The 72,089-nt window shown below is 32.3% G+C and overlaps 7 protein-coding genes across 14 annotated transcripts in view; 4 read left to right on the forward strand and 3 right to left on the reverse strand.

Annotated features, from left to right (window-relative positions):
- The window catches only part of LOC119830023 (GRIP and coiled-coil domain-containing protein 2-like), a 12,075-nt gene extending 3,008 nt beyond the window's left edge, over positions 1-9,067 (reverse strand). Inside the window, exons 1-12 of the mRNA XM_038352845.1 lie at positions 8,767-9,067; positions 8,280-8,394; positions 7,081-7,524; positions 5,293-6,978; positions 5,114-5,210; positions 4,596-4,849; positions 4,320-4,510; positions 2,116-2,532; positions 1,727-1,854; positions 1,364-1,529; positions 835-1,071; positions 326-522 (exon numbers count right to left, since the gene is read on the reverse strand). Coding sequence (XP_038208773.1) covers positions 326-522; positions 835-1,071; positions 1,364-1,529; positions 1,727-1,854; positions 2,116-2,532; positions 4,320-4,510; positions 4,596-4,849; positions 5,114-5,210; positions 5,293-6,978; positions 7,081-7,524; positions 8,280-8,394; positions 8,767-8,787 — 3,953 coding nt within the window. The 5' untranslated portion in view covers positions 8,788-9,067. The remainder of the gene's footprint in view (positions 1-325; positions 523-834; positions 1,072-1,363; positions 1,530-1,726; positions 1,855-2,115; positions 2,533-4,319; positions 4,511-4,595; positions 4,850-5,113; positions 5,211-5,292; positions 6,979-7,080; positions 7,525-8,279; positions 8,395-8,766) is intronic.
- Positions 9,068-9,980: 913 nt separating this feature from the next.
- LOC119830342 (serine/threonine-protein kinase PAK 3) lies at positions 9,981-17,437 on the forward strand. Of its 3 annotated transcripts, none has more exons than XM_038353319.1 (14): positions 9,981-10,154; positions 10,388-10,517; positions 10,743-10,903; positions 11,595-11,606; positions 12,142-12,313; positions 13,156-13,271; positions 13,506-13,607; positions 14,012-14,154; positions 14,374-14,502; positions 14,579-14,756; positions 15,103-15,304; positions 15,624-15,739; positions 15,849-16,067; positions 16,644-17,437. In XM_038353319.1, the coding sequence occupies exons 2-14, from the start codon at positions 10,406-10,408 to the stop codon at positions 16,725-16,727; spliced, it is 1,746 nt and encodes a 581-aa protein (XP_038209247.1). In that variant the 5' UTR covers positions 9,981-10,154; positions 10,388-10,405; the 3' UTR covers positions 16,728-17,437. The 3 variants fall into 3 exon arrangements, with proteins under 3 accessions (XP_038209247.1, XP_038209248.1, XP_038209249.1); XM_038353320.1 differs by having other exon boundaries at positions 14,012-14,145; XM_038353321.1 differs by lacking the exon at positions 11,595-11,606.
- Positions 17,438-19,402: 1,965 nt separating this feature from the next.
- On the reverse strand, positions 19,403-23,405 carry LOC119830131 (methionine-R-sulfoxide reductase B1). Of its 5 annotated transcripts, none has more exons than XM_038353003.1 (4): positions 23,267-23,405; positions 22,709-22,813; positions 22,469-22,630; positions 19,403-20,487 (listed from the first exon to the last, which is right to left on the reverse strand). In XM_038353003.1, exons 2-4 carry the CDS (start codon positions 22,794-22,796, stop codon positions 20,306-20,308), a joined length of 432 nt encoding a protein of 143 aa, XP_038208931.1. In that variant the 5' UTR covers positions 22,797-22,813; positions 23,267-23,405; the 3' UTR covers positions 19,403-20,305. The 5 variants fall into 5 exon arrangements, with proteins under 5 accessions (XP_038208931.1, XP_038208934.1, XP_038208929.1 ...); XM_038353006.1 differs by having other exon boundaries at positions 23,225-23,388; XM_038353001.1 differs by lacking the exon at positions 23,267-23,405 and adding an exon at positions 22,944-23,218 and having other exon boundaries at positions 19,403-20,451.
- A 9,056-nt stretch (positions 23,406-32,461) lies between these two features.
- LOC119830395 lies at positions 32,462-33,547 on the forward strand. Its single transcript, XM_038353399.1, has 2 exons — positions 32,462-32,694; positions 32,915-33,547. Exons 1-2 carry the CDS (start codon positions 32,556-32,558, stop codon positions 33,466-33,468), a joined length of 693 nt encoding a protein of 230 aa, XP_038209327.1. The 5' UTR covers positions 32,462-32,555; the 3' UTR covers positions 33,469-33,547.
- A 2,968-nt stretch (positions 33,548-36,515) lies between these two features.
- Positions 36,516-49,212, reverse strand: LOC119830187 (E3 SUMO-protein ligase RanBP2-like). The gene is made up of 11 exons (XM_038353096.1): positions 49,006-49,212; positions 48,710-48,935; positions 42,793-48,440; positions 42,442-42,584; positions 40,395-41,851; positions 40,022-40,224; positions 39,578-39,913; positions 39,146-39,499; positions 38,282-38,485; positions 37,757-37,879; positions 36,516-37,351 (listed from the first exon to the last, which is right to left on the reverse strand). Exons 1-11 carry the CDS (start codon positions 49,072-49,074, stop codon positions 37,307-37,309), a joined length of 8,808 nt encoding a protein of 2,935 aa, XP_038209024.1. The 5' UTR covers positions 49,075-49,212; the 3' UTR covers positions 36,516-37,306.
- A 1,683-nt stretch (positions 49,213-50,895) lies between these two features.
- LOC119830132 (transcription initiation factor TFIID subunit 6-like) lies at positions 50,896-60,251 on the forward strand. 2 transcript variants are annotated; one of them, XM_038353007.1, is made up of 12 exons: positions 50,896-51,132; positions 51,487-51,775; positions 51,985-52,136; positions 52,217-52,396; positions 52,614-52,783; positions 52,990-53,143; positions 53,573-53,745; positions 54,178-54,353; positions 54,963-55,078; positions 55,425-55,502; positions 56,013-56,120; positions 59,006-60,251. In XM_038353007.1, the coding sequence occupies exons 1-12, from the start codon at positions 50,896-50,898 to the stop codon at positions 59,099-59,101; spliced, it is 1,929 nt and encodes a 642-aa protein (XP_038208935.1). In that variant the 3' UTR covers positions 59,102-60,251. The 2 variants fall into 2 exon arrangements, with proteins under 2 accessions (XP_038208935.1, XP_038208936.1); XM_038353008.1 differs by lacking the exon at positions 56,013-56,120.
- Positions 60,252-63,403: 3,152 nt separating this feature from the next.
- The window catches only part of LOC119830465 (protein Wnt-11-like), an 18,125-nt gene continuing 9,439 nt past the window's right edge, over positions 63,404-72,089 (forward strand). Inside the window, exon 1 of the mRNA XM_038353495.1 lies at positions 63,404-63,716. Within this exon, the coding sequence (XP_038209423.1) occupies positions 63,643-63,716 (74 nt within the window). The 5' untranslated portion in view covers positions 63,404-63,642. The remainder of the gene's footprint in view (positions 63,717-72,089) is intronic.

Genomic DNA, 72,089 nt, shown 5'->3' on the forward strand with positions numbered 1-72,089 from the left:
AAGTCCTAATCTTAAAAATGAATAAACCAGATATTCCATGTCTGTGTGTTTGTTCCACATATCATATAGGAATATAGTAACTTTTTATCAACACCAATGTATTGTATTTTTTGAAAGATTCTCAATTAGAAAACAACGCAAGATGTTCTTAAACTTAAAAAAATTATCCGTAGTCCCTTTCCACAGATATTCACAAGTCAAACCAAGGAATGAAGATTACTTTGATAAAAGCAAACAACGATTATTCAAAACCAAGAATCAACGATAAAGTAATACTGTTGTGTAACTAAGTCACTTTAACTGAAAAAAAAAATAACAAGTTTACCTTTGCTGTAATGTAAGTACTTTCCGCTTTAAATCCGTGATCTCCTGTTCAGGTGTGAGTGCAAGTGACGAAGTGTCAAGTGTGTCGTCCTCAGCGACGCCTTCCTCTAGCAACCTTTCCAATGGAACCGGTGAGCGCCGACTACCCCCAGATAGGAATGACTTCGATAATGGAGGTGATGGGGCTGATTCCGAACCCTAGACATACATAAAAAAAATATAAGGTCTGAGTTAAAACAGGAATAGAAATCGAAGACAGTATCAATTTTTTTTTCGCTATTTGCCAGTATTATTTGAACATGTGCTAGTTTTTGCCACGAAAACAAATCCTGCAACATGTGAAAGAGAGGATGGAAATATCTATGATTAATTGTTGTTGTCCGACGGCCTGCGAGCATTTAACTACATTGACTATATGTTGAATTAGACATTCAATCATAGATTATTCACACATGACTCAAAGAGAAGATATATACCAAATTCGTTAAAATAAAAATAAAAAAAACTTACTTCTCCCTCCTCCCGAGGTATCATAGACACATTGATATCCATTTCAGTGTCACTCGTATCTTCTTTAGGTATCACTGGTATAGTATACTTATCGCGATTTAAATCTTCTTCAAATCGGCCAGTTTTGACAGACTCTTGTACAGTCGCAAGCTGTTTTCGCAAATTTTCTGTTTCCTTTTGGAGTTTCACCTCCAAATCTGTTATTTGAGACTTATAACATTGAGTTAATGTTGAAATCTACAAATAAAAGAAATAATTAATCATCCTCTACTTCCAACATACACTTTAATCACTTTGAGGACCAAATAATCAGAGAGAAATAGTTCAACTTTAATGATTCTATAACACCAATAAATGAAAATTTTTTTTAATTTGTAGTAAGTTTTTCTAGCATTGCATTTATCTAGAATGATGCTGTTTTTGTAATATCGTGTGAATGTAATTTTATGTAGCTATAATCAGTCTGTCACAATATGTTGTTGTATATAAAATGTCTACAATTGTTTTTTTTTTCACGTTATTGCCTTACTTGAAGTTTATGTTGTGCTCTCTCCGATTCCAACTGTTGCGAGAGTCTTGTAAGATCGGTTTGCAATCTTGTTGTTCTCTGTTGAGCTCGAGAAGCATCCAAGCTCGCCTCAGCCACACGTTTACGCGCCGCTTCCAATTCCGCACTTTGTTCGGAATATTTTTCTCTGTAATAAATATTAAAATTATTTCAAGTTTTTAAACTCCAGTGGCTGTGTTTATTCGGTGGTAAAATCATCATTTTTGCGAAAACTTTTGATTAGAAATTCAATTCAAAGACCTCTCTGTATCATACATAACGCTACATAATAATTGTTTATGGATATTTATGGTTAAAATTTCTATGATATTTTATTCGACTTACTGCAGGGTATTCAATTTAAGGCTTAAGCTTTCAGTCTGCGCTTTCAGTGCAGCAGTTTCCTCTTTCAGTTGTTCTTCTTGGCTGTGGTCAATTGTTTGATTTTGCCGTAACACTGCTTGAGCTCTCACCTAGTGTAGGGAAAATAAAAATTATATTATCTTTTAGTGTGTCAAACATTTTCTTTTCAATATTTTAGATTGCAAATAACATCACAGTAACATTCAAAACATATGTAAACAATCAATGTGTCGAAAAATTTTATGAAATAATTTCAATTTTTTTGGGAGTGCAAGCACAGATAAGGACGGTTGAGTTATTCATCCAAATTGAGAAAGTAAACACATTTCTTCTGCTATTAAGGCATATTCACGCTTTTGTATGACACAAACCTTATAACTTGTATACTCTGTTTTTAAATCTGCTAACTCCATAGAAGTAATCCTCAAATTTTCATTAGTTTCTGCACATTTGAACTCTAATTTCTTCATTTTATTATTAAGTTCAATTCTTTCTTCTCCAAAACTCATAATTATTTTCTCCTTTTCACTGAGAAGAGAAGTCATTTCTAAGTCTGCTTCTTCATTTTTTCGCTTTTCGTCTTCGAGCTCTTGCATTAATTTAGATATGATATTATTTTTGGTGCTAATAACATTATCTTTTTCTTTGCTTTCCTGTAAACTGTGCTGTACTTCTTCTTTAAGAACTCGGTTCTGAGTTTCATCCGTCTTAATTTGTTCTTCAAGTAATTTTATTTGAGTTTTCATGGCAGTTATAGTACTTTCATGCACATCAATTGTAGACTCCATCTGCGGATGAAAAATACAACTATAATATAGAAACTATACTAGATTCTTTATTATAGACGATTATAATAGAGAAACTATAATATTATCATTGATATTATGGCTATGAAACTTCGGATATGAATAAAATTCATTGGGTGTCAGATATGGTTAATATTATTTATTATCACATTGTTGTTGGTATCCACAATTTCATACTATTATCCCAACATAATAGCCTAGACATTTTAATTTTTATCTGCGGAAAAAATTCAAGCGAGTCTAGTTTTTTGTATTAACTTTTATATAAAGACTAGCTGCGCCCCGAGGTTTCACACGCGTAAGTCCATATCCCGTAGGAATATCGGGATAAAAAATGCCTATATGTTATTCTAGTTATCCAGCAATCTACGTACCAAATTTCGATGCAATCGGTTCAGTAGTTTTTGCGCGAAAGAGTAACAAACATAAACACATCCTCATCTTTCGCATTTATAATATTAGTATTCCTATTGTTGGGGGGTAATAAAAATTGTGTGTTGTGAAATTATCTACAAATTGTATGTTTCAGTTAAATAATCCGTTATCGGAGCAGCGCTGAGAAAGAAACCAGAACGCAAGACTATCACACAAATTTGCAAAAGCACTTTAGAAGACCCTTTTCTAACCATATTACCAAATTCCGTTCTGAATCTTCATCTGCTAAATTTAAAGTTTGTAGTACTTTAAATGCGACTTTGTCAAATATTTATTACTTAATATGGGCCTTCAGATGCCCTCAATCCAACTCTATTAACGTCTTTAATTTAATTTATTTATTTAAACAATTTATTGTGCTGCCAACAAAATACAAAAACAAAAACAAAACTAATACTTAAACAAATAGAAAGATACACACAGAAGGCGGCCCTATCACTTATAAGTGATCTCTACTAGGCAACCAACTGAAAGATAGATAGCAACGTTAAAAGGAGGTATGTAAAAAGTATAGCAAATATAACAAATAAAATAACTACATTCTTAAAATTCATATACAACATATACATATATAAAATTAATATACATACATATATACACTCATATAAATAATGATATCTTATAAAATATAAACATAATTAGTGTTTTAAAAATGGAAAGGAAAATAATCATAATGAAGTAGAAAAAACTATACCGAGTCAAATGCAAGATCTAAATAATGACATTGTGCAAGGCTTTTAAACCTAGATAGAGTTTGGGCTCGTCTTATATTAATCGGCAATGCATTCCAAACATTTATGGCAGTGATTACAAAAGAGACACCATGCGCATGTGCATGCGGTGAAAAGGTAGGAAGGTAAGGTAGTTAAATTTATTTTTAAGATAGAAAGGTCTTAGGGTCAAAAAGGATACGATAAAGTAGCTGTAACAATACATATTGCGGCGATAATAGACTGGGAGCAACTTGAGCTTCTTAATGTTACCAACATTAAATTAAAGAAGTTGACGATGACAAATGATGGAATATCATACAAATTTCTGAGAGGCTTTAGGAGCCTTAATCAATATTAATTAAATAAAAATGGATTTTGCAATAGGACATTCCAAAATCCATTCTTTTGAAATAACAAACAAACTGTGCAACATTCATGTTGCGCTCTCACAATGAAACAAAGAATCCACTCTTATTCGAAAGTTTGGTAATGGATATGGTTACGGATAGATTTTAATTTCTGATATCTGATAATATAGTTTAGTTTACAGAGCTGAATAACGTCCCTGCCAGTTATAAGCACAAGAACATTTTATAAAATTAGCTATATGACAACACCTACTTGCACAATTTTATTTTTCTTTTCTTCCATCTTAGTTGTAAGTTCCTTCATTGATTTTTCATAGTCTTCCATTTCCAAACTTAAAACATTCTTTTTCTTAACATCTCTCATGGCCTTTTCTAATTGCTCCTTTGTAGATTTATGTGAACTCTTTTCCGTCGCTAATTGTTCATTTAATTGTGATTTTTCCACTATAGAAAAGATAAATATAATGTAAGATACATGTAAAACTCTTAAACATCAAATTAAACAAAACAAAAAATCGCTGGAATGTACCTTCTAAATTTTCTATTGCTGATGTAAGAGATCTTATTTTTGATTCAAGATTCATAATTTCAGCTTTAGATTTTTCGTTATCGGGATTAGTACTACTATCAACCTCATCCATACTTTTCGTTTTATTTTCTGTGTTTTTGTCATCTAGCATCTTTTTGAGTTTCAACTTCTCTTGTTCCGAATTTTGTAACTGTGTAGTAGTTTCATTTAACTTCTTTTTCAATTTTAAAGCAAATATTCTTAATTTTGTATATCTGAAAAATACATTATTTATGAAAAATTACCTAATATTAATCTTTATATTAATCTGATGTATGCATTTATTTTTTTAAATTACTTCTCTAATAGATGATTATTATTAATGTGTTCCTCTTTTATATTATTATTTTAGTTCTTTCTAAATTTCCCTTAATGTTATATGTGATTTATCATTACATGATCGAAATTTAAACAACAATTTGAAATTTATTAAATTCTAAACAATTATAAATGAAACAGAATAATAGTACAATATTTACTTGTCTTCAAATGTCTCATCTAAATCCTTCATTCGAGAATGTTCCTCAGCTTTGGATATAGTTGAAGTAGACATATCTTCATTTGGTAATTCAGATACTAAAACAGTTAGTGCATTAATAAAAGCAAGAGAAAATCATATCAAAATGTATTCTCACTAAATTCAGAATCATGATATTACCATTACAATAATTTGTTTTCAACCTCTCAAGTTCCTCCTTTAAAGTAACTATTAATGATTCTTTCTCTTTTAATAATGACAGAGTGGTGTCTCTTTCTGTAATAAGTTTCTCATTATCTTCCTTGCTCTTGTTTGTATTATCTTCTGAGCTTTTCAGATAACTTTCCAATACAGTAATTCTGTCTAGTAATTCAACATTCTTCTCATTTTTCTCATCTCTATCTTTTTCAAGTGTTTCAATGAGATGCTCCATTTCAGAAATAGCTTTTTGTAATTTTGAAATTGCCTCACCTCTTTCCTTTAACACTTGATTAATTTCTTTCATTTCATTTAACAATTCATTATTTTCTGTCTTATAGCCTAATAATTTTGTTTTGATATCTTCATACTCAACTACTATATTATCATATTCTTTTACTTTTCCTCGACATTCTTTTAATTCAATTAATAAGGAAGAGTTTTCTTGTTTATAGTTTGATAGTTTTGTTTCTAACTTTGCTAAGTCAGCTTGCAGAGATACATTTAAATCAGATAAATTTTCGACATTATCTTTAGGCTGCTCTAGTGACAATTTTAGAGTCTCTACTTCTTCTCTTAAAAGCCCATTTTCATCTTGTAAGATTTCAAATTCTTTCTTAAGTTTTGTATTCTGATCATTCAGAATAGCTATGTTATTTTCAAATTCTTTAAGTTTTTCATCTCTTTCTGTATAGGTTTGAAGTTTTAAATTTTCATTATCTTTACACACACTTTCTAACTGAAGCTTTACAATTTCAAAGTCTGCTTTGATTTTGTCATTTTCATTCGACAGCAATTTATTTTGATTTTCCAATTCAATGATATTGTCTTTTGCAGTTAATTTTTCTTTCACAAGAATAGATTTCTCACTTTCGAGAGCTTTCAGTTGCAAAATCAGATTTTCCTTTGTATTCTTATCTTCATTACTTTTTAATGTCTCATTTTCTGATTTCAAATTTTCTATTTGTAAAGTAATCTCGGTCATTTCCTTTTGAATATCATATAATTCTTTGACTTTAGTATTAATTTCATGTTTTAACATGTCATTTTCTTTTATTTTTTCACTAATTTCAATGTCTCTATTTTTATTTAATGTTCTTAGGTCGTTTTCAATTTTTATTTTAGTATCGAGGGAGTCTTTAAGTTGTTGTTTCAAATTAGATATATCATTTTTCAGTGCAAGATTATTATTTTCCAGTACAATATTTTCTTCTAACACCTGACTTGCGTTCTTATTGTGCATGTTCACTTCAGTTAATTGTTTTTCTAATTTGTCTATTCTTTCCTTAAGTGATAAGTTTTCTTTATTTAAAACATTCATTTGATCATCAAGTATTTTAGATGCTTTTATTATTTCATTTTGCCACTTAGGTATGTTTTCTGAATATTCATTAACAGTTTTAGTTAAAATGAACCTTGAATTCTTAAGTTGATTTATACATGATGCACATTTTAGAATTTTGTCCCTATAACTTTTTAACTTTATATTTGCTTTTTCTTTTTTAGACTTTTCACCTTCATATAAATTTGATAATTCCTCTATTTTATTTCTATTTTTCATGTTCTCATTTTGCAAATCATTCTTTTCTGTTGTTATTTTACTTAAATTAGACTCTAGTGTCATAATTTTATTGCTTAATTCCTCTAGTTGGATTTTAAAAACTGTCTCTGAAATTAAAACATGGAAATAATTATTTAGACGAAATAAAATACTTATTTGAAATATTTCATAATAATAATTAAAAAAATGGTTCATATAAAAATACCAACCATCTTGAACTTTTTGTTCTAAAAGTTGCAGTTGTTCCCTTTGCTGCAGCCCAATATCATTAAATTCTACAGTTCTAGATTCCATTTCAGTCAATTGACTGATTAGTTGTTCATTCTCTTCCATGAGACGGTTGTTTTGTCTTTTGAGTGAAGTTATTTCACTATCCACATCTGAAAGTTTTTGTAAAACATTTGCTAGTTTTTGATCTCTTATTATAACATCTGCTTTATGTTTTTTAATTTCTTCATCATAAATATTTAACTTATCTTCATAAGTTTTAATTTTATTCTGAGCTACATCTATTTCCGTTATGTAATTAAGTTTTTGTTCTGTAAGGGAATCTACCAGCTCCTCTAATGTTTTAATGTTGTTTAATAATCCTTTCTTTTCATTTTCAAAATCATGTTCTTTTTTCTTAATTTTATCAAGTTCTATCTGGCACTCTGTAAAAGTAAAAGTGAATTAAAGAATTGAAAATATTGGTCATTCATCAGGCTATAGCTACTAGTGAGTCATCACTGAACTATGATAATTAAAGCCTTAGCCTGGTTATAAGTATTGCATTGTATCTTATACATTTCATTCCTTTGAATTAATTTATGAGTAAAAATAGTATTTTTTCAGTCTAGGTACTATTTTTCTGTATATAATAGATATACCTATTTTAGTTTTTGAGATTTAATTTTAAAACTAACTTTTTTTTTAAACTAGTTGTTATAAATATATAACTACTACACTAGTAGTAGTTATAAGCGTAGTAGTTATTATAAGTAGTTGTTATAAATTGTAAAGGTATACTCTGCAAATAGCTTGCGTGTCCCTAATCCCTATTGCTGTTGATAAAAATATATTGTGGATGACCTGATATGACCGCATTACCCTATGTAATGGATTTTTATACTTTGTTTGCTGAGGCCAATGGAATCAATATTGTGAAATGCCTGATTAGTCAGTTAGTAAAGGGTCAAAGCCAGAGTTTATTAATTAAAATACATTATTTAAGTTTATAAAGGAGCCAAATAATCAATAAGCATAATTTATAAAAAAAAAATTAAATGTAACATATGTACTCCAACTGGGCTTGGTGTTGTATCAGTCCAGAAATACAAACAATAATTAGAAACGCATTGCACAACATTGACTTTTTACACAGTAAACATTTAAATATCTGTGTAAATTTAAATCATAAATGACAAACCTGATTTTGCTTGCTTGGCTTTCTGTGCTATAGCTAGGAGACCTTTGCATTTAATAATTAAATCATCTCTGTTTAAATCATCAAAAGGATTTCTTTTAGGAGTATCACTTGCACCCTAAAATATGTTATATTCTTATATAATTATTATAATTCCAATTTTATACATTTTAAAAATGAAGTATACTTATACTAGTATGTTGATAATTTATCGCCTTAAAATTGGCTAATTATAACATCATATATTTCAGTTATTATTATATACATTTAGTATAATATTTCTGTATTAAAAATATTCATTTTAGATTTATTTATTTGTTTATGTATAAAATGAATATGTTGTATAATATAAATTTTAAGTGAATGTAAAACTAGATTACTTAATGTTATATTACAATAAAATGAGTTATAGATTTTTATCTCAAATTTCCTCCTCAAATCCAGAGTAACGTAGTTATTCAAACTCTTTACTTTGTCAAATTTTTACTACCTTTCCGTCTGAATTGTCCATTATGATATATTTGGATGTGATATTAAATTATGCTAGTAATAAAGTAGAGGCTGTGTCGCTATGTGTCCATTGCCATGAGCCATCGATACAAGTTCCACACGTACTCCGAATGTATAAATTATTTTGAATATGATCACTGTTTCGTAAAGTATACTATTTACTATTTAGTAAGTTACCCGTAATATTATACTCTTTAGATTTGACAAAACTAAAAAGTCAAAATGCGTAGTCAGCACCTTACGTCAAAATCATGATATACGTTCATGCAGTATTGTCAACCTCAACTAAGCGTCCCGCCCTAGCATCATCTCCAAATCCCCCTTGTTTCCCCATAACACTACCGCAAAATCAACCTAGAAGATTAAAAAAAAAATATGTTCCAAATAGGTATCGTGTTTCAAGGATAAATTGAATCTGCTGATGTCTTAAGACTATAACCTTCCTAAAATTTAATTCACCTACTAATTTGCGTAACATAAACCGCTAGAAAAGAATTTCCCCTTAGAAAATTCCCCCAAAAAAAGGCAATTCCTAAAAAAACGTCAAAAAATTTTAGCCCCAAAAAAATAAGGCCCCTAACAATACCTCATTAACTTGCCCCCAAATTTAGGGGGAAAACCCCCAAGTTGGCAGCACTGCGGTTCATGCGTCCATGTCAAAATCCATGAATGACGTAAACAGAGAATTGTAGATACACATTATGTATATAATACATAATACGTAAAGCACAGATTAGGAATGTAAAGTTAACAATAGCACAGATAACATAATACTGTACTATGATAGTGTCAAGGGGTTCTACTAGTACCACGTACCTATCTAGATACCACAGAGGACTAATTCTTCTGCGGGGTTTAAAAAAAAAAGAAAGAGAGAAATGAAGGGAGTAATTGGATAGATGTAGTAAAAATTAACAAAATGCTAATGAGGGTCTAATGTCACAAAAAGTATCTACTTTTATTTTGGTACCTATTTTTATTTTGGTTACTGCCATTTTTATAGAACAATGGCTATACAAATATAGTCATAATAAAATATTAAGCATCATTGGATCCCCCCTTATTTCAAAAATTTAAATTTGTTTTTGTATACAGTTTTTTAGATTATGTATACTCGTGTCATAATTCCAATTGGCAATTTCTTTTTCTTTTCACTTGCAACATCATATTTCAGCATTCAGCTTTCACAGATTACTTCAGATTTAAATGGCGGCTCTAGTCATCGCAAATGTCGTTTTCTAAGTGAAGAGAGAAATAAAATAAATACTAGAAATTGACTTTTCGATTCCGTTGCAGTATTAGTGCTATGATATGTTGAAATGTGAATTGTTTACTATTGAATATTTGTATTGATTCCTTTGCTTCAAGGTATGTTATTAAGGGACATCAAGCATAACACGATGGTTGCGATCCTTGCGGGGCGCGTCCATGAGTAATAATATTGTTTTATGTTACATTTTTGTGCCATAGTTGAGTCGTGGTATCACGACTAATTAATCTTCGATAAATATATTATTTTAAGAATTTTTCAGTGAAGTTATAGCCTGTATGAAATACTCTTTATCTCTATTTTTTACTATCGAGATCTTCATGTTCTACAGAGTCCGAGAGAAGACAGAATGTCAAGCGATGAAGATAAACCTCCTGCGCCTCCTGTCCGGCTTACTAGCAATAGAGCAACGGACCGTGTTGATTCTGTTGCATCTGTTGACATGAGACCACTGCCAAAAGGTATACTAAGCCTAGTATGATAAACTTGTCAATACGAAGAACGATTCCCGGAATGTTTATTGTGCCTAGCCTGGCTTTGAATATAATCTCGTTATTGTTATTTAAATGTTAAATATATATTATAGTTCAATTAATACAATATAAAGAGTAGTTTTTGTATTAGAATATTTATGTATAATATAATATGTTTATGTTACAAATTAAATACATTTTGGTATATTGCAGAACCTGATGATGGTGGAGATAGAAAAAAGAAAACTTTAAAAGCTAAAATAAAAGGTTCAAAGAGTACTGCCCATAATGACAACAAGCCTAATATTAGCTATCCAACTAATTTTGAACACACTGTTCATGTGGGATTTGATGCAGTAACAGGCGAATTTACAGTAAGTAAAATATGAGTTCGAAACACACTAATACTATTGCCCTTATGACAGATATGGAAATCCCCAGGACACACCAACACAATTAGTATGCCACTTTTTTGTATCAATTGTGTGTCTTATAAGGAATTAACCTTTATTTTATAATGCACTAGCACATCAATTAATCGATTTTAAGCTTGCATCCACCATAGAGATGTTGAGTCAAAATGCTTTTAAAAAGTTTGATATTATAAGCTTTTAAGCTGCAACACATTGCATTTTGCTTTGCTTTAAACATATATTTGTTAAGAAAACTTAATGCTGCCACGTAATTGTTTTCTCACATATTACTGTTATTAAATATATAAAGATACATTACAAGTAGTATTAATTTAGAGTGGATGCAGCAAATATGATATTGTATGAACTTATTTCAGTATAGAGTAAAAAGTATAATAATAGCAAATATATACATGTAAAACTATATGAAACGCATGCTTAGACACTAAAGAAAGCACAAAATAATTAGACTTAACAATATCATCATTTATTTTAAATAGAACTTGATATAATTATAATATATACATGATTCCCTTTTTGGTGAATGAAGTTGACATCAAACAATACAAAGAGTATTGTTGCCCATAGTACCCTTAATAATATACAAATGATCATGTAATTGAGTTCCATGTATTGCCGCTTTTGTTTCAAGCTGCCTATAACAGTAAGTAATAGCTTATGTCCTCCATCCATTTACATTTTTATGTATTTTTAAAGTACTCGATAAGCATTAATCCTTAATAATTTTTAATTTTAATATGTATAATGTATCTGCGGTGATACATGGTGTAATAAATAATCTTATGTATTTGCTAAACTCAAATTTATTATATAATTAAGTTGTCACCATGTATTACTTTGAATGGATTCTTTGTTTAATCTGTTGCCTTCTTTAAAAATCTGTCACAATTTTATTTTAGTTTTATTATTGCTAAATGCAGCAGTATCTTATTAATTATAGTATTGCAAATTATGTCACATAATGTGCTTGCAGTTTTTTTGTTTAGTTTTAGAGTTAAAATTATTTTAGAAATAGTAGTTCTTTGGTATTATATAAAACATTCCCTCACACTCATTTTTAATAAACACCTGAGCTACAGCATGAGCATCACATGTAGTAGGAACTTCGATTCCACATATTTATTCATTAAAGTATTATAATGATGAACATATTATTGTAAACAAGGGTTTACTTTCAGGGTATGCCTGAGGCATGGGCACGACTATTAATGGCCTCAAACATTAGCAAACAAGAACAGAAAAGTAATCCACAAGCAGTTCTTGATGTTCTTAAATGGTATGACGCATCAGCAACCCAACCTCCTGTATCTAAATATATGACATCCGCCCAGATGCATACAACTCATTCAGGTAAATAATAATTTGTGTTAGTTCTTAATCTTTTTCAATGCCAACCAAAAAAATATACCATTTCAATTGATAAGCAAAAACAAAAAAGGTAGTCAAAAAACTAACTGTTAAGGTTTTATAGTACAAAGACTATATTGGTATACATGTGATGTTATGATTGGCGAATATAGAATAAACATACACCATGTGTATCCTGATAGGAGGAGACAAAAGGTACCTTTCTAAAATGTTATACTCTAATCAACATAGTTTATCCATGCTATTTCTGTTAGAGAAATTTCCTATGCAAAAATGTTGCGTGTCTCATCGATTTAAAGGTATTAAAGTTCATAGTAATTATTGTTAAAATTTTACAGCAACCTTTGAAATAAGATCATGTACCCAGTGGCTTGCCTAAGGTCATATCGTAGGGCAAGCCAAGCTAACACAACAAGTTACTTAATATATAATAAATTACTAAAAGTATTCTTGGCATAAGTCCCATCCCTAAATTGTTTTCAATATAAAATACCTTTGTCACAGATTACTTACAAAGTACCTTACTATGTACACTATGTATGTACTTTTTGTTAGGTATACTTTTGAAGTTACTTGATTAGTGAACAGCAAATTGAATCAGCATAATATGCATTTTAAATCAATTAACTGATTTCTGTTTTTAGTATGCTGAAAACTAAAATTATTTGATATTTCATTATAATATTTATAAACGTAAATGTAACTTGCCTTTTTAACTAGCCTTTTTCCAAGATTGTTTAAGTTTTTTATCTTGTTTCAATGTGATTAGTATAACTGTATTTTTTTGTTTATTTGCCAAACAAATTATTGAAATGTTTCAATAGGTTCCTCCGTGTCACGAGTTTCATCAAGTAGTCCTTCATCATCTACACCTACAGATACAGAGCATCCGGAGCCCCCACCCCCACCACCTTCAAGACCGGACCGTACCAAGAGCATTGTAAGATAATTTTCTATTATTATATAAAATAAATTAAGCAACTGTGCAAAATTTAAAATACCGTTATAAAATGTTATATGAATAAGTTCGAAAAATATAGATACATAATTATGGACATTGTTTTTTTTATTAAGACTTATTACCATTCTATCACTGCATAATAATGGGAGTATGAATGTTTTACATTACCTATTTATTTTCATTATTCTCAAAACAATTAATAAAATGTTACAGTATACTAAACCAATCGAAGAAGAAGAGGCCCCACCCCAACGACCCGCACCTGCGCCTGCGTCTCCTCCGCACGTTCCGCATCCTCCTCTCACTACACATTCTGTCAGTTACTTTTATAATTTTATTTATGATAATAATTAGTGCTACAACCTGAGCTACTAATAATAAAAACAGGTCAAAGAAAGGAAGTCAAATTGTTTCTAATAAGAATATTTTAAACATATATAGAATATATGTAACATAATATGTCTAAATTGTTAACCTTATGCTTTTTTTTAAGCTGAGTGGAAATTATCTGGGCTAATTTTTTTAATTATCATAATATATATCAAAATATTTTAAACAGTTTTTTTAAGAGGAACAAAGTTCACCCTTAAGCTATTATGAGTATAATTATTGATAATTTTTTTTTATATATTCTACAACATACCATGTTACGTTCAATTCAGTTTTATACAAAATGGGTGTGTTATGAGAAGTAATTGTTAACTTTTTCACATTTGTAGATATGCAGTAGAGCGGAGGTCGTAGGTGCGTTGTTGCCGTTGGACCGCAACAAGAACCCAGCGCACACGCCGCCCGCGCAGGCGCCGGCCCATGCGCCGCCCGCCAACGGCGCGCCCGCCGCTACTGAGACAGGGTATGTCAGGTATACTTGCGTTTGAATAACATGTGTTATTTATAAACAACAATTGGTATTTATGAACAAGTTAATATTAACACCTTTTAAATAATAAAAAAGTTATTACATGAATATAAACTTCTCTTTTGCAAATGTAAATTTATTTTTTCTACTATAAAGATTAAACAGTTGTAATTAAACATTTTTTAGAATATTACCACAAGAATACAAAAGTTTTTTTTACAGAAGGTCTACTGGTCAGCAGCAGAGGAAAAAGAAAATGACAGATGAAGAGATTTTAGAAAAATTAAGAACAATTGTTAGTGTTGGTGATCCCAATAGAAAATATACAAAAATGGAAAAAATCGGTCAAGGGTAAGGCTTATATATTTTATCCCATTGAAAAGGTCAGTTTTCTTTTTTTAATATTAATGGTTTCACTTTATTTTAGAGCTTCAGGCACTGTTTATACAGCAATTGAAACATCAACCGGTATGGAGGTTGCCATAAAACAAATGAACCTTAGTCAGCAACCTAAAAAAGAACTTATCATTAACGAAATCCTTGTGATGCGGGAGAATAAACATAACAATGTTGTGAATTACCTTGATAGTTATCTTGTGAATGAGGTAATGTCTGTTTATCTTATTAATATCTTTTTAGAATAGGTATGGGGAAAAATAAAAAAAGCACAGTTGAAGTGAATAGAGATCTTTTTGCAATCAACTTATTTGAAATATAATCATTCACTAGAATTAAAGTGTATCATCACACAACACATTATATCTTTATATACATTTGTTACCTTTCTCTTTTTAACTATAAAAATGTTTTGTTCTCTTTAAACTACTGAAGTGGTCAATGGGAATATCATTATTATATATCGTATTATCCTACAATTGACTTGTTCATTTCCTCCAGTCGTACTTGAATACTTATATTATTGACGCAGTTTTTTCTATGGTTCTTTATCAGGAGCTATGGGTAGTTATGGAATATTTGGCGGGTGGGTCTCTCACTGACGTGGTGACTGAGACATGTATGGACGAGGGTCAGATAGCGGCCGTGTGTCGCGAAGTACTACAAGCATTGCACTTCCTACACACCAACCATGTGATACACCGTGATATTAAGTCCGATAATATACTTCTTGGTCTCGATGGACAAGTCAAACTAAGTATGTGCTATGTGATTTCGTATACATCATGTGATTTGTTTCTGTGTACTGGGATGTTTCTTAAGACTTTATGCCTAAAAATAAAAATTGTGGAGTGATAGATACTTCTATTAGATACTAGCAATCAGGATTGCATACAAAACCTTAAGTTTTCATTCCAAGTTGAACACACAACACTTTTCAATTGTTATATTAGTTTTAATATGAAAAACATTTATTTGTTTTGTTTGTACAACGTGAATTATTATTGTTATGCTAATGTCACATTTTGACAAGATTCTTTTTTTTTAATTGAAAATACAAATTAATGATTTTACAGCTGATTTCGGTTTTTGTGCGCAAATATCTCCTGAACAAAATAAAAGAACCACTATGGTAGGCACACCATATTGGATGGCCCCAGAAGTGGTAACTAGGAAGCAGTATGGACCAAAGGTAATTTAAACTTTGTGTGCATTATATAAAATTGTTTACAAATAACTTTATACAAAAATGTGTAAATCTTTAAAACCCAACATAAATTAGATTTTGTTTTATCTTCCAGGTGGATGTATGGTCATTAGGAATAATGGCTATTGAAATGATTGAAGGAGAGCCTCCCTATCTTAACGAAAATCCTCTTAGAGCCTTATATCTTATTGCTACTAATGGTAAACCAGACATTAAAGACAAAGATAAACTGAGTGCTGTTTTTCAAGACTTCCTCGATCAGTGCCTGGAAGTGGACGTAGATAGGCGCGCCACTGCACTCGATTTACTTAAGGTTTGTTTATATATTTTTTTAAAAGGAATTTCACATCACATTCAACAGCTAAAAAATGTGAATGGAGTTTAATTGTATGCTGCCTTTTTTTCGGAATGTTGATAAAGATGTAAGGCATATTTAAAGATTTCGCCATTAGGCTCAGTTCCGAATAAGAATAAATTGGGTCTTTCCAGGCCATATATTTTTACGTAGTTCAATTGTTTATATTTGAACCATTGTAAGTAAACATGTATTATATAAAAATAATAAGAAATGTAAAAATATTGACCTATCTATCTTACCTAAATAAATAAATGAACTTTTATAATTTTTTAAAATGTAGCATAACACAGAATTGCAATTTTTTGTTGTGACTAGCGCTGCGCCCCGGCTTCTTCGTTTTATATATACCTATGTCACTCAGATACAGCATTTGAGGTCAAAGAATTTTACAAATAAGCACAAAACTTTCGTCTATAAAATATTATTGTAGATAATGTGTGACTAATTGATACAATTCATAACGTAATTACTTAATGTAATACTATTTTAATTTAAACTATTATTATATTATGTTTTATGGTTGACTTACAGCACCCCTTCCTAAAAATGGCTCGGCCTCTGGCGTCGTTAACGCCTCTTATAATGGCGGCGAAGGAGGCTGCCAAGGGCCATTAGCGGCGGCCCCCGGCGCCCGCCGCGCGCCCTCCGCGCCCCGCGTCCCCGCGCCCCTCGCGCCCCGCGCCCCTCTAGCGCGTTCAGTGCCTCTCTGCGTCCGCAGCACATTTGTATTCCACGACTCAACCACTTGCGCCCGACGACACCCCTCGACTCGACCTCTCTATCTCTGATATTTAGGTATAGAGACGTACGACAAGTGGCTGCGAGCTATACAAAGTATATATTTTTACAAGCGACTATGAATTAACGATAATGCAGTCCAGTAGCCGTAACGAGTACTGTAGTATCGCGTAGAAGTTATCCGTTTCTCGTTAGTGACGTGATCTCTGATTGACGTGTTTCGCTCGACTAGCGGGAGTATTTGAATAGAATGTAGATATAGTGTGTTAGAGTTGAATCGAATTGTTACGGTTATCTGCAAACGAAGACTGGCAGTTTATATATTAGATTTATAAATATTAGAATACTTATAGGACTTTGTAATAGTACGATCAGCTTTTTCACTGTGATGATATTTGGTGTCAGTAGATTGGAACACGTCAGTGCAGGGCGAGAGCTTAGCGTTAGATATGTGCTGTACCTTAAGTACATATTATATATATGTATACTAGAACTGACCGTCAACGATATATTTGTATTAAAAATTTGATTGGCGTAAGTGATAAAAAAATAGGGAAATTTTTTGAATACCTATTTACTGTAATTTTTTTGGTCATAAATATTCTTTATATATTTTTATGTATCAATTATAAATATTTTACTGTGCTTCTATTTATTTTTTGAAGTATTTGACTTTTTTTTGAATGAATAAGCTTTATTTTGCTATTAGTTAGCTAGTTTAATATTTAATCTTTAACCTTTTTTAATTATATATGTTAAAAGTTTTTTTTTAATTATTAAATTGAGATTTGCACATTTTTCATTGATTCGTTTTTTAATGTTTGTTATGAAGCTATTTTAACATCGTAAACTCATACTTGGTTTTGAGCAAATCATTTATTGTTAGTCATGGAAATGAAGCATTTACATAGTATTAAGTTTAAATAGTTTATTTATATGACATAAATATTAATCTGGTATTATAATAGCATATTGGCGTCATTACATTTTATTAATAAAGTCTATAGTAAGGGACTAAAATACTACTAATCGAAAATAAGTTTTGCGAAATTTGATAAAAAAAGAGTACATATATTAACAATTACTGAAAACCAAATTTAAAGACCTAAATTATTGTGTGTATGTGTGTTTAAAATCATATTCATTCCTATTAAAGTTGTATGTCTTCCGCCATTACTTAAACCTTACAAGTTTTTTTGCAAGCTCTCAAGTTAAAAATGCAAAGTGAAAATGGAATCCATAATACATTTATAAAAACCTAAGACAATATATATTAGTCAGTAGATAGATTTAAAGAGTAACCAAACCATGCTTTATTACTTTTAACTATGCAAAAAGTATTTTTCATTTTAAGAAATGACCTCTCTGCTTTATAATGTATAGGTTGTGCCGTCAGACGCTGTTTTTAGTTCTTATTTTGCTATTTAATTAAAAGTGAGATAAGTAATTGTATTGACAACATTGGATGATGTGATTTAGGCCTTAACATTAAAATTGATTACTTAAAGCATACTATGTTAAAAATACTATAGGTATATGTTGCCATACCTGCAAAATGTAATATAAATACCTAATCAAAACGAAGAAAACATTTAAAATATTTATTATATTAGGTTCAAGATGTATTTTAATGTTACATGAAAATACTTGTAACTCTTTATTAGACGTGAATAAATACAATTTAATGAAATAAAACAAATATTCCGTATTATTTTACCTTAAACAAAAAGTTAAATTATATTTGTTTTAGTAAATGAAACATTGACTTGCCTAAAACATATACTAAGTATACTTTACAAGGCCTATGTATACTAATATAGGTCATCCATACAGAACTATTTGTACAATAATACATATAGAAAATTTATAGCAGATATTTCAGAGCTTGGAAGTAATTCAGTATGATACTATATTATTAAGGAGTGTATTACCTATGTGATCTTAAAGATGAATTTGCAAGTATAAATAAGATAAAAAAGAAAGTTAACATGTAATTATGTCTTTAAATTAAGTTGAAAATGTATTATTAATAAATGTAATGGTATTTAATGAAAATAAATGGCGTGATTCGTAACTTCCACCACATACATCAAGGACTTGTGTAATTATGACGATCATCCTCTGATACGAAATCAAGTAAAGTGTTACTTGTACTAAAATTGTCATGATTTATTGTTTAGTTATACACATAACGACTAGCATCACTATACAACTTCACCAGAGTTCCTGTATAGTGCCATTATTTTAAGTAATGTTGTGCATACAACAAATAATGTTAAAATAAATAAATACAAGACTCATTGAGCCATGATTAGTTTTAATAAGATGTGGGGGATTATGGTGACCTGCATATGATTAAATTACAATTTGTATCGTATACAATTACAATACTGTGTCTCAATAAGACTAGTGTCCTAAAATAACCACAATGCAAAATGCGAATTTCACAGTTGAAAAGTTTTTGGTAACTCGGTACCTATTTTGAGTTTGGTGAACTTTGAACCTATAATAATGTCAAGTGAGGGGTCTTATTTTATAAATGAAAGTCAAAATCATATTAAAAATATTTATTTCATAAGAAGCCACAAAACTATAGGATAAATATGACTTATATTTGTACTTAAAATATTCACTTTGATATTGTTTTCACTCATTGCAAATCAATTGCAGTTTGTATGTCATTCTTTACACTAAAATATATGTCACATATTGCCTATTTGAAAATAATATGACACAGCTGCCGATTTCAATTTAGACATCTTGTTTCTTTACAACGATACTGAATAAATAAAAAAATACAATTTATACAACATTATGACTTCAGTTTGGTAACTAACGTAAATTATTAGTACAATGACACAGTAAAATATTTCTCCAATAAAATATAATACAACTGTCATACAAAATAAACGCATATGAATTTTTTCTACTAGAGCTGATATATAAAATGTTAAGAAATTTTTCTCGGGAACCTCGGAATAAAAAGATGTTTACTTTTATTAGTAGTGATAAATAATATACTCTACAAATAATTTTATATGTGTTATTATCAAAATTATCGAATAATTACATGGCTACTACAAAAATAGTACATAGCTGTACTAAAATTATAATTAAAAATTTTACCAAAATGTTAATTTGAAGCACCATTAGATTAAAAATTTTCTTTAACACTTGATGTACAAGTTAGATTTACATGGATCTGCATATTGGTATATAAAATTAAACAAATATATTTAATAGCTTATTAAAAAGAGCCAATAAACTTAGATTCAGCTGAGAAGTAGTTAAATTTGTTTTATAATCATTACCTACAGTTGAACATAATATGAAATGCAACTAAAATACAAAATAAATTATGTAATGAAGCACTCTTTAAAAATATATTCAGATTGATAAATTATTCACACCTGTTACTGCTCATAGATATTATTAGAGATCAATAGAAATATCTGTTAATCTTTCCGATCCTCAGCTGCAATAAAGTCCAATGATGCTGAATTTATACAGAAACGTTTCTTCGTGGGCGCCGGCCCATCATTGAATACATGTCCTAGATGGGCTGAGCACTTGGAGCATCTCACCTCAGTTCGCACCATACCTGGTCGTGTTAAAACCAGTAATATATTTGCCCCAACTATTATTTCACATTTGTCCATTCACCATTAAGCCATTATACAACACATCACATTAAATAAAAAGTGACCCCATGAACATAATATTATCCGAAATGAATTTCATAAAGTTCATGTAGTGGTTGGTGGGCAATGTTGTCACAGCGGCAGCAGTTGTCGTCCAGCCGGCAGCCATCCAGGAAAGGCAGACGGGACAGGATAAGATGGGTCAAATCAAGGAGTGAAGGCAAATGCAGATTAATGTCATGCACATTCCATACATGGTGAGGACATAATTCAGGGTTAGTAAAATACTTAATATGTGATTATATACATATGTGTATTGATTATTTCATTAGTGAATAATAAGTTTTGTAATGATATCATTGATAAATGATCATAACATTTTGATGATAGATTTGTGCAAATATTAAATCAAATATAAAATGTGGTGTAAATTGTATTAACTAATTAAAATGGGGATTATGTGAATTAATAAATCAATAACCATAATTACATACAGTAAAACCAGTAACATCAACTTACAGTTTTGTGTGGGACAGGATTGTATCAATAGGTGATTGTGGATATAGGAAAGAGAAAAAAAATAGTAAAATATATTAGCAACAAATCCCAACACCATAAAAATGATATTGTAATAAGAATAATAAGAAAAAAGAGATTAAACAAAATTTATATTTACATAGGTAAGAATATAAAACTCATGAGAATAACATTATAAAAAAAGCAAACGAAAGAAGATTATAATTTCTAATGTAAAAGTCGAAATTAGTACATAACATATATTATGTACATTTATGAGAAATTTAAAAATAAATGATTGCTGCAATAAATGTACTCAGTATCTCACAATCATATGTGTGTGACAATGATAAGTTCAATCAATTTTGTTATCACCCACAAGGACAACCAAACTAAACTCTTCAGTAAACATTTACAGATAAATACTCAAATTGAACTCAATCCAATCAACCTAAGAATTTATTAATTGTTCTCATTTAAAATGCAATATTGGTACTTGTTACTGAGAATAGGTATTATGTAAAATTATTTATGAATACTGTATAAATTATTGAAATATTAGATTGTCTTCATTTTCTTTTTCTGACAATTTCCTAAATTCATCTTGTGATTTATTTTATAATTTAGTAAAATAAAATGTTTTGTTGAAAATGAAAATAATTGTGCATTATATGCTGCTGATATCATTAATTTAACAGAAATAAAGTGTAAATTCTTGACAATGTCATTTGTTGTAACTAAAACATTCCTTAAAAATGCATTCAATTTGGTTTGTTTACAATAAAATCCATTTATTATATAATTCACCCCTTTATTGCCATTCTCTAATAATATTTAACTTACAAAAGTAATCTTTTGGGGTGCCAAAACTCATGTTATACATATATTTAATAGTCTTAACATATGTGCTATTATTCTCAGATAACATTGAACAATGTCTGCCCAAGATATGCACAAAATGAAATTGTTATAGGTACCAAAATATGTCAGAGTGATCAGACTATAATATGATGTAGAATAATTTTCAATGATGGTATGAAATTAAATATCATTTTTATCATTTAATTAATAAACATGCTTGCTCCTTTGAAATTTGTACTGTGGTAAATCTAATAAAGAGTTTATACAAAAACTTATTCCATTTACAAACAACATGAATAAGCTGATTGAATTTCTAATAAAGCAATGATAGGATCATGAAGCATAGAATATGGCCTTGATCATGAATTCAAGTATGAACAATGCCCTGTAGAATGAATTTTAATGCGAACATTGGATTCTGTTACAAATGAATGAACATGAATTAATTAACTGGTATTATTTGAACGTAAGTAAAATCATAGGCATGATGTGTTTACCCACATAATATGTCATTGGCATGAATGGATGATAGAAAATATGTCAAAGAGTATTGAGCAAGAAATTAATTATTAGTATTGTAGTTTTAAATGAATACTATACCTGCACTTGTATCCTGATGTAATGTTACTCTTTCTTTGGCAAGAACATCATTGAAAGCTGGCCATCCACATCCAGAGTCATATTTTGTTTTAGAAGTAAATAATTCTTGACGGCACACTATGCATACATAAACACCTTCCTCATAGAACTTATTGTAACATCCTGCAAAATATCATTAACATTATTATATGGTATTCTTAGTTCGAGATATGATAATACTTTAAATACCAATAAATTAACCTGTAAAAGGTCTTTCAGTTCCTGCTTCTTGTGTGACATGGTATTGAAGAGGTGTGAGTCGTTTTTTTAAAGAGTCTTTATCTTCCATTGCTCTCCAAATCAACGCTTAAATTATTAAATAAGAATATCAAATATCTGTCAGATGACTTAAAACCGATCGTATTTAACAAGTATTTATCACTAATCATTTACTTATAAACTCAAAACGTAGTAACTTAGGGTATTGTTGGCGTACCAGTTGTAAAAGGATGCCTTAACTGAACACTTCTATTCAATTGCGCTGCTTTTCTAAATATAGTTAATGGTCTCAGTAGAACACGCATTACTTATCACTCACATTACCTAGTTTTGGAAGCAAAATTATGTAATTGCGTGTCTGTTAGTAAAGATAAGATAATAAAAACCTGAAGGTATGCTTTAATTTTAATATTTATCCTTTAAACCTAAAGAATATTCCAATTGCTAGTCTGTAATTTTAGCAAAATCGCATTTTTTTGCCACAGATTAAGTACTAACTAGTCACTGCCACCCGCACAGAGTACTTAGATATATATCTACCCGTAGAGGCCGCTGACGACCCGTAGCGTAGTAATATAGTATATCACAAGCTCTGTGCCACAGTCTCTGGTATTGTACCACTCTTTGAAAAACACCTATATACTACTACGCTACGGAGCAAGTTAATAGTAAAAATACTACTCTTTGGAAAGAAATATCACAGATAACATAATACTATACGTACCGTTGTGCTGCGTACAGACACCTCTACAAAAAGAAAAAGGAAAGATTGGTTGGAATTAAGTTTGAAACCAGTAATAACAAGAACAAAACGTAATAATATTTAAAATTTCTTTAATGTTTTTAATTTCTTTCTTTAATATCCCAAATCTTGTAAACTTGACCATGACCATATTAAAGTATTAATATTTTAATAAGTTGAGTTTTAAGTAACTAAATGCGTTTATCCCTACCAAAATACGTTTCTAATTAAGCTTCTAAATGATTCAATGAGTTTTCTACAATTAATATAGTTTGTATACTATATACTTTCGGTATAGAAATTTGGAGCTTCTGGTCACTTCATGAACACTGTCCTGAATTTAGGTATTAAATCATGTAATGGGGGATATTATGAGTGATGTGAAACCAATGAATAACGGAAATTATCCACAAATGGATTCGAGATCGTTTTGCATATAAACAAATCTTATGACAGCATTTTATTTTTCCAAAAAAAGACTTGTTGCAACCCTGTAACCTGTGATAAAAGAAATTTCGTATATGATTTAAAATTTTCATATTGGATGTCGGAAACAATTCTGACTTCTAAATGTCGGATGCTAACACGCTGAATGCAAGTTTCGTGCCCGGTCTCACCACAAATCTTATAAATCTTGAGTATATGTGTCACGAAAGAAGCTGCACGGCGATGGACCCGTGCCATGAATTAAATTTGACAGGCATTATTGTAGAAATGGCAGAAAATATTATATTTTTTACTGGTCTTTGGCATTCCGTGTGGGTCCATTTAAATTCGATAGAGTTCTGAGAATTTAGAGGCGTTTTTAATATGTCTGTGAAAAGCAATTATTCATACTAATTTTTTTGCGCACTTACGACGTAATTTAGTTTTTAATGGTTGCATATACCCAATCTACATTCCTGTATTTCATTTATTTTCACATGTATTGATTTAAGTAGCATATTATCTCATAATATGTATCAGAACATTTACATTTTAAACGCTCGTTTTTCAAGTAACTTGTCCCATATTTTGTTTGACCATGGTCACCTCATTAAAAAGAGACACTAGCGCCGGGAGCCCTCTCACTCGGACTTTTTCTGTGCCATAGACTATTCTGTGGCCATAGCGCACAATCTAGTCATATATCTAGTCATATAACAATAGTATAACTACAACCATATTATTCTGTGGTATAACGTGAATCATCTTTGTGCTTATTAGCCGCCTTGCAAAAAATTACATAATATATATACTTTTTCATACTTATTATTATAAACAATGAAGCTGAATACTTTTCACATAGATAATCTTTAAGTATAAAAAAAAAGTCGTGTTAAGTATTTACACTATTTATAAATCAAAAAACGGATTGAAATTTAGTACAGAGATAGTTTTTTTAGAAAGGACGTAAGATAGTTTTTATCCCGGAAATTGAACGGGAACGGGAACTTTGCCGGTAATACTTCGGGTCTATCTTTCCTGTGACTACGCGGGCAAAGCCGTAGGCGGAATGCTAGAAGGAATGTACCACGGGCGAAGCCAGAGCGAACAGAACAGAACACTATCACATTCCAGTTCCTATCACTATCACATTTCAGTAATAATTAAAATAGATTCTTATAAAGAGGAAGTATACGGCGGAATGCTAGAAGGAGTGTACCACGGGCGAAGCCAGAGCGAACAGAACAGAACACTATCACATTCCAGTTCCTATCACTATCACATTTCAGTAATAATTAAAATAGATTCTTATAAAGAGGAAGTATACATATTATCATGAATCTTCGAGTAAAATAGTACAATGAATAATGTTATATAATGTATTGTATGTGGTAGTCGAGTACGCATCGGCACAAGTTGGGTCAGCTCGCACTGGGGAGTCACCACACCCCCACAGAAGACCGACGTAAAATAGTATACTGCTACCCTTCCCAGTCCTTTCCTTTATTCCTTTCTTCAATCCTTTCCTAATACCTTTCCAATTTGCGTTTTGACGTGTCCATGATTTATGACGATTTATGTTATTTTTTTAAACAGTATATTAAAGAAAAACGCCACAAGTAAAGCATCAAACTATACGTTCTGGTGGAACCAAATGGCTTAATTTTAAATTTCCATGTTTATGCCAGCGCTGAAGATAAAACAGCAGGAACGGGCCACACCGAGAAAATTGTTGAAAATTAAAAAATATATGGACAATTTTAAAAATTCATAAAATTTAGCATATAAACTGTATGACCACTAATTTACTGTACCGGCACTCTGAATAAAAATTGTAAGATCATCCACGTTATAACTGAAAAAAAAAGAAAGGCGAGAACTTCTGTCGGTATGGAAATAGGACCCATATTGGTAAATGGGAAAAAGGGAAATCTATTATATATCGACAGACTGCCCTGACGGGATGCAAGAAGTAACCAGTAATCGTGATCTTAAAACACTAAAACCATTGACTATACTACGTTATAGCGAGAATGTGTCGGGGTCAATCAAGATCAAATGATTTCATATTACCCATGCTAGTTTTGAAAATGTTTATACATGCAATGATGATGAGTCTGATAAATTCTCGCTTATTATATAACAAGTTCACTGGAAAATGTAAGCTGTTACTTTACGACTTTCGGGAATAAATCATTGAACATCTTTTACCTGAAAATGTACAAATACCTGAATCGTCATCGGGAAAGCAAAAGGAAAAAAGCCATAACTTGTCAAAAATTTACAAAATGCCGGAGCGGACAATAAAAACTGGGCCAGAAAGAAAAGTGCAAGCAGTCGCTAGAAATGATTGCAGAAATTGCTATAAAAATAAAAAAAGAGTACAGACTAACATGGAATGTAAGAATTGTCCCGAAAGTCCGTCTATGTGCGTACTGTTTATTTTTTATTTTACATACTTATACCAAAAAAGTAAATTTATTTACTAAACATTATTTTTGTGTGGATTTCCCTTTACATTATTAAATGTTCCTAAGGATAACAATACAAATAAGTTGTGTAATATAGCTTAGAATTATTATAGTAGCTTTAGGGATGATGTTTATCATAGGTTTATTTTTTTATGGATATTTTGATTTTGCATGTTTCACAGACATTTTTTTACAATGTTTAAATTAGAATATAAATAATTGATCCTACAAATAGTTACATTTCAATTCATTAATAATTGCCCATAAATGCTATAAACACAAACAACGTCGCGCCACAACACGACGTCGCGTGATGTAAATGTACACTCCACATGACCCATCACGCGTCGTCAGTCCAACTTCTATCCCATCCTACTTACTAATATTATAAATGCGAAAGATTGTGACGATGGAAGTTTGTTACTCTTTCACGCAAAAACTACTGAACCGATTGCAATGAAATTTGTTGCGTAGGTAGCTGGACATTTGGAATGACATATCATTTTTATCCCAATATTTCTACGGGATACAGGCTTACGCGGATGAAACCGCGGGGCGCAGCTAGTGTTATATAAACACAAAGCATAAATGTTTGTTGTGCTAGTAGAGCCAAATAGTAAAAAAGATATGGGCAACCATCAGAAATTACAAATTATAGCTTATCTTGGCAATAAGAGTGTAATTATTCAGTTATATTTATGGTAAGATTAAAGTAATTGCAGGTAATTTACAAAAATAATATTGTCTTCAGAATATATCGAAATTATTTTAATGGTAACACGTAGGTACAGTGCAATTATTTAAACTTTCTTGTTATACTAACTTTATTGGATTTTTGGTACATCTCAGGTTTCTCGGACGTCACAGAAACAGTTTCTTTAAATGTGTCAGAATTTTTCTGTAAAAATAAACCACGTAAAAATGCATAGTGTTTTTTAGATATAAATGTCTCCATTGAGAATTCCTAAATAAAAGATTTGGTTCTTAAATAGCTCTTACAGTGAGAGATTCCTTACTCTTCTGCATTTGCATTAATACGAACTCCGTATCGTCTTGGTCAGAATCATGGTGGACATGTTTGTTTTCATCTAATTTTCCACAAAAAGGTGTTTCGTCAAGTAACGGCTGCATCTGTTATATTTTGGATAAAGGATTACTATATATTTTGTGTTCAACAACCGTTTCTCAATGTTTCTGAAAATGTTCTGATTAAAAGCAAATTTCTCAATTTTAAGCCCATTCTTTATATACAAACTATTAATGAAATTGAGAATGCAAGTTAATTTCTATGCAAAAAATTAAGTTTTACCTCATGCCCAATTTGGAATTTCAACCATGTAAATCAACTGCACAACTAAGACTAATTAAAAAATTGTACCAATTAATATTAAAAACCAATTTAAAGATAAACCTCTAAGATTATTTAGCTATTGTAATGTACTGTCGATTAAAAAATGTTCCAAAGGTAATTTCTCATTAATCACTATAATAATGTTAATACTCAAATTCCAATTTCACATCAGTTTGCTACTAGACAAATGAGTAATAATATAATAAATTAACTATTCCTAAAGTGCACAATTTTTAGGGGAATCGCACGACAAATGTCTATGGTAGTGCCCACTATATTTAATTCTATACCACAATATATTTCGAAAAGTATTAATACTAAAAACTACAAAAGAGTATATAAATAGTTTTTTTATGAATATATCAAAATAAATCGCATTGAACACTCTGTATTTGTATGTAATAACTAGATAAGGAATCGGTTTATGTAGGCATATCTTTTGTCTTCCTTGCGTTGGTCAAAAGTTGCGGAATTATCTTATTTCATATCCATCGAATACAATATACGAAATATAGCAATCTTACGCAATCGTTCACGATTCTGCCACCAGGTAGTCCGTACTGCCATATGTCAGTAGAAAGATTTTCGGCTTGTGGTGTCATCCATTTTCGAAGTCCACCTTTATGGCGCCGCCACCGGAATTCCTTGCTCTATATACAGTGAGGATTCATTATTTTATGATGAATTACTTTTTAACAAATTCTATAAAATATAGAACAGGTATGAAATATATTATTATCATCTTAAATCTTAGAAACAACATCACATAAATCACCTGCAGGTCCTGAGTGCTAAAACACTTTTTTGTGTTTTTCCTTGATTTACTTCCGACTTTTTTGTCAGTGCTTTGTAATTTATTTGTTGTATCCTTAATAGCTTCCCATAGTAGAATACACGGAAGAATAATAAAGAAAATTGTGTTTAAAATAAATTCAATCGGCCTGGATGTGAAAATATTATTTTTCATTTTAATAACTGTCCATAGCAGCAACAGAAATACATTATCTAACTTTTAATTTTCTATACTTGTATAGATTGGTATTACTATTAGCTATTGTATTATGGTATCTGTGGTATTAGTACATAATTACTTGCTCACGAGTCGAACGGTACGTTGCTTAGTATCTGGGTGAACAGGCCAACCGTCTTTATCATAAACTACAGTGCGACGTCTTATTGAACTCTCGTAATAATGGTCCAGTTTCCGTGGTGAATTAAACAATAATTCTAAGCCCCAGGAACCTGCACACCGACAGCATAAACCTAAAAATGCTTTAAGGATCCCTAAAAACAAAGAACCGTTAGAATTTTTTGTTACCCGAGATGAAGAGGCGATCTCTTTCTGTTGCGTTTATCGGGTTATTGCAGTTTCCCTTTGACAGTTGACACTTAGATCAGTTTTAAAATTGTTTTTATTCATCTACTTAGACAAACTTTGAAGGTACATCACCAAGAATAAATAATGCGATAAGGACTCCAAAAAATATCACGAATAGGTTCAAAGTGATTATATCTGGATAGCAGAGAGATCGAATATATCGAGATGCTTCTCGAGGAGAATGCCCAGCAGCTATTAACTGTGCATCAGGCATATCTCTACATACTAACTTTGGGTCTTCAGCTGAAAGAATTGAATAATAATTAGTCCATATACTTCTCAAATAAAAATAACACGAGTCTTTTTATATTTACGCTAATTTTTGTACATTGATAGATTTACACTACTAAGTAGGTACTTATAAGATCATTTGATGTTGAAGTGAACGATATCTGCGGAAATTCGGGGAGAAAAGTAGTACATACATATACTATACTTTAAATCTAATTTCATTGAGAGTCACAGTCTAATTTTATTGAATTTTGTTACCTAATAATGTAATCTTATGTACGTAATAATACTGATTACCATGCAATTATGTTTATGTTCCGCTTTCCATAATTCACGGGTATGAAACCAGATGGAAGGTACCCGGTCTTTTGGAAGGTTTACGTGGGGACACAGGTCCAACACGCAGAGCGTAACACGCACACTTTAGATAACTTTAATGTGTTGTGGGAATTCAGCCGCAGCTTGCCCATGACTGCACTATAATATACAGCCCTGGGCAGTCCGCGGCCGTTATTACACCATTAGACCGCTAATAGCTCTTGATTTTATTGTACTTGCCTTCATATTTGTATTTAACAATTATTGTAATTACAAATTAAGAAAGGGGCAGGAATAAGAACGCAAAGAACCGAACTTAGAGAAAAAGAGGGTTATCAATTGGACTGTATTTTTTTTGGTTTCGTTACCATGAACTTTCGATTGGGTGGACCAATTTTGAAGATTATGTTTATTTGCAAGCTGGTGCTTCCTATGTTGTACCATTTAAATTTGATGTTGTACTTAGAATTTGAAGGAGATTTAGAATTTTTAAAGAACTCACTGAGACAAACGCATTCGCAGTGCCAAATGCAGAAACATCGATCATTTTTTTTTATTTTAGCGTTTCGAACAGCTACTGTTTCATCGTCATCGTTCATCAATGAAACTAGAGTAGATATCTCATTAAGAAATAAATTGAAATTTACATTGTTAATTAATTTGAAAATAGACCACGTTCGTAAAAGAAATAAAATTTGTCCAATCTTACCTGAACACAAAGAATCGGTAAAAGAGCTGTCTAAGGGAATTTCTAATTGAAATGGTTTTGTATGCATGGGTGGTATAAGTAATTTAGTTGTTACACCATCCGATGAATGTATTTCATCGGAATCAGTTAAACAGTCACGAACTGAAATCCTTACCAAATTGATTTAGTGATTATAACCTTTAAGATGAAAACAATTTTAGATCTTTACGTATTAATATTAAATTACCTATAATACGAAGCAGCCAATCCAGTATTTGTTACTTGGAGATTCAACGTAGATCGAGTTTTACGAGTATCTGATACTATTGATGTCAACCTTCCTGAAGACCTAACAAAATTATATTTGATGAATAAACCATTGACATAGTCAGACAGAAAGACCTGACTAAGAATGACTAAGAAGTATAGATAAAAAAACGAAAAAATACCCCGCAACAACAAGTTTGTTATCATCAGCCTTCGCTTCTAAGTCCAACTGCGATCTATACGGGGTCCTGTGCGGTAGCATAAGGTACCTATCTGTGCCTTTTTCTAGTATATCGAGGTTTGCTAAGCTACCAGACATTAACGTACGCGTCGTTCTGATAACTACCCTGCGGCGACGCTTAAATTAACATTAATTAAATTAGCGCATAAATATTGAAAAATCAAATCTATATACGACGTACTACAGTAATACATTGAAATACCTCATGAATATTTTCAGTTGACGATTCAATTGAAGCATTATTTATATCATTGTGAGTACTTTTTCTATTTGATTTTATCATAATAATATCGTCTATTGGCACAATAATAAACTCTTCATGCTGGTCTTCCAATTGGTGTTCTGACAGTAAAGTAAATATTTCATATTTCATTAAAAATTGTACAAACTACATTATTGTAGTAAGCATAATGCATATAGGTACTTATATATAATTTTACCGGGTTTTCTGTTGTCCTTTAGTAAATTTTCTGTTACATAATTTAATGGCAGAACTAAACACAAGCTACCCGAAGGTAACGTATAATTATCTCTTGATAAAAAATCTTTTGTTCGATATCGAATAGTTAAGTCTTGGTTGCTCCATTCTGGGTCCACCGTACTTATACTGAATAATAAAAGTGAAGCATACATTGTGAAGTGTAAATACAATGCACGTCGATATTGGTTAATTTGTGTACTATATAGGTGTTTTATAACTTGATGAACGTAAAACTTTATCTAAATTAAAATGGAAATACCGACCTAGCGGGTATAAGTTTTGTGAAATCGTTCCACACTGTTTTTCCATCGATGGTGCTCATTTTTTCGTAGAGTTGTATTTTAGCTTTGTGCAATAAGTCTGGTTCACCAATTTCATATAGAACGAAATCTCGTTGTTTTGTAGGTAAATCTTTTCTTTTTGATAATTTATTTGTTTTTTCAATAGGAGCGTTATTTTTACTTTCTACTAGAGTATCTATTGTAGAATCCATAATATCCTCGTCTTTTCTCAATCTATTCTTCCTTATTTCTAGAGGTAATGTGCTTGGATTGTCTCTGTTGTGTAGTAATTTTTTATCATGAGACGATTCCTTTATTAACGATCCTTTAACGCCAATAATTTCATCTTCATCGTTAATGGTGCGAGGTGAAGGGGTTTTGTATAATTCACCCACGTTATGCTCATCGTAATCTTAAAAAAATTATAAATATATATTTTGATGTAGGCACAAGTTGTACATTTTGATGTAGGCATAAGTTGTTTATGGAGTTTACCGTTCTTTGCTTTAATTACATAAACCTCAATATTGAACAACGATAAGGTCAATATTCTTAATTTAATTTACTAAAAAAAACCTAATTCTAGTTATTATTATGTTATTATAGGTGGTCCACAGACCACTTGAGAAACATTTTACGTTTTTTATTTATTTTATTTCTACATACGTTCCGCTTGCAATGTTTTTTTTTAAACTTAAATCTAACATTAAATAAAAAATTAGTGACTCTCCAGGTAATAAATATAATAAAGAACGAGTACGAGATTCTAGTCACGTTTAGGTTTAATATTAAACAATGAAACTGGTTTATGGACTAAAGCGGCGCGGCGCTGCGAGGGGGAGTGACCGAGCACGCGCGAGTCCAAGCGAGGTATGGCGAGGCCGGTTTGCACTCACACGGCCGCAGACGCTCGTTTAGCAAGACACAAGACTGGTCTGAAATTAAAATTGAATAATGGAAGCGTTTATAGATGGCGTAAGAAAGCAGCCGTGCTTGTGGAATCCATTGCATCCTGATTATCGCGAAATGCAGATTAAAGATGAAGCATGGCAAACCGTTGTTGAGCACTATAACAATAGCTCTATACCTAATAGTAAGTTTGTTTTCATATTACTTAAAAAAATATGCTTATAGCGCGCAAAGTAAACTCGGTCTAAAACGCGCTTCCACGATGCAGTTTGAGATATTTACTTTAAATAAAGAGTTATATTCAAATTATACAATAAAAGTATGTTATTGCTACGTAATAAATATTATTTTAATAGTAATGTAGATTTATAATCAAACAAGATTTTAATTTAAAATAATTTCAGTTCAAGTTGCGAAGATAGAATGGAAGAAATTACGCGACAATCATCGCGATGCACTCAAGCGAGCAAAGCTTGGTAAAAACAAATTATTACCTGCGCAAATCACCACCTGGAAATATGCTAAAGCAATGCAATTTCTCGAGCCGCACATGAAGTACAGAATAACAGAAAATATTGAAATGGATCCACCATTTATTAATAATTCCATAAATAAAAACAATGACCATGATGTTTCAACGACAGAAAGTAATGAAAATATAATGAGTAATTCAGCGAAGCGACGCTGTGTAGAGAAAAATAATAAATATCGAGAAGGCAATGATGCTTTAGAATCCTTTTTTAAATGCATGTTACAAAGTACAAAAGTAATGCCACATTGGATGCAAACGCAAGTAAAGAAAAAAATATTTGCTGTTATTATTGAAGCCGAGGAACACCTTTCATCTCAATCTGGGACTGATTTATGCGAATTAAAAGATCAAGATTCCGTTACACAAACAGAGAAGAAAATAAAATGTGAGGTCTTCACGGACGAAAGTTGTGATAATGATTACTAGTTATATAGCTTAGATGGTTTTCACGGTCGTTGTTTTATAGAAAATCCTTGCTAATTTGAATTATAAATGCGAAAGCGTGTTTGTTTATTTGACTTTCTTTCACATCGCCTCGGCCTATGATATGATTTGTGTCTGTAAGGAGACTGGAGTGACACAAGCTACATTTAAGTACGGTGATAATATAACCGTGATGCATTTCTTTGTCTACGCAGGCCAAGGTAGGCCGCGGGAGGTACGTTAGTAACTAATAAAAATCCCATCCCATCCCATTATACTAATTTGTGATATTGTTTTTTAAGTATTTTCTGTTGTAAATGTTATTAAAAATTTTAATTTATATTAAATTTTTTTATATACATACATATATAAATATACATCTTACAGTAGTATATCTGTATCGTATCTGTGTCTAGGCACTTGCATATAAATACTATTAATTAATATTGATGATACCTAATAAGAAAACATAGTATTTTCTTGTGTTTGGTTAAAAAACATAGTGTCAACCTATATGTATATGTTATTGTATTATGTATTATGTTATCAGAAAAAGTATAAACAGGCTCCTTATTTGTCGTAATGTCCAGTATATTAGCATTATTGGAGCCTTAAATATTGGCTAATCCTACTATAATCCTACTAATATTATAAATGCGAAAGTTTGTAAGGATGTGTGTGTGTGTGTGTGTGTGTTTGTTTGTTACTCTTTCACGCAAAAACTACTGAACCGATTGCAATGAAATTTGGTACATAGACAGCTGGACAACTGGAATAACATAAAGGCATATTTAAACCGCGCATTTTTTTGTGAAACCGCGCGGCGCAGCTAGGTACTATAACATAAAACCAGTGCGCTGGTTTTATAGGAAACGTAAAAAACTCACGAAATTTTTCAACAAAGGTCATTTGGCTTTCTTTTTCCGGTAACGGATAAAGATTTTCGTCATTAAAATTAAACCTTATTGTTTCATTATTTAAACCGTTATCCTGCCGTTTCAATCTTTTTTGTTCCCCGTTAATCATATTCTGAAAAAAATGCAATGCATGTTGTATATACCATATATCAGTTTATACTTTAGTATTAAAACCGCTTACATTTTTATATTCTTTGCTGGAACTTCCAAGAACCCCTGTGACAGTCTACAAAAAAAAAATATAAGTTGCTATACAATTATCTAATGTTTGAAATTTATAGGCATTATTTAAAATAAACGAACTAACATCCAGCTTCTGTAGTTTATAAATTTGATATGGTGCTTCACGGCGAAGGCGTAGAATATAAGGATTAAGGAGTCGTATGCGCTTATTATTGGCACCTAAAACGTGTTCTATGGGTATGTACTCATCAGCGGAAGGCTGCTAAGGATAAAAAAAGAAATCTGATTAAAAGGTTATTTATTGTGGCTGCCAGTACTCAATTTCAATACACACCAACATCTTTGACTTTTGAGAATAAAATATATAATAATTTATTGTATATTATTATATAGATTACCCAACTGGTATCTGTATAGCTTTGCAATGGTAACCTTCTTATTAATTTATGTTTTCGACCAAATCACACTGAAATTGATTCTTACCATTGGGTCATTGCACATCTTTATGGTAACTGCGAGCTTTTTCTTACAATGGCGTAGAGAATTATGTTTGAAAAGTTCTTCTCTTTGAAATCTTGCAACGTCATTATTGGCTAATACTTCAATACCATTCTGTTCTTTTACTTTAATTTGTTATGTTCACAAAATTTTGAATTCAAATAAAAAAGTGTGAATAATATTTTACTTACGCTTACATCGCAGCTTAGGAATACAGATCTCAGTTCAAGTTCAAAACTTCGTTTTTGTTTCATATAATCATTTTCATAGCTATTAGTTTGGCAAGAAGTTAAACACATTGCCTCAAGTATTACCATTAAAGCTGAAAAGCGTGCAGCAGCAAATAGTAGGTTGGTATTAACGCAGATAGAAGCAAGGGGCGATAGAATGTTTCGAGTGAAGCTGTTTGGGAGTGAATGAACTTGGATGAGTTATGTTGAATAATTATTTTCTACGAAGAAGATAGCCATATCTTTTTACTATCACTCCAAATTCAGTAGGACCAAATGACAAAATTTTCCTAAATTGGATACCTTAATTCTACAATTATTACACAAGAAGAATGATATATTATCTTCTATCATGAGACATAATATGGTCGAATGATCACGGCGAAATAGTATTACTTTGAAAAATATTTGAATAGAAAAAAAAAATCGATACTGAGGTAGGTTTCGAACCCCCGTATTTAGCCGTTGCAACGACTCTCGGCCATCTATGGTTCCACATCAGTAATGGATTTTACACATTAATTTTTTTCTATTCTTTCGGTTTCATGTGCGTGTAGTACTACTTTACGAGCTATGTAACAATAGAGTTTAGGAACATAAATAAAAAAATATACCGCAATATCGTGACAAAAGCATTACAAAAATAATTATATTGTTTGCAAAGAATAAAATCGTCGTGTTATATCTTTTTTTCTTTATAAATGTTTACCCCTTGATTGACATATTTTGTCATTAAGTTCAGAAACATGCTACAAATACCAATGTTACGGATAGAATTTTGTCATCATAAATTTTATTCAAAAAAACTACACCCGGATATCGAACAGACCAAATCTGTAAAATTTAAGTGTACTGTTTTCCCTTGTTTGACTTATCAAGTGGGTTTGCGAGATAACACCCTTAATATGTAATTGGCCCTATCGATTGATATATTAAAAGCATAGGGTGTTATTTCAAGAAATCTTGGTCATCTAGTCATTTCTGGGGATGGAAAGCGAATTTTCGGAAATCTGTTTTTTTTTTCTGATGAAAAATAACCCCCGCTGTTGCTTTTTTATGCTAATTAACTCACCTATTTCAACAAACATATATGAACATTATATTTTGTTTTGTTTTATTATTTGATTGTTTAATCTTGACGAAGAAGGTTTATTCTTTTCACGTCGTTTACACCAAGAGCTTACACGGGAAAGAGTAAATAATAATAAATAAAAGATAAAAAATTCGAATTAAGTATTTTATTGCAGTTAATATAATAGCATAATTTACAATTCAAACGAGAAAAGGAATATTACTGAAATGTGCTTTGTTTACCCGTTTTTTATACTAAAATATTGAATACCTGGCACTCTGATCTCCGTTTCTCGTTTTTATTGTTTCGAATTCTGAGCTCCTTTTCAGCCTTAATGATCATTTCAAGGAATCGATATTCAAAGCACATGGAAACCAACATATTTTTGCTATTAATTATTGTAAAATAATCAAAAAGACCTGACCAATAAAATCAATAATAATAATTTACACAATATTCATTTATAACATTACATTACTTACTTAAATATTTCCTTTTAAAGGAAAAATCAACAAACATTGATCAGATCTTCTTGTTGATAATGAAAAATATGCTTGATTAAAGCGATAATAATATGATATTACAATAACAACATTACACTGATCGTCAAAAGGTTTATCAAGCTGCAGTAGTTGGAATCGAAAATTGTATTTTAAGCAATAAACACTGGGAAAGATATTAAGCAACGAAAACATGGAAAGTATTTAAAACTACAAAAGTCAACTGCAGCTTGCTACTCAATTAATTTCTATAACGCCTCAAAAAAATTACGTACAGTTTTTCGGCATTTGTCAAAAATAAAAATAAAAACACGCTTCGAGCAAAACATAATACTTTACTACAAGACATACACCGAACTTCACAACCCTTATTATAATAACTACAACTAGTTGAATTACATAGGTAGCTAAAATGACATGACAATAACTACGCTAAAATATTTAAGACTCGGGATCATTTGATACATAGGTCGACGCTTTACTGGTCTGAAAAAAAAATAAAAAAAATAAATGTGATAACAAAATAAATATATTGTACTAGCAGCTCGTCCCGGCTTCGCCCCGGTTGACCCGGGATAAAAATAAGATATAGGTTATGACACTCGTAGATAACGTGATTATTGGTAATTTTTTTTAAATAAAAGGTATCCAAAAAATTATTTAATAATCTTAACAATAATAGATGTGCCCCGTGGATCTCATTTAGCTTGTCAAGATTAAGTTAACACAACGATTATTTTTTAAATCACCTAAACGAAGTACGTTTACATATATAATAAAAACACAGTTAAGTGCTACATCAATTTATTTAGAAAATTAAACTATTGTATCTAGAATAATAAGATTAGTTTGTGGTGTTAAAAAAATAAACTAATATAGAGCAACACTTACCTCACAGCTATCATAGAATTCCATTGTTGTCTGACTATCGGGAAAATAGACTGTAACTTTCTTGTCAGCCGGCGTGTTCCTTGTGTAGTCTATACCTGACCATGAACAGGTGTCACCAATAATCTATGGAAAAAAATATATCAATAAACAAGAAAATATAAGTATGGGTGTCCTAAACTGATATATGATGAATAAGCTAGTTTGGTATAACAATCAAAGGTTATAATGTTATGCAATATGAGAGTTTATAAAACAACTTAATATATTTAAGAAGTCATTTCATATTTCATACATAGAACGACATTATGATTTTAATGTAGTAACAATCGACGAAACAATAGTCACGATGTTCATTTGATTATGATTTGTATTATCTGGTTTAAAGCAATTCTTTTGATTGTCGTATATAGTAGATTTATAGAAATGTCCGCAAAACAGTCATGCAAAAAAAATACATAGAGTATTTACATAAGCTCAATGTGGCTATAAAACGATAAATTTTCTCACGAGTACATATTTTCTCACCTGGAACTCTGTATCGGTATGTATAAGCATGTCGGCGAGTATTTCGCCGGTATTGGAGTCGGTGACGAGTATTTTCGGCGAGCACACGTCGTTGTCGAACAACACTTGCACACGCGCATCTTTGCACGTGCTCTGCGCGCCGTCTTCTTCGATGGCCACCTCGCCGTCGCACGCGTAGTACACCGCTGACTCTTCCTCCTCTTCCTTAAATATCGATTGGACACATTGTTAGACTATTTGGTCAATACTCAAAGTGTAACCTACACTTTGAGTATTTGTGCGTCGTGTGTATAACTTAAGAGTTCCAGCAATAATGTCGAATTTAGCGAGACTTTTCGAATTTAGTTGTCTTAATTTAAATTTATTAATGTAGTGCTAATGTAACAAAATATTAATTTGCCTCATACACATTGCCATAAAATTGAGGTTAGTCTAATAATCTGAAAATGTGTTGTCCATTTATAAGGGGTAAGGGATATTTAATGGATGGGAATAATAGAATGAAGGGGGAAACGAGCTTTCGGTTTATGTTTACTCTATAATTTTTAAGTTTTAAATAGCATTACTATTAATGAAATTTTTAAATATTTCAAAATATAAAGATTAGAAAAGTCAGTAATGAAACGAGATGCGAAGGTTAGAAGTTAAATAGCGTGTTTAACAAATGAGAAAATAAACGATGTATTATTTTGGTAAATCTATAATATTTTTTGAGAAAAATTTTATCTGATGCTTGTCGTAAACCTTATGTAAATATATTTTTATGTTCAACAATGAATACTAAAATCAGGTTATTGTAAATAAAAAATAAAGTTTACGAAAAGATTCTGGCAAGAATAATATTGATTAATAAGTATCTCTTACTTCATTGTAATAATCTTCTGAATCACCAGCATGTTCATCATAATCATGTTCATAATCTTCTTCATCCTCATCTTGTTCTTGTTGTTCTTCAAAATGCACTTGTTTTAAGCCCGCACTTAATTCCGAACTTTGAAAAATACCATTCTGTTTATTATCATTATCGGAACTCCTTTCTATATTTTGCGAACTCGTACTGGATTGACTGAAAGGTGAAGTCAATGAAGACATTGCTTTATCAGCACGTGCACTGTCCTGGAGATGCTTGGGAAGTCTGAGTGGTGCGATACCGCCGGCCGTGTTTTCATTTGCTTCTTTCTCTTTGCGTATTGCTTCCGCTGCGGCTACTTGTAGTTTCTATACACCGAAACAAACACCACATTACGATTGGTAAAAAAAAAATTTCAAGACATTGAAAATCAGAAAATAACTTACGCGAACACATTCAAGTACTTTTTCCTGGAATTTAGTGGCCAAGCTGGCGGACTTGAAACGCACAGCAAGAGTCTCTTGTTCGCCCGCGCTATCAACATAATTAACGCCCGCCCACATCCAAGCACAATCGGAATTCTTCATTGGAAATAGCTCCAGGTCTATGAATAGCAACATATTCAATACTGCTTTATGTACTTGTTCCCGTCTGAGTAGCATACGATATGTTTTTCTCTCTGGATGATACAATATTTTCATTTCACCAATGCCACGTTCTTTCCATTCACGAGTTTTTTCATCGAAGCGATATAATTTACAGCGTTCGCCAAATAGTTTTTCCTGTAATAATGAAATCAAGATTTTAGGAACACTATAATAAAATAGTATGTTTTATGTTGTGTTAATAATTAATATATGATCTGTTAGTGACTTAAATGGAATACATGCCTCGTCTTCCTCGCCAGTGGTAACAACAATCTTATCTGGTAGTGGAACTATGGGCTCATAATGCGGGTCGTATTCATCTTCGCCAGTAGCGCTCGTATTCGACTTGTCGGCTGCATCGTTACCAGGAGGGTTAACCTCCTCTTTGCCGGATGCGCTAACAAAAAGCTGTTGCCCAGCACCTTCCCATTTAAAATCTGCTTTTTCTGAAAAATAAAAGCATTGTTTAGATTGTAGTTTTATTAAGTTCTTGTAGTATTTTTTTTTTAATTTTAAGAGCAACGAAGAATAAATAAATAAACATTTTATGTAAAGTTTATCAGCATTGAGTTTTTAATATTACGATTAAAAATATTCACATGTAATTGCTACATACTTGGAATGGCAAATTCTGTGGTACTCGAAGATAATTCCGCAAACGACAAGCAGACATCAGGTATCTTTAACGCTTCTTTAGCATGGCCACTGTTATCCGATTTATCAATTGGTTTAGTGCTCAAATTTGCTGCTGAGAATAAACTTTTCGCCTCATTAGTGCTTTTTTCTTGGGTGTTAAAAATGTTATGAGCTATGGTAGATTTATCACTAGTTGCGGGCTTTGTAGCATCTTGAGCATTTGGGTTTAAATTACCAAATGAAAAAGTAGAAGATTGGCCAAATATTCCACTAGAAGGTTTAATTTCGTTTGTTTTCAGCACTGTTGGACCAAATAAACTTCCTTGTGATGATCCACTGAATAAATTAACTGGCTTTTGTTCATCAATAGAAAATACTGATTTCACATCAGAATCATTTGTTTCATTGTTTTTATTTAATGCAGATTTAAATATAGACGTATTTGTTGATATGCCCGAGTTCGAGAAGATGTTTTTTTGTGAGTTAGTGGCTCCAGATAAATTTCCTGTACCAGAACCGAATAAATTTTTTGGCTCAGATGATCCAAACATACTTTTAGGTTCATCAGATGCAAATGAAACTTTTGGTGTAGTGTTCTGCTGCTCTCCAAGGGCATTAAGAGCCTTAAACTTAGGTGCGGCCAAAATTGAACTTTTCGCACCAGTAGTAGGAGTCTGTACAAAACCAGCACTTACAAAAGTTACAGGTTTAATTGCACTACTTTCACTGGAAGTTAAATCTGTCGATGGTTGTTGTTTAAAAAGCCCACCAAACATGTTAAGTTTGTTGCCGGTTAATGTATTGTGCAATGTAGAGGGTGAACTATTTTCATTATAGGGACCTGTATTGCCTAATGGTGTTTGGAAAATAGAATTATCCATTGTCCTGTTTGAGGCTGAGGGAGTACCATAGCTACTCAAACTACTTCGTAGATTAACAGCTGATGATTTTATAGGAGTTGATGCATCATCTTCATTCTTGTTGTAATTGTCGGATTGCGATTGAGATTTAAATGCAGTTTGTTCTGCTTTTTCATCATCGTCTTCACAGCCTCGACACCCTTCACATGGGCTTTTATTTTTGTAAGTATAAAAGTTTTCTGGTAACATCAGTTCTTTGGCCTTTTGTTGTTCTTCAGTAGAAGCTTGTATTTCAGATACAAAAATTACATCATCTAAGTCATTTAATTCCACATCTTTCTTTTCTTCTATCTCCCCATACTTATTTTTGATAGCTTTGTCAACCTCCTGTTTAAATTGCTGTGCAATAGCTTTATTTTGGAATCTAAGACAAAATTGTTGAAGTTGTAAATCTCCATCACTATAATCATTGGCTGCAAACAACCATGTTTTCTCATCTTTTGGCTTATATATCACATCCGGAGATAAAACATGATTGAGGCATATTTTATGAACTTGTTCACGGCGCATTAGAATCCTAAAAAATATAACATTATACAAACAACTATCATTTTTGAAATAACATATTATTATTAATAGAGAATCAAATTTCCAGATATTACAGTATTGGTTGAATGTTGTTAATTTCAGTTTTATAATTAGTAACAAATTTTAAATATCGTACATCAAAGTATTCATTCCATATCATCATTGTGTAAAGAAGCGGCCCGTCCGGGCTTTGCTCGTGGTATATCTATAGCCTATAGCAGTCTACTCAGTAATCTTATCTAATGGTGGATTGGTCCAGTGATTACTGAGTGAGTACAACACGAAACATGCATAATTATAAATTATTGGGATAATTAATTGAAATAAAAACTGTCCTATATCTTAAGTTGGACCAAATTACACATAAAATGACAAATTTCATCAAAATCGGTTGAGTTGGTAAAGAGTTATTTGGGAACATACATCATGACACTGGATTTTTATATATTAAGAAAGATATAGATAATTAAGTCTGAAGAATGATGCTAGAGCAGTAAAACATAACGGGAATATTCTTTGGCAATGCGCATCAAGCCCAAAGCAAAAATTATTAATTAAAATTTCGTAAACGATACATACCTCAACTTCCCATTATCTTTGTGTTTCAATATTTTAACAATTCCTATACCACGTTCTTTCCACTCACTTGCAGAAAATATGAATAATTTTGCTCTATGACCATATAGTTCTTCTTCATTTTCTTCACCAGTTACCACTTCAACCTTTAAAAACCGATTAATTAGTGAAAATCAATCATTCATCACAAATAATATCTAATGTGAATTTTAACCAGTTCTCAGTTATTTAAAATTATTTGAGAAAATTAGATTTTTACAAGGAGTAGAAAAAGGAACATTTTAAATGTGACATAACATTCAAATGGTTTAATATCACTAAGATTCATGAAAAATAATGTAATGAAAAAGGTACCTTATCAGGCATAGGAATCACAGGACTGAAATGTATATGAGCTCCTTCATCTTCTGACACATACTCATCATCGCCACTTTCTTCTCCTTTAACACTTTTTGGAGATTTTAGAGGACTCTTGCTTTTCACAGGTGACTTTGGCTTGAATGCAAAATCAAATGTTCCACCCTCTTTTGATCCAAATTTGACTGCATTAGAAGGTGTTGGTAACAAAGCTGGTTTTTGACTATTCTCGTTTTCATTTTTATCTGATTTTATATCTGCTTGAACATCACTGCCATTAGAAGGTTTTTGAAGATTGAGTACAGAGTTTTTGGAATTATCACCAAATGCTTTAATACTGGAGTCATTGTTGGGCGAAATACCAAACTTAAATGTCTGGGAAGCATTTGTATTGAAAAGAGAAGATGTGGGTACATTATTTGTTTCATTAGACTTTTGAGATATGCCAAAAGTATATTTCGGGGTAGGGGTGTTACTGAGTATAGATTTGACTTCAGAACTGCAAGAACCTGGATCTTTTGGACTATTACATGCTGTACATGTTTTTACATCTTTTTCATTTCTAACAAAACATTGTTTGCATTCCCAGGAACCTTCTTTGGGTTTAAATTTATCTCCCCACCCAGATGCTACAGTCTTATTGGGTACTAATTCTTTTGTAGTCGTCAATTGAGGACTGATGCCAAAATTGAATTTTGGAACATTTTCTTTGCTCACTTTAGCGTCTGCCTTGGCTAAATGCGGTTCTTTAGGGCTATTGCAAGCAATGCAATTTACGCCATCGGCTTGATTACGAATAAGACACTGTTTACATTCCCATGTTCCAGGTTTTGCTTTAAATTTATCACCCCACGTGGAATTAACATTTTCTTTAATAACTTGAGGTTTTGGTGATTCACAGCAGGCACATTTAATAAAGCTTTCTAAATTGTTAGTATAACATGCAGTACATTGCCATGATCCTGGTTTTAATTTGAATTGATCCCCAAACCCACTTTGGTTATTTTGTTGGGCAATGTTCTTTTCTTCTTTAGCAGCTTTGATATCATCGCCTAAACGAGATTGCGCTGTTTTAACAGCATCAATAAAGTCATCACAAATTTGCACATTTTTAAAGCGTAAGCAGAAAGTTTCTGGTACTAATTCACCATCTGAAAAATCTTGGGCACACCATGTAACAGCTTTATCCATATTTGGCATTTTTTGGAAAGTCATTTCTTTTGTTACTGCATGATTACAACAAACTTTCATAATTTGTTCCCGTCTCATAAGCAAGCGTAATTTTTGATTATTATCCTTATGTACCAATAATTTTATATTTCCTAAGCCACGCTCTTTCCATTCCTTATTGTTTGCATCAAATCTTAGTAATTTTGCTCTATGCTCAAATAATATTATTTCATCTTCTTCTCCTGTTTTTTGGTCAACTAAAGCTGGTAATGGTACAACTGGTTTAAAATCAACTGTTGGTTCAAACTCCTCAATAGTGTCTGAAGTATTTAATTTGCGTAATGATTCTCCTACTTTAGGTATTTCACTTTTTTGGTTAGACATTGTACTGAAAACATTAGTAAATGGAGAACTATTTGTTGGTTTAAATGTTAATCCACTGAAAACACTAACCTTGGTTGTCACTGGTTCAATGGTTTTCGTTTCCTCTTTTGAAACTTCCGTAACTGTTTTAAATGAAGGTGTAGTACTAAAAGTGAATCCACCAATTACTGTTTTGGTTGGTTGTGATTCCTTTGTTTCAGGTTTTGATTCAGTTTTCGACACAGTTGTGAGAGTTGTAGTGTTAGGTGGTACGATTGTTTTTGTAACACTGTCTGCAATAGCTGAACTTTCAATTCGTGCTTTTTCAAATGTGTCATAAAAGTTTTTGGCAATGTCAACAGATTTAAATCTAATACAAAATTTTTCTAGGATAACCGTCTCTTCAGCAAAGTCATTAGCAACCCAAAAGTATGCCTTGTTTTCATTTTTCATTGGTTTTATTTCCATTTCAGGTATGATTATATGGTTTGCACAAATTTTATGCACTTGTTCTCTTCTCATTAGTACTCGAACTTTTCCTGTCTCATTATGTTTAAGAAGTTTCATCTCACCTATACCTCTTTCTTTCCATTGCTTATCTATAAACCTAAATAATTTAGCACGAGCACAAAATATTGCAGTCTCATTTTCTTCACCTGTAGTAACTTTTACTTCAGCTGGTAATGGTATTATTGGTTTAAAATCTGGACAAGGATCATAATTTTCTATTGAGGTATTGCTTCTTTCAGATAGTGTCCTCGATTTATTTAAACTAGTATTTGGTGAAGACAATGTAAATACCCCATCACCTACAGACTTGGAAGAATTATTCAGGTCTAAGAAATTAGTATTTTGGTTTGGTGTTAAAGTGCCAGGCTTATTCCAACTCGAAAGAATATTGCTGGAAGTAGATGTGGATATATTTGCTGTTGTCATTTTATTATTTGACGGAAAATTAAAAACAGGTGGAGCTGCCAAACTAGTTTCAGTATTAATAGGCATTGGTATCTGATAGTTGTGTGGAGTTCCTTTTATGTGTTTTTGAGGGATTGTCACGCTTAGTATTGGTGCAGGAGCAGAAGTAGTGGGTAGTGGGTCCGAAGAAGTTATCACTACATTTACAGGCAACGATCTAGAGGAAGTTTTACCATCCGAAGATTGTTGAATAACTTTACTTGAAGAAGTAGATGCAGAATTTGCTATTGTAGATGGTACACATGAAACAGTAGGTACATTAGGAACGGATGGAACTACTGCAGGAATAGGTGGTATAGTAGGTGGAATCAAATGAGCAACATCAAGGTACATTTGGTCAGGAGTTTGATAAACACCTGGATAATTAACTGAGGCTCTATTTGGCTCAAACATAGTTGGTGCACCAGGGACTGAAGAATTTTGTGTTAGTTGAGAGTATTGATTGTATAGGTTATATAAATTTTGACCATAAAGATGATATGGATTAGGTGGTACTGGAAATGGGGGAACAATTCTTTGTGTGAATGGAGGCATGACTTGGGGTGCAGTAAATGGCAACTGATTCCCGAAAGTATTTGCATTTTCATTTGACCTGTATTCCTCATCCAAGTTATAAAGATCACTCTCGTTGAGTGTTTGTTCTGAAGATGATTTCTTTAATTTGTTTACTTCTTTTTTGAGTTCAGCAATTTGTTTTTTCAAATCAGCAACATCCTTGCATTCATTTCTACATTCCGAAACTTGATCCTTTACTTGGTCAACTGATATTTTAAGAAGCTTAAATTGTTCCGTCGTATTTTCTATATTTGAATGGATAGTATTTATAATTTGATTTCCTAATTTCCTGTTTTCATCAAACCAATTCTTTGTTTGTTCCATAAAATCATCTATAGTTGCATCCCTTTTTTGAAGATTTTTTATTTGTTTCTCAATTCTATCAAGCAAATTTGGATCAAAATTTGTGTTGTCGAAGACTTGCGAATCTAAAGCTGTACGATAATTTGTCGAATTCATATTTAATAACTGTTTACTTGACTGTTTTGGAGTAGAACTTAGATTGCGACTAAATTGAGAAATGCTTTTAGAGACTAAAGGAACATTTTCAATTTCAAATGCATTCTCATCAGAAGAATATCTTCTATCACCATCATTCAAAAGTGAAACTGATAAATTTTTGTCTATCTTACTAAGATCAGATTCTATAGTGTCAATTAAGATTTGGATATATGAATACAATGGCAATGTTTTGTAAGAATCTTTTTCCTTAATTGTTTCTAGTGATTTGTAAGCATAATTTTTGGCTTTACCTAATAATGTTGCATATTTGGAAATATTTTCGTTAAACTTAGATGTGCTCTTTTCTTCCTCTGCTAGTTTTCTGTATGATTCACTCAGATAGTAAAAACTGTCAGGAGTTGTTAAATCAGATAATATTTCGATAGCTTTTACATACTCACATTCATTATAATGGCTTAAAGCTACAAATAGCTTACTCTCTTGTAACAAAATATTTAAATCTTTATTATCAAATTCTTTGTGGGTATAATCAAATAACCTCTTTGCTGGTAATTTAATAACAGATTTACTTTTCAACTTTTCTAAAAGTGGTATTGCTGAGGTGTAATATAGTTTTGCCCTTGATTCGTATACATTTTTGTCTTCAATTGGTGCAAGTTGAGACAGTTTATCAAAGATACGTCCAAGTGTACATAGCAGTTCAGGGTCTAGGCCATGATTGTCAACACATCTTACAACCTCAATTCCTCTAGTTAGTGTTGAACGAATATCAGTAAATTCAATACCCAGTTCATTTTGACTGAATTTATATGCGCAATCCCACCACTTAATCTGTGGCAGTGAGCACAGCAGGTCTGTTATGTTGGCTGGTATGATAATTGGAGCATCAGCTGGAATATAATTAAATTTACTTTTTTGCTTTTGAGCAGCTAAAGCAGCACTGTATAGAAAAGCTAAAATGTCTAACTTATTTAATGTCTCAGGGCCACAAGTTGTCACTGTTGGTTTAAGCATATCAAAAATAGTACATTTAAAATCACCAAAGTCATTATAATTAATCAATATCCACACAAAATGGTGAAGTGAATTTGGATACTGTTTTTGAGCATCTATATCATATCCTTGTATTTCCACTTTTCTAGGAAGTCTTAAAGACGGAGCATTAAAGAAATTAGATGTGAGATATGAATCTGCTTTGTTTTTGTCTTCTCTAGAAAATAAGTTGTCATAAATTTTATCTTTCCAATTTTTGCCAGAACAAAATTGGGATATTTGATTTAAAAATAACTGGGTTTTATCCTGGTGGTTAATAAAGATGAAGTAACCAGATTGTGAACATCTGTAAGCTCCTTCAATATACCATCGAAATACAGCTTTTTTTTGTTTTTCAGGTGCACCATTAAGCCAGTTAACATTGGGACTAACAGGAGATGATTGCCATGACATGAGCATTAATATTGAAGATAATTTTGTAGCATCATGCCAGTTGAGTTGATCTTTTTTAGCTTTTTTCAGTATAAAAGTTGCAGCTAGGAATGAAAATTGGCCACGGTGATGTTGTAAAAGACTAGCATGAAATTCAGCTAAACCTGGTGTAGGGCCAGCTTTTGTAACAGTTGCTATTGACTGATCATAGTCATTAAGAAGTTCCCTTGATTCAATTAAACTTTTACACTGACCCTGCGGTATCTCTGTAAGACTCAGTGTACAAAGCCTCTCCTTGACAGTCAGAAACAGAAGTTGAAATAACCAATCATTGCTCTTATTGGAATTGCGCTTGAGTACTTCAGACATTATTTCATACCATGCAAAATTGTTCAAAAATGGTGGTCTTTCAAATTCCACATTACAGCAGTGATCAAATGCTTCCTGTGCTTTATTTGTATCCAAATAATGCTTCAATAAGCGAAAATGTAGAACTGCATCCTTTGGCCGAGCCGAAAGTTCAGACTTTAGCAGTTTGGTCAATGCTTCGGGATCAGGATTAGCAATAGTAAGAAGTTTTTCTCTTAATTTAAATGTAACTGGATGTTTTGGAAATGTTGCTTCTGCTTTTTCACACCAGTATTTTGCTCTTCCAGCATCAATACCAGTATCTTCATCTACTAGTAATTCGCAAACTGAAACAGTCATTAAATTATTTATATACATGTCATAGTAACAAGAAAAGAATATCTAATTAAACATGTTTGAAGAAAAAAAATACATTTTTAAATTAAAACATTCAAATATAAACTGTTATGTACCATGGAATCACTACCGATCTTAAAAAAAATGGAAAGATACCTACAATGGAGACAACTAAATAAGTTTATATAAAATTTTAATAGATTCTATAATACTTATCTTTCATATCACTACTCTACCTGAATTGTTAGAGAATACTTACTATCTAGAATAATACTTGTCTGAGCAGGGTCAAGGTCGAGTGAAATTTTAAATTCTTCAAATGCTCTCTCTTTGCAACCCATCTTTTGAAAGGTTTGGCCGAGAAGTTTGTGGGCAGCTGCATTATTAGCTTTATGGGTAAGGTATTGTTCCACATATTTTTGGCAACTTCCGTAGTCGCCCACTTCAAAATATAAACGCGCGATCGAGTAAGCTCTGGCTTTGAACTAAAACCAAAAGAATATTATGTACTTTCATCGTTATATGATTTAAAAAGGAGTAAAAATTGGTACTTACGTCTTTCAGTGATAATTTGGACATTAGTTTTTCCACGTGAACGTCAACATCTTTTTTGTTTTTATACATTTTTTCCAACAAACAAGTACTTTAAAACAAGAGAATCCTCCAATATTACTTTATTTTAAGAAGTAAAACACATGGACCAGAAAACGGAAAATGCTGTTACACTTCATCACTATCTCGAAAGCGCAAAAAGAGTTTCTTGACAGTTTAGCCGTGTGTGGCCGATATAAAAAAATTCAAATTCAAAATCAAATTATGCACATCATAATTTATATGCAACAAATATTCCAACAAAAATAAACATTAATAACGCTCATTTCAATAGTTCAACATAAATATTACAAAAAATGACTGTTATCAAAATTACAATGTAAAATAAATTTAATACATTGTTCCAAGTCTTTGTTTTTACTTATAGCCTCTAGTGTAACTGGCAACATTATCATAGAAATAAATACGTTAATTTAAATGTTCTTAGCACAATTACTCCAAATTTAAAAATAAACAACGTACCCCACCATAGTTAGTTAACACATCTAGTTAACACTGTTTACTAAGAGCAAAAACTAGTTAGTTTTTGTTCGTAGTAGATGAAACATCTTTCGATATATCGATAAAATCCTATCCTATCCTACTATCCTACTATCCTTCTATCCTTTCCTTCTAATATTATAAATGCGAAAGTTTGTAAGGATGTGTGTGTGCGTTTGTTGCTCTTTCACGCAAAGGCTACTGAACCGATTGCAATGAAATTTGGTACGTAGACAGCTAGTCAACTGGAATGACACATAGGCAACTTTATATCCCGATATTCCTACGGTATACGGACTTACGCGGATGAAACCTAGGGGCGCAGCTAGTTTATTTATATTTTTGAAAAATAAAAATACAAAATGACAGCGTTGTTTTTCATGACCGTGTTCATAGTAATTTGCTGAAAATTTATTTCAATATGCTGGATGGGTAGCTTGTAACAAACGTCTCCTAAATTTCAAAACTCTACCAAATTTAAATAGGATGACACGGAAAGCCAAAGATCAGATTTCAAATAAAAGAAAATAAAAAGAATCCTTAAAATCAATATAACCGTTTGGCCGTTGTGATAACATGGACAGACTTAACACAAAAAACATTTTAAACAAACTTATATACCCTGTTGATTTGTGTCGGGTGCAAAATATTTTTTTCAACAAAATTCATTGTTACGGATATAATAGAAATATTGAAATACTGTTCAAAGTTTATGAGTCGTTCGTTTTAGTTCATATGAAAATATAAAATTTTCTGCCACTTCTCCAAAATCAATTAGTTGAGTTGGCAAGATGTCGGACAAGGACTCACTGCCAGAGGAAGACCAGGATCGCTTTTTGAAATTGCATCTCTAAATCCAAAAAAAAATGGATCCAATTTTATTAAGAAAAACAAATATTTAAAGTGCACAGTCTAGTTAATAGTCTAACATATTCGGGCTGCCTACATATTACAAAAAAAAAGATTATACGCACAACATTAAAACTGTAACTATCTTTTTGCGATCATAGATAGGTAAATAATTATTTACACAAACCATACCTACCAAGGTGCCTTATCAGATTTTCTGCCAATGCGATATGAATAAATAATCTGTAATAATTTTGACTTTGAAGTTTCCCTTGACACATCTTTGACACGATGCCTATGACAGATCTTCGCTTTTTTATTTTTATCACAATATTACATACCAAATTACTTCTGAATACTGATTGCTTACTCTGTGATCTCACTCAATTTTGATATTGAGATCTGTTTATTGTTAAATAGTAAATATCGCAAATTGTTATAAACGATAAGCAGTATAAATGCAGAATTGACCGTTCATGGATATCAAAAAAATATTTTGTTAAAATGGGTGATTCAGATTCTGGGTACGGCTCTGCCGTTACTGTAGATTCACTTAAAGTTATTGCTGAAAGTGTTGGAATTGCAAACCTCGGTGATGATGCTGCAAAAGAATTAGCGGATGATGTTACATTTCGTCTTAAAGTCATCGTACAAGATGCAATGAAGTTTATGCACCATTCCAAGAGACAAAAACTTTCAATAGCTGATATAGACCATACATTAAAAATTAAAAATATTGAGGTGAATTTCTCTGTTAATAGATATGTTTCATAAATATGATATGTTCAATAAAAAAGTTCTATTTCATTATGTGGTGGTAATTTTCGGATACATTTACTTAGCTCAAAAGTTATAGGCTTACACTTACCTTTAAGCTTTTAGGGGTCAGATACTACTGTCTAGTCTTAGAAAAAAGTAAGAACAATCAATACAACTTTAAATACTGGTCTATAAGATTTTTTTTTTATAACAATATGATTAAAGATGTTTAAAAATGAAGAAAAGCATTATTTAAATACTTACATGATGTATCAGATTAAGTTAATAACTCTCTAGTTAATAAAAATGTAACAACTTTTTTTTATTATTTTACAGCCACAATATGGGTTTATACAACCTGATTCATTACCATTTAGATTTGCAACAGGCGGTGGAAGGGAACTTCATTTTATTGAAGAGAAGGAAATAGACTTATCTGAAATATTATCTGCACCTCCACCTAAAATCCCTCTTGATGTTTCACTTAGAGCCCATTGGTTGAGTGTTGATGGTGTTCAACCGACTGTTCCTGAGAATCCACCTCCACTGTCCAAGGAAGCACAGAAGTTAGAGTCTGTAGATCCTATAACAAAACTAAGCAAACCTGCTAATAAGGATTCTGCAGGTATTGTAATTTGTAAATTATTAAATACTTTGATATTTTTTATTATGAACTCAACCACATATGCATGTCCTATATACCTAAAATTAAAATAAGTCATTACAATTAACTTGTAGATCTTTGGAATGATATTACTCTTTAGTTTTGTAGATATTTCCATAAAATTTCATATGATGTATAAACCTGTTATTAACTTGTTGCTTTTTTAATAGGTAAACCAGTATGTGGTAAAGCTGCTAGATTGAAGGCTTCTGAATCAGTACATGTTAAACAGCTTGCAACCCACGAGTTGAGTGTGGAACAACAGTTGTACTATAAGGAGATAACTGAAGCGTGTGTTGGCAGTGATGAAGGGAGGCGGGCAGTAAGTCTAACACTATTTATATTGGTTATTTTTGTATGTCATTAAAATCACATTATAAAATTACACATATTCTACTTTAGGAAGCTCTGCAATCTCTTGCTTGTGACCCTGGTCTTCATGAAATGCTGCCTAGGATGTGCACTTTCATATCTGAAGGTGTGAAAGTTAATGTTGTGCAAAACAACCTTGCTCTTCTCATATACTTGATGCGGATGGTTAAGGCATTACTCGACAATCAATCACTGTATCTTGAGAAATATGTAAGTACTTTGCATTTATCAACAATCATCTCATATCATTTGCAATTATACAAATATACAGAAGTCATTTTTTTCTCAACTATTATAAATTAATAACTTGTTATGTTCATTGATAATAGCATTAGTCTTCAAATGATAATAGCATTAACATTTAAATTTCATATTTCACAGTCACTCCTCACTAAATATGGTAACTCAAACTTTTTTTTTATTTCAGTTGCATGAATTAATACCATCAGTATCAACCTGTATAGTTTCCCGGCAGCTTTGTATGAGGCCTGAAGTAGATAATCATTGGGCATTAAGAGATTTTGCTGCCCGGCTCATGGCACAGATATGTAAAACATTTAACACTTCCACAAACAATTTACAAACGCGAGTAACAAGGTAATCCTTACATTATTGAGTTGCATATTTCTTCAAATATATGCCAACCTACCAACTACATATCATATTTTTTCTGCTTATATTAAAATTACATTTAATAATAAAATCAAGAATGAATCTACTCAAAATTCAAATTATTATGCATTTTTCCAAGCTGTTATTAAAAAGAAAAATAATTTTCATTTAATTGTCTCTTATTCTTACAGGTTGTTTTCTAGGGCATTACAATGCCCATCTCAAACAAATAGTGAGTCTGGGCCATCTATGGTAACCACTATGAAGGAATCGGAAAAAACACCACTCGCATCTTTGTATGGTGCAGTACAGGGCTTGGCTGAGTTGGGTCCCGAAGTTGTAAAGGTAAGGTGTAATATACATTTAAGTTTCTGGCACACTAGATGCGTTCTGGGGTCTGCAGTCAAGTCAAAGTAAATGCTGTAGTCTGCTCATTTGTATTATGTATAAACAATATTGTCGTTCTCTATATAGATAAGAGATCTAACCATACGAAAATAATCAAAGAACACGGGGGACGGCAGTGTGCCAAATTCTTTTAATAAGTAGAAAAATAAAAATCGCATTTATTTCTATTCTGTGGAGTTCAAAATATAAATATTATACTTTTGTTTCAAAACAATGTTATTACTTTTAGTACTCAACAATAACTGCCAAAAAAAACCTTTTCTTTTGCCAACACTGTGTGTTTAAATTTAAGCATTTAGCACATAGGATATTTTGTTACCCAAGTGACGCGGGGGTTCGAACTAGTAAATGATATCAACGGTGCAGGTGTTCATCCTACCGCGCGTACGTTGGCTGGGCGAGCGCGTGGAGGGCGCCCTGAGCGGCATCGGCGGCGCGGACCGGCTCGCCGCCGGCAACCTCAAGCACCAGCTGCTCAAGGTGCTCGCGCCCGTCGTGCGCCAGCTGCGGCAGCCGCCCGACCTGCCAGATGACTACAAGTCAGTACTTATGCGATTGATTGTTACAGAAACGGGTCGTAAAATTATCAGCCCTAGTTTATCCAGGACTAATTTAAAGAACAGTCCCTTTTATAGATTAATAAAATTGTACAGTAGTGTTTTCAATGATAAAAACAAGAAACGATATAACAATGATATTGACATCATTCCCGATAAGTTAGTTTTAATTTTGTTTGCTAAATCCTGAAATTAATATATTTTGTGTTTGAATACTGTTTTTAAATAATTTTTCTTACTTAGGTAATGTTTTTTTTATGTCAATGATAAATTTAAATTCAGTCATTATTTTAGTAACGTAACGTAACATAAAAAAGAGATAAAGTTCAGATTTACCAATCGTCATCTCTATTTAATAAAAACTCACATGTTTCAGTATGCTAGCTAGAGACGTTCCTTCCCTCTTTTGTCCAGGCACGACTACGGCTACCTAGGTCCAAGTCTGCAGCAGATGGTGGGCAAGCTGCGCGCGTCGCCGGCCACGAGCGGCGGCGGCGGCGCGGTGGCCGTAGTGACGTGCACGCCGCCGCTCGTGCCCGCCGCGCCCTCGCCCTCGCTCTCCGCGGGCCACAGCGGCACCAAGACTGTGGGTAAGAATCACCCGCAAGTGAATACTGGCAACCCACTCGTGTTAAGTGCATAGTGTGGTTAGCATTAAAAAAATTTTTTTCGTGCCCCGGTCCCTGTTTTTGCACCTATCTCTAGAAGATAGACAAGACTAAAGGGGCTTGTCTATATATCATCTATACATATAGAAATGAACTGCAAGTAGAAAAATCAGTAACGAGCAAAATTGATCGATTCGATCGATTCAAAGACTTTCGTGATCCGTTTCCTTTTCCTCACCCTTCCCAGTCCATTCCTTCTTTTCAGTCAGTAGTCAATACTTTCCTTATCCATTTCCCCTCAAAAGCGGGCAGCGCATTCGCAGAGGTAGAGCCTCTGCTGTTGCGGTAAAAGGATTGACGACGGGAACAATGGAATGGACTATCTATTGAATGTATGCTCCATGCCAGTACCATATCATTTATCACAACGAACTAGTTTCAAGACCTTGTAATTGTTTTGCTAGGCCTCATGCTTCCTAATGTGTCCGTGAATTTGAATTTATTCATCTACATTCTACTGCTTAGCGAGACAGATAAGAGCATATTCACTGAAGTATATGATAATTAATGAAATTAAATTTTTTTCTCTAGATTCCTTGGCGACGCGTAACGTGATAAGTTCTTCCAATGCGCCGCAGTCGCCAGCGCCGTCCACGCCGCCGCCGCCGCAGAAGTTTGTCATTGTTTCGCAGCAAAAACCACAACAGGTTAACAATTTATCATAGGTTTTATTATGAATATGATGCTGATCATGATGACTGTTTCAGTATAAAATTTGTATGTACATGATAAATCTTAAACTAGCTTTTTAGTAGCGGCTTCGCCCGTATTGTCAAAGTAAAAACGGCATGCTTACCGTCCCCATTGTATTTCCGGGACAAAATCTATCCTGTATATCCTTTCTCATGGTTCAAATTATCTTAGTACGAAATAAAAAAAAGTACGCATTTTTCTAATATCTGCAGGATTACGTATATTATGAAATAACTTCCCTGCTTCAGTATATCTATTAGTAATGAGCAAAAGTCAAAGTGTTTTTTGAATTATCTACAGGCACAACCCGCTAGCGGTGCAAGCCATATTGTTGTGCATAGTTCGCAACCGACTATCGTTCGTAGCCAAAACGTTCAGGTGAGTAACTTTATAAGAAACACTTAGTAAGTTCAAGTCATGCACTGTGTGTAACAAAAGCTTTTGCCTATTTATGTGTCTGATCGTTTAATTAAGCAAATATCTAGAGTTTCATGTATAATTTTTGGCCTTGTGTGATATAAAAAAATATTTATTTTGTGAAGCAAGCACAAATGGAATTTGATTCAATTTAATAATCTTAATATATTTACTTCTTAATGCAAAAAATATATTGTACACGCATGCAGATATCAGAGTGGGCGCGACGGACATTACGAAATGATCTTTCAATAGGTTTTGAGAAGAGTAAAACAAGCATGCATATGCATACTGCTTAATATATTTATGATCTATTAATTGAATGGTTCTATTCGATGTGTGTACATGTGAACGAAACACGAATGTCGCTTAGGAATGAAGTGATCGCCGTTTGTTTATAACATGGGATTGCCGAAAACGTTAGGAAGTAATGTGAGCGAAGTAGATGTAGAGGGTGCATGTCTTGTTTAGTCGGTGGTGGTGACGAGCGGGCCGGCCGGCAACCAGCAGCCGCAGAAGGTGGTGGTGGTGGGCATGCCGCCGCAGCAGCCCGCCGCCGCCGTGGGGGGCGTCAGCCAGGTATACACGCACGCGACAATGTGTGCGCCCAAATACTCATCCGCGACACATACATGCGCACGCACACTCAAACACGCATAAATTATACACGTATATGTATAAATATTCTTCCAGCCAACTAAGAAAAATTTATATTGTAGAAATAAAATGATGAACATGTTTTTAGGTATACAAGTATCATAGATGTATGAAAAAAGGAAAAGTCGCAATATAAATAAATCGAACCTTTTAGAGAAATATTATCAAATATTAGCCCATGACGCAAAAAGAAGGGTGTTAAAAGATGGAAATCGATATCTTTCTGCTTGTGTGTGCGTCTTTCTGGCTGCTTAGCTCTCAATCTAATGGTCTGTCCAATCCATACAGGTTTTTATTTGATTTTTTTAGCGGTTTTTCTTAGCTACGTTTCATTAAAATCGGACAAAGGTGGCGGCTACCACAAAATGTAGGATTAACTATTTTATCACTACTTCTTTGATATGGTAACAAATTAAAGAGCTTGATTAACTTAAAAGATAGATGTGAAAACAAAATGGGATCGGGGTTATTTTAATTTAATTTAATTTATTATTCATTAATATTTGTTACGTTTCTATTGCGTAAAGCATTTGTAATGGGAATTTCAAACAATTAAAACCGTCCGCTATACTTTAAAATTTGTACACGTAACAGCGGGACAATGAGATAACAATGATTACAGTAATCATATCACGTTTACACATTTTAGGAATTTTAGTGTTTTCTAATTTAAAAGATGAACGTAAAAAATGTATGACATTAGATGAAGATACTAATTAAATATAATCGCTTCAATAGCAATCCATACTAAATATTACTGTTTATTCTCGAATTTTGCAACATTTGATGTCTTATACACTTTACAAACACTTTTATATCCAAAATGAGACAAATGAGATATTTTATCTGTTTGTCTCTGTTATCCTATGCTCCGTTTATCTATTGCCATTAAATTTGATCTGTATCATCATTTCGAACGCGGTAAGTTTTCTCGGAACTTGTTGGGTTCATCTATCAGTGATTATGTCCGGTCGGATGACTATAAAACAAAGTAAATGCGAAACAACGTGATTGATATATGATTCTGTAAGGCTCAATGTGATCTGTATTAGTGAAATACATAATACTAGCTGCCCCCCGCGGTTTCATCCGTGTATGTCCGTATCCCTTAGAAATATCGGGATAAAGAGTTGCCTATATGTTATTCCAGTTGTCCAGCAGTCTACGTACCAAATTTCATTGCAATCGTTTCACTAGTTTTTGCGTGAAAGAGTAAGAAACACACACACATCTTTACAAACTTTCGAATTTTTAATATTAGTATAAATATATGTGACTAGCATTCCGCCTGCAGTTCCACCCTCTTTATCGAAGGAAAACATTGTTTCGTTGTCGTGCGATTTGGGGGGTAAAACTTATCCTGTCCTTTTTCAGATCTTATACTATCATATTCTTTTTACTGAATTTCATCAAAATCAGTTCAATGGTATGCGTGAAGAAGAGAGATGGACAGACGGACAAAGTTACTTTCGCATTTGTAATATTAATAGCGATTAGAATATCTAAGTTAGATAATGATTTGAATATTTCGTGTCGTAAGTGTCTTATTCACTTCGATAGGATTCGATATGGGGTTTCCCAAATGGGGCACGCCATCCCCATCGGATTTATCACTTGATTGTCGCGGGTTTGCCACTTGGTACAGGGTCGTGCAACACGCATTTAAATAAAAAAAAAATTCATATGACGGAATATTTTTTAAATCCAATGCCATTGATTTACCACTAGAAAGTCGACACGGGGAAAAGACAGTGTTCTTTTGAATAAGGATTTCTATATTAAAATTATGTTTTGAAAGCAAGTAGCTGCTTAAGCATGAATTAAAAGTTGTTTAAAAATTTGTTTGAAATTTATAATTGAAAGTTTCGAAATCATGTTACATACAGACAAAATACAAGCACACGTATGTTGTCCAAAGCGTCGATAAATTAAAGGGGTGCATTCAATGAACTAACGTTTGTCCCCCCTTACTAAATAATATAATGTATGTGTAAAGACTACTAAACCCTAGTTCTGCCCTCCGGAAGTATAGATAGATTTTGAGGGAATGTACTCGGCGCTAGCAATATATTTAATAAATATGCTTATAACTTTTTTAATATAATTGTAATGTTATAACGTATTGTACATGATATTAGTGGCCTGAATTAATAATACAATAATGGTCGGAACCGGGAGTGAACAGAAGGTGGTTTTCATTTGGTATGCTGACTTCGTTGATGGTGCTGACTATTACAGACCAGTTGTCTGTTCATTTAAACAAACAAACTTTTCAGTATTACAATGTCACAGCTAGAGCAGCAAAGTTGTAATATCGAACTTATGGAGCACTAGCTGCGCCCCGCGGTTTCACTCGCGTATGTCCGTATCATGTAGGAATCGGGATAAATCGGGATAAAAAGTTGCCTTTATGTTCTTCCAGTTGTCCACCTATCTACGTACCAAATTTCATTGCAATCGGTTCAGTAGATTTTGCGTGAAAGAGCAACAAACGCACACACACATCCTTACAAACTTTCGCATTTATGATATTAGAACACACACGCATCCTTGTAAACTTTCGCATTAATAATATTAGTAGGATAGTAGGATTAGTAGGATATATTAGTAGGATAGTAGGATAGGATTAGTAGGTTGAAGCTCAGTGCGATGCTGTTATTGCTTTAGACATTTCATGAGGATTTCAGATTTCCGTACTAGTTAAATATCTCATATTATTATTATATCTCGACCATTTGCATGCACTTGTATAGATTTATATCGTGATTTCCTTGTAATTATATGACTGTGGACGTACATTTGTCCAGGCGCCGGTATCGGTGGTCGCGAAGCCGGTGTTTGCCCGCGGCTCGGGCGCGCCGCAGCCGCCGCCCGAGCTCGACGACCTGTCGCACCTCGCCTGACAGCCGCGAGTGCTCACCATCATAAGACCCCTGAAGAAGACCAGATGAGGATATACGACTATTTTAAAAAGCTTCTGCTTCTGAAGATTGTATTCGTTACTATGATTAATATTGTTCATTGCAATGACAGCGTATTGAATTTTAACCAATGTGTTTGCACCAAATGTGTCGAGTTTATATTGCAAAATTGTGAATCAGGTTTCCCTCTAATTGGAAAGTACATACAGAGTGAAAATAGAACGAGGAAGAATGGATTGCACGAAGAATGTGCAATATCATGATGTCAATATAAAAATAAAAAAAAACTCGTACGATAAATGTGTTCTACATTCAACTACAATTATTAGGATTTGAAATCGAACTAAGCTATTCCACTACGTGCCTATATAATGTTATCCAGTATGTATTATTATTTAACACCTTTAAAATATGCCGGTAATTCAATATTTTAGCCTAAATTATTTATATTTTAAGAATATTAACGAAATGAAAAGAACTTTTTCTTGTTTGGCAATTATAAAGTTTTTTGCATATTGAACAAATGACTCGAAAGCGCGAGTACAAAGCAGGTTGGGTTCTCATCGATTTCTAGTTCGTGTGACGTGCTCGTTTTGAGTTTAGTATGGCTGCATAGTGATGGTTTTATTCCGAAACCTAATCCCTTTTAACTTTTGAGTCTGTATTCAAAGCGATATATTGAATTTGTATTTGCTATAAAGTTTGTGTATTAATAATTTATAAACGCTTTCAGTTAATAATTGAAGAGATTATTGGTATTAATTGAATCGTTTTTAGATGTCAATAATGCATACATACATCTGTTAGTCTAGAGATAGTAGATATTAAAATAGATAGGATTTTTTTCTATGACACATTGAAGATTTTATATGTTTTTCTTATCCTTTAAACCCCAGGGAAAACACTTGGATCACTACTTGAATCTATGCTCTACAATAAAACTTTGACAATAGATGGGAAAATAGTCATTGTTGCATTGGGGTTAATTTTCAGAGGTTAATGAAAATTATATAAGTATCTGCTCTAAATCATTCAAATTATCTTCCGAATGAAACAAAAATGTCATGTACACTTTACGTTCAAAGGCTGAACAAAAAAATAGTTCTTAAACCGTTGTGGTTACAGTTACATATCCACATAGGCACAATTCACTTTACGGATTGGCTAGGAGGCCTGAGTCCCAGCTGTGGAAATATATATGGGTTGATTATGATGACGATGACGACGTTACAGAAGTATAGAATCACGACGCGTTGTAACAATATCGTGACCGATTGCTGTACGACCTGTACGATTGTACGACGCATTGTGGCAATGAAGAAAAGCAAAGACGTGTTCTGATAATTACATTGAATTAGCGGAACACGACAGGACGGAAACAGTTAACTCATATATATCACCATCAGCCCATATCCCTTCCCTCTGCAGGAACACAGGCCTCCTAAGAGGGTTCGGGCGATAATCCACCACGGTGCAGGTTGGCAAATGTCACGTCGTCATCGAAATAACAGTTTTCCCTCGATGTTTTCCTTCGCCGTTTTTTGCATTTGTAATAAGGATAAGGTGCAAATAAACTGAAAAAGCACGGTCTAAAGATGAGGCAAAACAACTATTTCTTCGCTCAAAGAGCGTTTTTGATCTTTTCGTAACATAATACGCTATAAATAATAATTACAATAGAAACCGTTAGAAATACCCTCAACACTGTCATCAATGCCCTGGCAATGATGCTATTTGTTAAAATAACTTTGTTGCATTATATTAATGATTTGCAATTATTGTTTAAAATCTATTTGACAGAATTAGTTGAGAATTTGTGTAAGTTTAAGATTATACATAAAAAATGAACTTGTACTTCTATAAAATATCGAGAACATAAAGTGCCGTCATTTTTGAATATTTCACTTCCGATTGGCAGCTGTTAGCCCAAGATGCCACTTGGTTCTACAAGTACTGTTTGTTTATTTGTTTTAATAAGTTCTATATGAATTTGAGGTTGATACAGATTTTCGTATACAGGAAATATAAAACTTTTGTATTTGAAAAAAAAGAGATCACTGTAAATACCTAATTGTTTTCCGGCAACTTTAGCGTTGCCTTAGGCAAATGTTTTTTTTATATTTATACTAGCTGCACCCGGCAAACGCTGTTCTGCCTTACTCTTATCGTTTAGTGGTATGAAAAATAGATGTTAGCCGATTCTCAGACCTACCCAATATGCTTACCAAATTTCAGAGGAATCGGTCAAGCCGTTTCGGAGGAGTATAGAGACTAACATTGTGACACGAGAATTTTATATATAAGACTAGCTGCACCCGGCAAACGCTGTTCTGCCTTACTCTTATCATTTAGGGGTATGAAAAATAGATGTTGGCCGATTCTCATAGATACCGAGTAAGCACAATAAATTTCATCAAAATCGGTCAAGCCGTTTCGGAGGAGTATGGCAACGAAAACTGTGACACGAGAATTTTATATATATAAAAGATTATCTTTAAAATTGAGTAAAATTCATACAAAGAAAACTTAGCTGCAATTTGTGTTTGCAAAATTCATTGTACAAAAATTCGTTAATCCCATTGCATACACCAATAATATATTTCATACAAAAACATAGAACCATGCACAGTGTAAGTAGTTGTATTTTGAGGCTATTTTTATAGTTGTCAAATTAGCATTTCAGTTTGGCGATAAAAAGTATAATTTAAATGAGACATAAACAAATTGTCTATTGCGTTACAGACTTGTTACAGTAATTAGATTTATCATTTTACCCTTTATAAGAACTGGTATTTTATGGTCTCCATTTCATAATGTTACGACTTAACAATCTTATATAGTTGTTACTTAAATGAATGTAGAGGTATAGCGTAAAATTTTATGTCGTATTAAAAACCCGAATATAAAGAATAGTATAATAATAGAAAACACGAAGACATATTATATAGGTAAAAAGGCGAAAAATAGTTTTTGTATAATTGGGAGGTTATTCTTAAATTTAGATATTATGATATTTATGTTTTACTACCAATATGAGAACAAAATGATTGTCACAGTAAAAATGTGTTTATTTGTATCTGTGATTATAATTACATAGGACCCACTATTTACTTATATAATCATATCATGTATTAAATACTTATATTCTAAACCACCAATAAGCCTTCAACATGTTAGGATTATACCGAACTGTTCATAAAGATTAATTAAGAAAATAAATAGATTCGTGTCGACATTTTTAAATGTGTATTTTTAATTCCTTACCTAATTAATATTATTGTAATATTGGCATTTTTATATTTATGCACTTTTTTATAACCAGTAATATAAATATATGTATTTCAATTTGAAACAAATACTTTTATTTATAAAATTCATTGTAAGTATGTTGAATATTTTTGTTTTTAAATATTGAATCAACAGATCCTTGTTATGCTTCATATTTCATAATTATAATTGATTTGTTGTAACCCCATTCTTTCTTTAAAAAAATCTGTATTTTAATTATTAAGATTTATTTTTGTTAATTAATAGATACATTTATTATAAATCATAAACTTGTTAAATGCTGCAATATTGTTTGAGTAATTACTCAAAAATAGCTCATTTGTTAAATGTATTCAAAAGTCCACCGTTAGTATGAAAATATCTATAAATTTTTATCTAAATGGACTCTTTAAAATAACACTCTTGGAGCAACTCTAAAAAGCATGAAGTGGTTGATTACGATGTGTTATACTGTAGTGGCATGTGAACGGGTAAATAAGCACCGAATCCGCGCATAATAGACACAATCCTTCACAATGAACGAATGCCCACTCGACTGAATTGATAAGTGGGTTGTGCCGCGCGTGGGGAGCACGGCCGCCCGCCCGCCCGTTTCTAGCGTACTCTCGCATAACTTTCCGACTCTTTTTTGCCATCAACTTTTCGCCTCGCAGAGTAAATTTCTTATTTAAGTAATAGAAGTGTTATATTAGGAAATTATTACAATGTTATTTGTATACTATAAAAATCACATAAAAAATATTATAATTTTTATAAATTGAAACGTTTCAGAAATTTTTTTGTTTCATACTGATGTCCCAAAGTCGTTCTTAAAACTTAAAAAGTCAATATTAGTTCTGTTTTTAAAGTCGTACTAAGTAAATATCGACTAAAGTGCGAAATTAGTTAAATGCAAAAGAGATATATAGCTTATTTAATAACTACGTATAATTATTGAAAATCCAAGGTGCTTCTGTACAGTATTGAACTCTATGCGAGGTCGGAGTAGTCCGGCGCGGCAGGCGGCGCGGCCGGCTGACCGCTGTCCGCTCGCTGGCGGCTAGTGGCGCGGTGTTCCCCGGCGCGTTGCACTCGCACACTCGCACGTCGTTCTCACTCCACTCTCGTCTCGGCTTCAACACAATTCGGAGCTACAGATTTTCCCGCCAATTTTTTTCGCGCCCTTTTTCAAATTAAAACTTTTTAATTATTGTCGACACCAGTGCGCAAAGACTAAATTATCAATTGACATAGTGATGCGTTGTTTCGTTGTGTTATTTATTTTATTTTTCGTTTTTCTACCGAAAGCAACAGAGGCGATTCGATGGTTGTGAGTATATTTTTTTATATTTAACTTCATTAAAAATATTTTCTATCAATGATAACTTAGTTGTCTGGAAAGTCTAGTCTTAATCTAGCTTCTTTCCAGATCAGATTTTCATTTATAATTTTATTTAAGATAATATACAGTTCAAAGATACGATATATTTAACAGATTTTACTGTGAAGTATTATTTACCAAGTATATATTCGTTATCGTAAAAACACGGAACATTAAAGTCATATTATTAATCATAATCATACCTTTAAACAGACAATGTATTCTAGTTGTTTTAATTCACTTTAATGTACGATTTTATTTTTGACAGTAATGCTTGATCGGGATCCATATATGACTATTTTATACGGATAAATATACAGAACATTAATGTATTTAAACATCTTCTTATTTCCAATCTTCTTATTTGATAAAATATTTAAATAATGCTTTGTAGAAGTATATTATGCAATGCAATTCTTAGCACAGGTTTATTTTTAACCGTTTTAATTACCGTTTTATTTACCGTTTTAATTACCGAGGTGAAATTCTGTCAATTTGAATGGGGTTTAGTTTTATTGTAAAAAATAATTATTACATAAAATATTTATTTAATTATATCATCATCAGTGCTCACTGCTGGACACAGGCCTTCTTTGAGGGTTGAGGCCATTATCCACCTGGCCAATTGCGGGTTGGATTTTAATTATATAGGATTTGATTAAATTTTAGTATTTTATGTGTGTGTTTGAATTTATTAGAACTCACATAGAAACAATTACAGTGATCAATACATTAATGAAGGTAGGTAGTATAATTGAAATAAATATACTATGGTCATAATGCATTGAGATGATGTATTTTCATAGAGAGCAGAAAGCGTTATATTTCACACTTATTTCGCTGTAATCATTATTTAGCAACTTTTTTTGTCAGTAAAGCGTTACGCAAATCTCGAAAAGTCATTTTAAATCAAAATATAGGACAAAACCATCAGTATGGTACAAATAAAGAATATTAGAAACCATGTAACTCATTTATTCAGATTTAATATCACGCAAATTATTAGAAAATTATTTATCGATAAAGTCCCAATCACGCCAATGTTAGATGGTAATTTTTGTATATTAGCGTCAGTTGGATGGCTAAGAGTCCGTAAGGACTACGCATCCATTTACATACTAACTTAAACTCAAACATTATTCATTCAACTAGACTTCCTATAGAAGCACTTTTGAATCGTCATATTACACAGTTATAACATTTACCTCCGGTTCGGAAGGCAGATTCTACAGAGAGAGCCGTCAAGAAACTCTGTAGTTGCTCTTTTAAAATAATGTCTATTATTTATTTTAATTCTACATAATATGTAACATGTACGACTACGTAAAAATTATACCAAAGAACTGTCCTGTGGTTCTTAAGCGACAACATTCCATGGATTCTTCCCTATGTTAATGCTATATTAATGCTATAATAAAATCTCTGATTTAATACATTTTTAATATGGTTTTTGAATTTAGCACTACTAATCGATTTAATACGAGGAATTCTATTGTAGAAGCGTATACCTTGTCCCATTAATGAATTTTTTACATTACTGAGCCGGAAAACAGGCATTGCAATTTTATTTCTGTTCCTCGTGTCATAACAATGTCTCTCTCCTACTTTTGTATATAAGTCGATATTATTGTGTACTTGTAAAATGTTACATATACTAATATTATAAAACTGAAGAGTTTGTTCGTTTGAACGCACTAATCGAGGAACTACTGGTCCGATTTGAAAAGTTCTTTCAGTGTTGGATAGCCCCATTTATTGAGGAAGGCTATAGGCTATATATGTACCACTGGCGAAGCCGGGGCGGACCGCTAGTTAAATATATACTGAGACGGTACAGTAAGGATACCAGAACTCTTAAAGAGATGTCTTAGTGAGTGATTTACTGTTTGAATCTAGGTTTTAGGTACAGTTTACCAGTTTCACAACCGTTTCATGTATGAAATGAAACAACCGAAAACAAGATTTTCAATCAAAATTCAGCAAGTCTCAAACCAATATTTACCTGTATGTCCATAGGTATAAGAAAATTTAAAAGTTAATAACAAAAAGTAATAACATATTAATTTAAGTTTCATTTATATGCATAATTTTGTAAGTGGTCAAAAATTTATCAAAATCAAATCGCTAAAATGTGAGAAGCGTAACCCAGCTATTAAAAGAAAAAGCTTGTATATAGAGTAAAAATAGCTTATATTAACTATATTAAATGAAAATTCAACATTAAATAAAATTTGTCTATCTATCGTCATAAGTTACACAATTATAGCACAATTGGCAAATGAATTGATTTACAGGGTATAATTTTCTTCACAAGTTCAATTGTAGAGTGTAGGAGGTAAGGTAACCCGACGCCCCTGCGTCCATCGTGCCCTAATTGAACATTGCACTAATGAGCAGCGTTGTTCCGTTGCAGCCCACAATTATTCGCCCCCGAGATTAAACCCGGAAATATCTCTGGAAATCCGAGCTTTGACGCCAATACAATTGGACTATCGATTCCAATTATTTTGCACAAACATTAATTACGCCTGTTAGGATTATAAGGGACTCGTAACTGGGAAGGTTTACCTTTTATTATTTTGTATCTAGTAAATTCTGCGTTAAAGACTTAACAGCTATTTACACAAAATGACTAACTAAAATACTTCTCAGTTCTACGGGTATATTGAACAGTAATTTATTATTGAGACTAATATGAGAAACTATTAACGGTATTAACTATGGCTAATCTGTATCCACGTAGGCGTTTCTTAATAATATTTTTATTTATCCCAACCCCTAATGAAACGTACAAAATATGTTAAGGAAACTTATAATTTGCATTCTTTGGACCTTAATCATTGCTATATATATATCACTAAATGTTTGTGTAATTTTATTTATAATATCAAAACTACAAAATACACGGTATTATTGTTATGGCTATGGCCAATTAAAACGATACCATAATTTCTATCTCATTTATGACCATCAAAATGAACTTTCACCTAAAATGCAAACAAAACATATATTTTAGTTGGTAACATTTTTACGACATTCAACTGCATTCCTTCACGCAGACCGAATACTATTTCAAAACAAAATAAATACATAGTTATATTATTTTTAGACTTGCCTACAAAAACTGTAATCTTATTTTGTTTTTTTTGAGAAATAACGTGTAAATAGACGAATGATTGATAGGTACGATTTACAATTTGATCTGATGTTGGAGTTAATCCAATGGGTTTCTTGTTTCCTAAATCATATATTAGAAAAAAATCCTTAATCATACAGTAGTACTTACTCAATGCTTTTCTTAAGTAAAATAGTGCATTTGCTGATAAAATAAACCGTAGAATAATTTCGTAATCAGTGAATACACCACATCACGGGATAGGCTATTAGTGTAATATTAGAATCACCCCCTCATCTTTAAATACCCGAAAACATAGGAATTATTTGGTATCTTCTACCATATATAAATATAAAAGATAAAATTTTCATGAAAACCAAGTTTTTACTTTCATGCATATTACGTGATTAGGTATGGTGTGAGTATAGATAGCGTAACTATGAAGGATATATGATATTACCTAATATTAAAATAGTCACAATAATTATACATAATATAGATGTGTAGTGTAGGGAAGGAAATCAAGTTAAAAGGTCCGTGAATTACCATCTGTAAGTAATTCGCGTGAGAAGAAAGATTTAGTTTTCGCCGAGTTAGCAAGGGCTCGGCCCGTGTGTGGTAGACCGAAAAAAATAATTTTCTTCGCTCGAGTTCCTACTGTGACTTTTCCAGGCGGTCGTCCCGTGCATCTGGCAGGGCCTGTTATTATAAGGGGACGGTTCTTAATGCCCTCTTAGGTATTTTTATATGACTGCCATCTTAGTTTTTACGATTGTGATTTTTATTGAATTCTACATCTATAAGTTTTGTCGGAGCGGGCGACTCGGCTGTAGATGAAGGAGAAATACGGGCCACTTCAGGAGATTTATTTTATTGCTCTGAATTGTACAGAAAATTCTTTATACGGCTCAGTAAGTAGGTAGTTTTTTGTCCTTGTAATTAGTCATATAGATTATTACCGTAACAGTAAACAGTAAACATTTCTCAATGGTTATTTCCCTGGGTATCTTATAGTAAGTATAACTAGTGGTAAGCAACAAAAATAATTAACGAATAACAAGGTTCTGGATTAATTGCGGAAGAGAAAAGTTATTCTAAAATTAACTAATGTAAATGATGCTAAATAATCTCGTCGTAGATCTATTGTATGGTTTTTGAGATAATATAATTAGGTATACATTCTCAGTATGAATAAAACGAAACGCTTACGCCCCTATAAAAATCGTGTTATTTGAAAAGTGTTGATTAAAAAACTTAATGGAAGACTGTGGTGCACAACAGTCCATAAACATGTACTATGTGTAGGGCTTCGCGAGGGCTAATTTTGCGGAGTGCCGGGCGAGTAACGATTAGGTACCCTATATGGCTAAGTATACCTTTGTATTATGTAGGTCTGAATCGATCCAGTATAATCGCTTTCTATAAAAAGGTTTCATTGTTCACAAGGCGATCGTTTTATGGACAAATGTAAAGCTAACCCGTCTTACCCAACAAATGTTATTTTTACACCAAAACGACGGGACATCTCGTAATGGTTTTTGTAGATATAACGAGAAATAAGTGCAACAAATCGCTTCGTGCACGATTCATTTGATCTGACACAAATTTATCCGCGCCACAGCGCTCTTTATTTACGCCGACGACGACGATGTACACTTTGTCCTGACAAATTCATAAATTACCGACATCCTTGCACCAGAGCGTATATGCTTAGCTTTAATCTTATTCACCGATTTCTTGTTTAACCGCATCGACAGTCTCTTTGAAGTATGACGCATTTATCAATGAGCTGTGGTTTTACTGTACCGTACAAGTCAATTATGCTAATAGCACACGTATATATCGGACATTTGTATGTTTCTAGTTTTAGTATTATAGATAGGTACTCGTTTTATAATAAAATACAGGATTTTGTTAATCCAGTCTATGTGAAAACCTATGTGGATATTCACAATCATCACGTTGTAACGCAGACAACATATTATGCTGTTATAGAATGCTTTAAAGATAAGCCATAAATTTATAATAAAACTAACTATGCTGTTTGACTTATTCGAATATAAAAATATGACTTTTTGCCTATTGGTCGATTTTTGATTCGTTGCATTATGTGGGGCTAGATCGGCGTATTATATTAAAGTGGAATCGTTTTATATTTCCGAGATTCAAAAAACAAAGAAATCGAGGTGTTTCGTAATTTATTAGCTTGCAACTGTGACGAACTGTCTGCAGAGACATCATGCTCTGTCTGAACTCTGGAGTGAATCGTTGCGTTTTAAGCAAATAGCAGAAACGTAGTTTTATATTCAATGACAATCCAACGATATTTCTCAATCATAGATATATGATTTATGTTTATTAACTATGCGTTTACTGTTTATTAACCATGAAAGTAGTGCTTCGTTCTACTTGCACTCGATGACTAGGCTGAGTTAAGCTACTGCCTTTAAATCCTGTGTTATCTCTCGTCTCTTTATAGAACATTCAGATTCTTCAACAATAAGATTATTTTCAATGCAGAAAATGAGTACCTACGCTGTTTTTATTTTCATATTTCGCAATCCTATTAAAAATGTAAAGATAAGGCACGTTGCCCGACCCCTCTAGTCCACAATCCTCGGCCAGAGTAATACTGTTCCATGTAAAGTAATGTAAAACAAGCATGTTACCTATCCAATTTTTTGATTTTTTGAATTGAGAAGGTAGGTAATTATATAATAATAGTCACAAAAATATTATCGATGTTGTAACTAATAGATACTATTTATTTAATAAGAACATTCTCACAGGCTTATTTAATATTTTACGTAGATTTAACAACAATGATATGAATTTGATTCCAACGAAATTTACACCATTAAAGTACAATTGTTCTTTAAAGAGGATGATTTAGACAAATCGCCCTTGTATTGTACAATTTGTTGAGTAATCCCTGCATTTGTTTCAATTATTTCGACTTCCTATGTACTCCTTTAAGTTTGCCCACATTCAAACAGGAAATGGGATTTTCAAGTGCGTGCTCCGCATAAACAAGTAAAATTATAATTTAATGATAATGCTCCTCGTATTGTTTGCTCATTTTGTAGGAGATTTTAGGATACGAGCATAAACCTCACATTAATATTGTAATGGGATTACAGATATGTATTTGTAGAACGTGAAATGCTTGCATAATATTCCTACTCATTTCTCTCCATGTACAACAATCTATAACAACGTGTAATACATTGCTCTCCATAATTAATACAGGGACATCAAATTCACCCATAGTTGTCTTTGATTAATAGTAGTCATTAGACAAGTAGCTTTTGTGAGTGTGTCGAATGGTACATAATTAGAGTATCATTGTAGTGGTGTCTAATGGTGCATGGAAGCTTACTGACGCGCGACAGGAGACCAGTTGTTTGTCAAGAAATAAATCAGAACTAATGTTAATTTCTACCCTACTATTTGCAGCAACATATAATTTAAACGACAAACTAAAAGACATATAAAATAAAAGACAACATATACAAACATATATAAATTAAAAGACAACATATAATTTTTGTCTTCGTTATTTCGTTATGATATTCCTACAGATTCAAATTGAATAAAACGTTTAATATAATATTAATAAACGTTATTTTGCTTCTTAATCTTATACCTGATCAATTTTGCGATTGCGATTTTCAGGTCAGAAATTTTGGAAAGTACTGCTACGAAATTCATGTAACATATCCTTAAACATGTATGTATCATTACAAAATAAAAAGTATATTTATAATTTTAGTATTTCAGCTACTTCTATAAAATTCATAAATACATATTAAATCAATTAGTAAACCGCAAGTAACAAAGGGTAACTTCCACGTAAGGATACAATTTGTTTTTGAATATAAACTTGCTGCTGGCAGTTCAGCACACGCACGCTATAACAATCATACAACGTTTAATCATCATTAAAGCCGAATCAGCGGTGCGGCTGCGGCGACGGTTAGACTCACAACAGCTGCTTTAGCTTGTGAACAGTTTTTGCGTTTATTGATAATTCATTGAATGTTATTTCAAAATGGCTATCAACCGTTCTTATGGTTTCTTTTAAATTAGTTATAAGTTTGAAATTTTAACTCAAGTTGGTACTCAGTCAATCATTGACAAAAGTGGCTTATGGGCTATAGAAGAAACACAGTGACACATTTAGTAGCGCTCAGATTACAAAAGACCATGAGCGTATAAAATTTACATTAACAATTATTAACATTGTAACCTATTTTGTAATTATGTCCGTGAACAAAACACAAAGCGGTTTAGCAAAAAAGGTCGGTGGTCTTTTATCCTGTAACACAACCAGTTATGATAAAACGGTCCCCTTTGCCGGTCTATACGGGTCTTTGTCTCCTAGATCAAGATAGACGCGTAAAATTTGATACGGGAATTATTTTATTTTATTGTATGCGCACGTGCGTTGCGTGACGAATGAGATAATGTTCGCTACAGAGCCGGCGCAGAATAGTAGATTGCGCTTGAATTGACTATAATGTTAATTTGGATAAGGGTGAAACAGTGAATTAAGTTCGCAATTTATTTGCATGTAATTCAAAACCATGTATGTACCTTACTGCACACGTAATGTAAAGTGGAGGCGCGTAAATAACTTCGAAGAAACGACGAGATTCCGGCATCACACGTCACCGATGACGTTGCGTGCAAGATGCTTACATAATTCTAGGCCAAACTTTAAGGTATATAATGGTAAATGACTACACGGGTAGTTTAAAAAGGGGTTGGTAATACCTAAACTTCAAAACTCTAGGAAATGTAATAATTTTTTTATATACAAGGTTTACGTATACGGCTGTTGGTAGAACATATTATGTATACTTACATAAAAAAATTTCAATAATATGTAATTGAACAATTCTAGGTAAAAAAATACTTGTTTATCTGAGATCAAGCTTTAATTTCGAGATCATTAGTTACCTATTCAATTTAGTCGAATTATTTCTGATTTTTGTAAAGGCAATTACAGAAACGAATAGTCCATGAATCAGTTCTTGAAATGCGAGCTTTTTCCACGGTATCGGAAGTCACCGGTAAGCAGAAGTAGCGCCTGTCCTTGGCAGGCACCACGTCAATGAAATTTAATATTCCAACCATAACCCAGTTATCGTAATAGGTACGTTTATAAAAAGTCGCAACCACGGTATTCCTCGTTAAAGGGAGGG

The sequence above is a fragment of the Zerene cesonia genome, chromosome 11 (genome assembly GCF_012273895.1).
Source record: "Zerene cesonia ecotype Mississippi chromosome 11, Zerene_cesonia_1.1, whole genome shotgun sequence".
NCBI classification, from domain to species: domain Eukaryota; kingdom Metazoa; phylum Arthropoda; class Insecta; order Lepidoptera; family Pieridae; genus Zerene; species Zerene cesonia.

Coding starts and splice junctions, on each gene's coding strand:
- LOC119830342 (XM_038353319.1), top strand. CDS start 10,406: ATGTCAAGCGATGAAGATAAACCTCCTGCGCCTCCTGTCCGGCTTACT. Junction 13,608..14,011: donor CTCCTCTCACTACACATTCT/GTCAGTTACTTT, acceptor TCACATTTGTAG/ATATGCAGTAGAGCGGAGGT. Junction 16,068..16,643: donor CTGCACTCGATTTACTTAAG/GTTTGTTTATAT, acceptor GTTGACTTACAG/CACCCCTTCCTAAAAATGGC.
- LOC119830131 (XM_038353000.1), bottom strand. CDS start 23,031: ATGCGTGTTCTACTGAGACCATTAACTATATTTAGAAAAGCAGCGCAA. Junction 22,814..22,943: donor AAGGCATCCTTTTACAACTG/GTACGCCAACAA, acceptor TAATAATTTAAG/CGTTGATTTGGAGAGCAATG. Junction 20,488..22,468: donor ACATCAGGATACAAGTGCAG/GTATAGTATTCA, acceptor GTGAAATAATAG/TTGGGGCAAATATATTACTG.
- LOC119830395 (XM_038353399.1), top strand. CDS start 32,556: ATGGAAGCGTTTATAGATGGCGTAAGAAAGCAGCCGTGCTTGTGGAAT. Junction 32,695..32,914: donor CAATAGCTCTATACCTAATA/GTAAGTTTGTTT, acceptor AAATAATTTCAG/TTCAAGTTGCGAAGATAGAA.
- LOC119830187 (XM_038353096.1), bottom strand. CDS start 49,074: ATGTATAAAAACAAAAAAGATGTTGACGTTCACGTGGAAAAACTAATG. Junction 39,500..39,577: donor AAGTACTTGAATGTGTTCGC/GTAAGTTATTTT, acceptor TTCGGTGTATAG/AAACTACAAGTAGCCGCAGC. Junction 38,486..39,145: donor CAGAAGATTATTACAATGAA/GTAAGAGATACT, acceptor TCGATATTTAAG/GAAGAGGAGGAAGAGTCAGC.
- LOC119830132 (XM_038353007.1), top strand. CDS start 50,896: ATGGGTGATTCAGATTCTGGGTACGGCTCTGCCGTTACTGTAGATTCA. Junction 52,137..52,216: donor GTGATGAAGGGAGGCGGGCA/GTAAGTCTAACA, acceptor ATTCTACTTTAG/GAAGCTCTGCAATCTCTTGC. Junction 56,121..59,005: donor CCGTGGGGGGCGTCAGCCAG/GTATACACGCAC, acceptor ACATTTGTCCAG/GCGCCGGTATCGGTGGTCGC.